Source organism: Eptesicus fuscus, chromosome 9, assembly GCF_027574615.1.
Source record: "Eptesicus fuscus isolate TK198812 chromosome 9, DD_ASM_mEF_20220401, whole genome shotgun sequence".
In the NCBI taxonomy this organism is placed as follows: Eukaryota; Metazoa; Chordata; class Mammalia; order Chiroptera; family Vespertilionidae; genus Eptesicus; species Eptesicus fuscus.
The window spans coordinates 15176621-15247041 of record NC_072481.1 but is presented as its reverse complement, the minus strand read 5'-3'; the positions used below and the strand labels follow the sequence as shown (position 1 = coordinate 15247041).

Genomic DNA, 70421 nt, shown 5'->3' with positions numbered 1-70421 from the left:
TTTCAGAGCTTAAAGGTTGACCAGCCTTCCAGGTTCCCTGTCCACATCTCTCTATTAGTGAGACAATGATCGGGTTTCCAGCACAGATGGTGGGGTAAATGAATAAGGAGATGTTCATTTTAGGCTTGGGGTTGCGGTGCCTATGAGATAATTAAGAAGAGCAGAGTGTATCAGTTATCTATTGCTGCATCACAAACCACTCCCAAACTGAGTGGCTTAAAATAGCAGCCATTTAATTTGCTCACGATCATGATCCTATGGTTTAGCACCTGGGACTGGGCTCAGCAATGAGGTTCTTCTGCTGGTTTCACCTGAGGTCACTCATGTAACTCCAGCCTGGAGGATTAACTGGGGCAGATAGCCTCAGATGGCCTCATCCACCTGGCTGATAGCTAGCTAGGTGTGGGTTGGCAGCTAGCCCGTGTGGTGCCAGCAGACGAGCCTGGAATTCCTCACGTGGCGGCAGAGTTACTGCAGTAGCAGAGGGCAAGCCCCAATGTGCAGGAACTTTTCAAGACTCTGCTTGTATCATGTTTACTAATGTCTCACTTGCCAAAGCAAATCACCAGGGCCAACCCAGGTTGGGAGGGATCTACATTAAAAGGCATGATTCATTGGAGGCATTACTGTAACCATCTGTCACACAGAGCCTGCTCTAAGACTGCCAAATTGGGGGTGTGTGTGGGGGTGCAGCCTGGGCCCTGCACGTGACTGCCACCCAGATCCCTCCCCCTGTACTCCTCAGAAGCAGGAGGAAGAGCTACTGAAAGACAAGAGGGCTTTGCCAGTGACACAGGAACACCCCCAAATCCTGGTACCTTCCACACCTTAGCTTTGGCTGCTCCTCTGGTTGGGAAATCACTTTTTCTCTGCTGCAGGGATGACGGTGGGATAGAGTCTGTGGGGAGGGGAAGGCAGCGTGGGGCTCCATGGATGTCCCAGTCGGGGCTGCAATAATCTTCCCAATCAGCCGTGGAGAACACAGTGTGGAGGTCAAGCCCGCAGTCTGAGGGCAGAAGGAGGTCCTGGCATCAGAGCTGATGGTGCTGCTGTGTCTACAGGCCAGAAGGAGGGGCAAGGGTGGGTGGGAGCACAGAGCCAGGATCACTGGGGCATCCAGGTCCGAGGAGGGGGTTGGGGGGAGGGGGCGGGTACAGTCTTAACCCAAAGTCACACAGCTCACAAGTGGCAGGCATGGGATAATAATTACTAGTACTTACCATGCATCCAGTGCTAAGTGGAGTGATTTCCAATGCTAGCCAGCAAGTTCAATGTTCACAGCAATCCTCTGATCGGGCACCATTGTTTTCATACCCATTTTACGGATTAGGAAGCTGGGACACAGAGGTAGAGCCAAGCTGTGAACTCGAACAACCTCCCTCAGAGGCCCACACGCTTCACCATTACACTATATATGCTGTATGGCGAGGCAGGATGCTGTAGTGGCTGTGCCCAGATAGTCAGGATTCAGATCTCCCACCACTGTTTGCTAGCTGTGTGACCTTGGCATCTCTGTGCCTCCCTTTCCCCATCTGTAAAATGGGGATAATATAACTACTGTATGAGGTTGTTGCAAGTTAAGGCTGTCAGGCGCTTGGAACAGATGCTGGTATGTGGAGGGCACCGTGCATGTGCCTGCTGTTACCATGACAGTAATTATTATTTTTTAAATATAGTTTATTGATTTTTTACAGAGAGGAAGGGAGAGGGATAGAAAGCTAGAAACATCTATGAGAGAGAAACATAGATCAGCTGCCTCCTGCACACCTCCTACTAGGGATGTGCCCGCAACCAATATACTTGCCCTTGACCGGAATCGAACCTGGGACCTTTCAGTCCGCAGACCGATGCTCTATCCACAGAGCCAAACCGGTTTTGGCCCTATGATAGTAATTATTGCCTCATCTCAGCTCCTGGGACTTTTGTAAACATCTGCTGAAGGCCTGCCTCAGATGGTGAAATTCCCCTCTGGCGCCCAGTCCCTGGGGCCCTGGAGCACAGAAATTCCTTATCAGCCAGGAACACCTTAGAGTCATTAGCTTATCAGACCAGCGGCTGATGCAGGTGCGGCTCTGGCTGGGAGAGGTGGAGGCTGACACCAATGAGGACACTGGAGCTGGGACCAGCCCTGAAGGGGGGTCCAGCAAGTGAGATGTGGGAGGAGCAGGTGTGGACCTAGTGCCCTGGGACAGGAAGCGGGAGGGAGCAGGGGGTGAGAAAAAAGGGGGCCTGAAATCATGTTGTGTACTGACGAGTGTGGGGTGAATGGGCTCTGTCAACAGCTCCCAGAAACTGCCACCCCAATTTCATCGCCCTGGCTGAAGCACACCTCCCCCGGGGACAGTGCGGGGCCTTGGGGAGGAAGGCCCGGAGCTCCTGTACCCAACAAGAGCTTTCTCATCTTTAGGGCACCACCTCTGCCCTAATCCTGGTTACCCTCCCCCCGCACCCTCCACCCCCAATGTGCAGGTATAAATTCTGGCTCTACCAGCTGAGGCAAGTTGATTTTTTAAAAAATATATATTTTTATTGATTTCAGAGAGGAAGGGAGAGGGAGAGATAGGAACATCAATGATGAAAGAGAGTCATTGGTCGGCTGCCTCCTGCACGCCCCACACTGGGGACCAAGCCCACAGCCCGGGCATGTGCCCTGACCGGGAATTGAACCATGACCTCCTGGATCATAGGTTGACGCTCAACCACTGAGCCACGCTGGCCAGTTTCTTAACTCCTCTGTGCCTCAGTTTTCATATCTGTAAAATTGTCATAAGAATAGCACCCACCTTGAGGCTCGTTGTGAGAACTAAAGCAGACAGTCGGTGTAAAATGATTAAAACAATGTTGGGCCCCGCTGGCGAGCTTCTCTTCCCTCTTTTCTGCATGATCTGAGCCGAGCCACTGGCTCCTGGGGCCTTTCGGTCTGGTGCTTGTGGTCAGGAGGTTGAACCTGGTCCTCAGTAGCAGCAGTAATCACCTTTCCTGGGTGTCAGCTACTCGTATGTGCCAAGCACTGTCCTGAGGCTCTACATGTGCTCATATCAGTATGCTTAGTAATAGCAATAGTTGCTACATTTCCTGAGCACTCGAGAATGGGCCAAGCAAGCTCTGACTTTATGCTTAACCAGCTTAGCTCATCTAATCCTTCCCTCAACCCTGCATGGCATGCATGTACCATCCCCATTATTCAGATGAGAAAACTGAGGCTCAGAGAGGTGAAGTAACTTGACCAAGCACTCTCAAATGACCTTTAATGTCACTTCCAGCTGCCATTCTGTAAAACTCTGATTTCCTGCAACCCTCTACCTCAGCGATTGTGGACCAGTGTGCCACAATAATTTTTTAAAATAGATTTTTATTGATTTCCGAGAGGAAGAGAGAAGGAGAGAGAGAGAGAAACATCAATGATGAGAGAATCATGGATCGGCTGCCTCCTGCTAGGGATGGAGGTGGCAACCAGGGCAGCCGTGACTGGGAATCGAACCATGACCTCCTGGTTCACAGGTCGATGCTCAACCACTGAGACACATCGGCCGGGCGCCACAAGAATTTTTAAAGCTTGCAATACCTGACTATTGAGTCAGGGGCACTGACCTCTTTCCCCTTAGATTGTCAAATAAAAAAAATGACAACATGCCCGGCTGGTGTGGCTCACTGGTTGAGCATCAGCCTATGAACCAGAAGGTCACGGTTTGAGTACTGGTCAGGGCACATGCCCAGGTGGCAGGCTCAATCCCTAATGGGGGGCATGCAGGAGGCAGTTAATCAATGATTCGCTCTCATCATGGATGTTTCTATCTCTCTCTCTACCTTTCTCTATAAAATCAATTTAAAAATATATGTTTTTTTAATATGACAACAGCCAACACAACAATAGCCCTCTGGTGTGAATGAATCAAAATTATACCGTTTTTGTCAGATCGGCAAAAAATAGAATATATTTTTTGATGTGCTGCAGAATTTTAGTAATTAGTTTATGTGTGCCCTGAGATGAAAAAGGTTGAAAATCACTGCTCTATCTTGTCTGCTTCTCTTCCCCCTCCTCGGTGTCTCCTCCCTTAGCCGTCTTACAGGATGTTATGGTCATGGCGGCCCTGGGCTTGGGCTTCCTCACCTCGTCTTTGTGGAGATACGGCTGGAGCAGCGTGGCCTTCAACCTCTTCATGCTGGCCCTCGGGGTGCAGTGGGCAGTCCTGCTGGATGGCGTTCTGGAGCATCCCCCCTCTGGGAAAGTGGTCATCAAACTGTCCAGGTAAAAACCCAATGGCTGCTGGATTCCTTTTGGGTTCTTGAGGGTAGGGGGCCCATGAGGGTGGATTCTAGAAAAGCCAGGTGTCTACTTCTCTTCCTAGCATCAAAACTGTGCAATATTTAGGACATACTTATAGTAGCAACTTGCTCATTGTTTATCTAAAATTCAAATTCAAATCCCTAAGTCTTTTCTTTGTTATTGGGTATAATTTTGGAAAGTTACCCAGTTAATAAAGATTCAAATAAAAATTCATAGAGTTAAGACAAAAAGAAATAGAAATGTCACACTCAGCGAGACAGCCTTTTGAAAAGAAAGAAGTATTCTCAGTCCTTAAATGCTGATCAACAAGAAATAGCCATACCCTTACTTTCTATAAATCAGTTTTGATCAATTTAGATGCATTTATATGAAATTCTAAGAACTAGAAAAATTAACCCGTGTTACTAGAAGTCAGAATAATGGTTACCCAGGGAAAGCAGTAGTTATTGATTAGGAAGGAGCACAAAGAACCTTATGGGGTACAGTAAGTGTTGTTTGTTATCTTGAGTAGTGGTTACACAAGAGTATATACTAATATATTGAGCTATATACTTTTTAAAAATGATATTAGCACTAGACAGGAGGAACGAGGTAAAAATTTTTCCTTAAATTTTATTATTTTTGTTTGTTTTATGGAACTCTGAATCTCTGTCCTGCCCAGATAATGGTAAATCTCATTTTAGGCATCTTGTAGAACTGGCCACTCCATCCTCCCCTCTGAGACCCTGCTAAACCTCTGAGCACTGCTGTGGAACATCTGTCTGTCTATGAGCCAGGCACTTGACAAACACAATTTTGTGTAAGCCTTCTAGTAGAGGTCTAACCTGTACAGGCAAAGAAACAGGCTCAGAGAGGGTAAGGCACGTGTCTAGGGTCACACAGCTAAGTGGTGACATGGCTTTAGCTTTGTCACACTCCAGGTAGTCAGGACATGAAACACAGAACAGTCAGCTCCCTACTGGCCCTGAAAAAAAAAAATACTCTCCTCATTTTTCTTTCTAGAATGTTTTAGAGCTAATCCCCATGGGGACCCGATGACCCCAGTAATCACATGGGATGCACCACCAGGCACTCTGGGGGCACTCTGACAGTGGTGTCCCTGCTGCCTGGGCACAATGTCACACAAGCCTTCGGCCTCCTGTGTTTCAGTCCACAGGCATCTCTGGGCTGCTCCCTTCTTTGAGGTCCTGCCCGCAGGGACCTGTTTATTCTTGACTCAACCTAGAAAGACAAGAAGAGGTCATTTACAGTCTGAGTGAACCTCCCTGCCCCGCCTCTGACCGGTGGATCCTCCCCAGTTGTGACCCCTGTTGAGACTGGCATCACAGATGTGAACAATGGGTTCCTTCCTGACCTTTCCAGCTGGACTGGGCTGGTGGGTGGCGCCCAGGCCTGCCTCCCAGATGGGTCCTTTCCCGCAGCCTCACCCACTCTGTGAAGCCTGACTTGGCGCTGAATTGGTCCAGCCTTGAGTCATCCATGACCAGTTCCTTCAGGGCAGAGGCCTGACGTATTCAGCTTTGTCCTTTATTTTCCTCACACAGTAAGGAATTCTAAATAATTCCTGGTCCCTGTGAGACTCCTTCCCTTGCCCTTTGCCCCCTGACCTTCCCTCTGAAGTCCTTGACCTTAAGCGGGACCCTACATTGGCAGCAAGCACTGGGGGAGCTATGTCCAGACTTCACAGCACAATCTTTGAATCAGGCCAACTCATGTTTGTCATTAACTGGCTGTGTGGTCGTTGCCAAAAAAAGTCTCCTCTTCTGGTCTCCATGTCCTCGTGTGGAAGATGGAGAGACTGCATGGTACCCTAGCACCATTTTCGGAGGGTCACTTGGATTAAAATTCAAATGAGGAAGTCCTAGCCACAGCAATCAGACAAGAAAAATAAATAAAAGGCATCCAAATTGTAAAGAAGTAAAGTTGTCATTATTTGTAGATGACATGATACTGTATATAGAGAAAACTACTAGAACGAATAAATAAATTCAATAAAGTAGCAGGATACAAAATTAATATCCAGAAATTGGTAGCATTTTTATACACCAATAATGAACTATCAGAAAGAGAAATTAAGAAAACCTCATTTACAATTGCATCAAAAAATAAAATAAAATACCTAGGAATAAATTTAACCAAGGAGGTAAAAGACCTGTGCTCAGAAAATTATAAGATATTGAAGAAAGAAATTGAAGACAAAATAAATAAATGGAAGTATATATTGTGTTCATGGACAGGAAGAATTTACATCATTAAAATGTCCATACTACCCAAAGCAATCAATAGATTCAATGCAATCCCTATCAAAATACCAATGACATTTTTCACAGAACTAGATCAAATAATCCTAAAATTTATATGGAACCACAAAAAACCCCAAATAGCCACAGCAATCATGAGGAAAAAAAGAACAAAGTTGGAGGTATCATGCTACCTGGTATCAAACTATACTACAAAGTTATAGTAATCAAAACAGCTTAGTACTGGGATAAAAACAGATCAATGGAACAGAATGGAGAGCCAGAAATAAATCCACTCCTATATGTTTAATTAATATATGTCAAAGGAGGCAAGAATACTAGTATACAAAGGGGTTAAGACAGTCTATTCAATAAATGGTGTTGGGAAAATTGAACAGATATATGCAAAAAAAAAAGAAAAGGAAAAAAAGAAACTAGACCACATTCTTCCTCCACACATAAGAATAAATTCAAAATGGATTGAAAAATTAAATGCAATACCTGAAACCATAAAAATCCTAGAAAACCTAGGTAGTGAAATCTCTGACACTGCTCTTAGGAATATTGTTTTCTGGTATATCTCCCCTTGCAAGAAAAACAAAAGAAAAAATAAACAAGTAGAACTACATCAAACCAAAAAGTTTTGCACAGCAAAGGAAACTATCAACAAAATGAAAAGTCAATCTACTGAAAGGGAGATTATATTAATTAATGACACAACATCACTAATCATCAGACAAATGAAGATTAAAACCATTGTAAGATATTACCTCACACTTGTCAGAATGGCTATTGTCAGTAAATCACCAAACAAATGTTGGTGAAAATGTGGAGGAAAGGGAATCCTCATACATTGTTAGTGGGACTACAAATTGGTGCAGCCACTATGGAAAACAGTATGGAGTTTCCTCAAAAAATGAAAACTAGAACTACCTTATGACCCAGCAATTCCACTTCTGAGCATATATTTGAAGAAATCCAAAACACTAATCTTAAAAGATATAAGTATGCACCCCTATGTTCATTGCAGCATTATTTACAATAGTCAAGACTGGAAGCAGCCCAAGGGCCCATAAATAAACGACTGGATTAGGAAGACGTGGTCCGTGTATACAATGAAATATTACTTGGCCATAAAAAAAGAAGGAAATCTTACCATTCGTAAAAACATGGATGGACCTACAGAATATTATGCTCAGTGAAATCAGTCAGACAGAGAAAGGTCAATACCATATGAGTTCACTTATATGTGGAATCTAAAGAACTAAATAAATGAACAAATAAAACAGAAACAGACTCATAGACACAGAGAACAAACTAATGGTTGCGGATGGGATGGGGGGTTGGGAGGCTGGGTGGGAAAGGTGAAAGGATTAATAAGTACAAATTGGTAGTTACAATATACTCTTGGGGATGTGAAAATACAGCCTAGGGAATATAGTCAGTAATGTTGTAATAACAATGTACGGTGCCAGGTTGGTGCTGGAATTATGGGGGGATCACCTCATAAATTATATAAATGTCTAATCACTATGCTGTGCACCTGAAACTAACATAACATAATATCGAATGTCAACTGTAGTTGAAAAAAATGTTAAATGAGGTGATGTAGTTGCAAGCCTGTTATACGTGACGCTTAATACATTATTATTACTGTGATGTTGGTTGTAGCATCATCATTATCAACTCCCCAGTGGGAGGGGGGTGTCTCAGAGCAAGGTGCTCAGGAGAGGATGGGTTGGTTTAACCACCAGGTATTGCTCTAGCCAGTGCCACCTCCCCCAGGAAGCCCTCCTTGATGAGTCCACCCTATACTGTTCTTTCCCTCCAATGTCGCCCTCTCTAGCCTCGTTATATCAGGCTTCCTAATGCCAGTCAGCCCCATCTCCCCAGCTGAATCCTAAGTTCCTCAAAAGCAAACATCGTTTTATCCTGAATCCTCACACTGAGCTTGCTCATTTGCCAAGAGGAGGGAGACATCAGGAACAGTGCTCATAAGGCCGGCTGCTACCCCGCAGCCGTTCTCTGCGCCGTCCCGGTGCTCGCCGCACATGCACGAATATTCCTCCGAATCCCCACCGCACCGCCATGGGGCTTTATCATCACTCTTAGCCCACGGGTAGGGAACAGGCTCGGTGAGATTAAATAGCTGCTCAGGTGGAAAAGCTGAGCCTGGAAGCCAGGCTTGTCCGGCTTCCAAAGCCGGTGTTTCTCCACTCCCTCCGAGAGGGAGAGGCTCGGGCGGCGGGCGAAGAGCGCCCTCTACTGAGCATTTGTGGGCAATGACGGCAGAGGAAAAGCCATGGGCAGAGTCAGATCCCAGGAGGGAGCCCCGAGGGAACGTTTGGCCCGTAATCGCAGTGACATTCCTTAGAGAACCTCTGGGCACCCTCAGTGTGGATGAGAGACCTCTCTCCGAGTGTAGATGCCACCCTGCTGGGGGAAAGGGACGAAGGAAACCCCAGGCTGGGCAGCATCAGACCCCATGTAGGCGGAAACCTTGCCTTCCTGTTCTCTGCGTCCCGAGTTTCTTGAACAGTGCCAGGCAGAGCGTAAGGAGATCCTCACCAAGTGTTTGTTAACTGAGTGGATGAACGAGTGAATGCAGGAGAGTCATCCTTCCTTCTTAGTCCTCCCTGTCTCGCCCTCTCTCCCCAGGATCCGGGAGGCGACCATGAGTGCCATGTCTGTGCTGATCTCTATGGGTGCCATCCTGGGGAAGGCCAACCTGGCGCAGCTGGTGCTGCTGGTGCTGATGGAGGTGACAGCCTTTAGTGCCACGAGGATGATCAGCCAGCAGTTCCTCTCTGTGAGTCACGGTGCTGTGAGGGCAGGCGAGGAGGCGGAAAGGGGGGCCTCTATTTGGTGAGGCTTCTAGGATTTTAAGTAATACAGCCAGGCCCAAATGGGGAGGCAAAAGTGGGGTCTATGCTAAATGTTTAAACCTAGCAAATGAATGCCTTTCGCTTCCAAAATGTGACACGGTAGGAATCACAAGATAATGATGAGATGTATAAAAAGGTAATTCATTCCCCCCATCTCCCCCAGCTGTGGTCTAGCAAGCTGCACGGCCAACGTCTTCTTTCAAACCCGTCACTGTGTGTCACGAACTGTACATGGGGTCTCATTGGGGGAAACTGTCAGAAGTCTAAGGCTGAGGCCAAGGGAAGGTGAGGCCAGGCCAGGTGGTTTCCCCAGCTCTTCTGTGGCGGTTCTGACCCTGTGGTGAGAGGATCACAGATGAGAAAGTTGATGCCCAAGACACACAGCAAGGCAGTGGCATTTGTGCCATTACTGAAGATGTTAACTTTGGTCGCTTGTTCAGAAGGTTATTTCAATCATTTGGGTTTGCGGTGATGGTGGCTTAAACCAAAGTGAGGTCCCTGAGGTATGGTGGTGAAAATTCCACCAATTCTGGATTTTTTTTTTAAATATATTTTATTGATTTTTCACAGAGAGGAAGGGAGAGGGATAGAGAGCTAGAAACATCGATGAGAGAGAGACATCGACCAGCTGCCTCCTGCACACCCCCCATCGGGGGATGTGCCCGCAACCATTGTACATGCCCTTGACCGGAATCGAACCTGGGACCTTCCAGTCCGCAGACCGACGCTCTATCCACTGAGCCAAACCAGTTTCGGCTGGATTTTTTTTTTTTGAAGGCACAGTTGACAGGATTCAGGAGTAGCCCACTGAGTTATTAAGGATGACTAAATTTGATATTTATAAAGCAAAATTAGCATATATCTAGGATGTACTAAGGACTTCAGCTCAGTTATGAGAAGTCTGGCTGCTTCATGTTGCAAAGTTTACATCACTTATCACTCCATGAAATTCTGCTGAAAAGTAGGAAGCAGTGGGGGCATGGCCATGTGGCTTTTGGCCCCACCTTAGTGGACCTTGGCCTAGAGCATTTATTTATTTATTTATTTATTTATTTATTTATTTATGTTAATCCTCACCTGAGGATATGTGTGTGTTTTTAAATTGATTTTAGAGAAAGAGGAAGGGAGAGGGAGAGAGAGAGAGAAACATCAATGTGAGAGAGAAACATTCGGTTGCCTCCCTAACACACCCCGGACCCCCCAGCTAGGGATCAAACCCACAATTGGGTATGTACCCTGACTGGGAATCGAACCTGTGACCTTCCGATTGTACACTCCAACCAACTGAGCCACACCAGCCAGGGCTGGCCAAAAGCATTTAAAAGCTACTGGTAGCCCAGCGGTGTGGTTCAGTGGTTGAGTGTTGACCTATGAACCGGGAGGTCACACTTGGATTCCTGGTCAGGGCACATGCTGGGGTTACAGGCTCAGTCCCCAGTTTAGGGCGTGCAGGAGGCAGCCGATCAATAGTTCTCTCTCATCACTGATGTTTCTCTCTCTCTCTCTCTCCCTTCCTCTCTGAAATGAATAAAAATATTTTTTACGCCACTGTGGAAGACAGTATAGAGTTTCCTCAAAAAGTTAAAAATGGAACTCCCATTTGACCCAGTAATCCCACTTCTAGGACTATATCCCAAGAAACTAGAAACACCAGTCAGAAAGGACATATGCACCCCTATGTTCATAGCAGCACAATTTACAATAGCTAAGATTTGGAAACAGCCTAAGTGCCCATCAGCAGATGAGTGGATTAAAAAACTGTGGTACATCTACACAATGGAATACTATGCTGCTATTAAAAAGAAGGAACTTTTACCATTTGCAACAGCATGGATGGAACTGGAGAGCATTATGCTAAGCGAAATAAGCCAGTAGGAGAAAGATAAATATCACATGATCTCACTCATATGTGGGATATAATGATCAACATAATTTGATGAATAAGAATAGATCCAGAGACAAATGGCAGCGGAGGGGGGGGGGTTAGAGAGCAACCAAAAGGCTTGTAAGCATGCAGATTAGCATAACCAATGGACACAGACACCGGGGCGGTGGGGGCTTGCCCGGGGTGGGAATGGCTGGGGGCAGGGGGGGGGGGGTCAATAGGGGAAAAAGGAGACATATGTAAAACTTTAGACAATCAATTTTAAAATATATGTTTTTAAATAAGAAGTAAAAATAAAAGCTACTGATAAGACCACCCAGCACCGTCCCTGGAATAGACACTCCGCTGCCCACGGGGCTCCTCTGAAAGGGGAACTGCTGGGCTGGATAAGCTTCAAGCACCCGCCTCATGACTTCCAGTCACCCCCCCTCCGTGAAGCTCAGAACGTTCTCCGAGGAAGGTGGGGGTTACCCGCGGGCAGAGGGTGCCGACACCCACTGCTCCCGCTGGGCTGGTTGCAGGTGGACGACCACATAAGCATGATGCACATCCACGTGTTTGCGGCCTACTTCGGGCTGACGGTGGCCTGGTGCCTCTCAAGACCTCTGCCCAAGGAAGCGGAGGAGAAAGAGCAGAGGACGACGAGCCCCAGTCTGTTTGCCATGCTGGGTAAGGGCGCGGTGGAGGGGCGATCTCGTGCCTGGGGTGAGCAAGAGGCTCCAAAACGCTGCAGAAAATCTCTTTCACCGGCCCGCCCCGGTGTCTGAAGCGCTCGGCCACGGCTCCTTTCCCCACGCGGCGGGGGATGAATTCAGACCTCTGAGTGGAGCCTTCCCCTCCAGGGTACCCTCTTGGTTCACATCCAAAGGAGAGGAAAACTCCCTCCATTGGAGCGTCAATAAGTTTACCCAGTCTGTTTGGCCTCAACTTAAAGGAGGGAATTGGACAAGTGAAGAAAGCAGGGCCCTGATGTCGAGGAAAGGAGAGGGGAGGGACGGAAAAGTGAAAAGGGTGTGTTTTGAGAAGCTGCGATGAAAACGATGAACTCAGACCGCTGGGAGAGGCTGAGAGCAGTGGTTCTCAACCTTCCTAATGCCGCGACCCTTTCATACAGCTCCTCATGTTGTGGTGACCCCCAACCAGAAAATTATTTTCGTTGCTACTTCATAACTGTAATTTTGCTACTGTTATGAATTGTAATGTAAATATCTGTGTTTTCCGAGGGTCTTGGGCTCTACAGCAGCAGTTCTCAATCTGTGGGTCATGAGAACCGCTAGCAGGGTCTCCTAAGACCATCGGAAAACACAGATATTTACATTACGATTCATAACAGTAGCAAAATTACAGTTATGAAGTAGCAACGAAAATAGTTTTATGGTTGGGGGTCCCCACAACATGAGGAGCTGTATGAAAGGGTCGCGGCAGTAGGAAGGTTGAGAACCACTGGCTCAGAGGAAATCAGCCAGTGAGCTCCACAGCAGGCCCCTGGGTGTCAGGCCATGGGGCTGGATGAAGGCAGCTTGCTAACATTTAAAATAAGCATTTGGCCATCCCAGGCTGGGGTCAGGAGATCTGGGGTTGGTGATTAAATTCGCTGCCTGTGAAGTATGTTAGCTGGGCCCTAGCAACCTGAGACTTCAGGAAGGACACGTGTCTTGCCCGAAGTCACACAGCTGGAGAGTGATCAAGCCGAGATTGGCCTGCTCCGGGCTACTCCCGTCTGAAGTCCGCCCGCCGAGGCTCAGGCTCCGGAGCAGGAGTTCTGGTTCTGGCCCCTGACCCTCTCTGGCCCCCAGGCACCCTCTTCTTGTGGATGTTCTGGCCGAGTTTCAACTCCGCTCTGCTGCCCGTACCACACGAAAGGAAGAATGGCGTGTTCAACACCTACTACGCTCTTGCGGTCAGCGCAGTGACGGCCATCTCCCTGTCGGCCTTGGCTCACCCCCAAGGGAAGATCAGCATGGTGAGGCAGGGGGCTGCCCCTGGGCCGCACTTGGGTCTTCTAGGCCCCACACACGTGTTCACGCCCCTCCCCCCAGCCCCAGCCCCTCAGTTTGGGTGGGGGGGGCCTTGTCTGCTGTGTCATGGGGCCCAAGGGAGAGCAGCAGCTTGTAAAATGGGCACTGGAACTCAGGAGACTGCGCAGTGCTGAAAGGCTTGCTAGGGGAAGTGGTTTAGTCCAGCAGCACTGGCATCAAACAGACCCAGGTTTGAACCCCATTCCTGCTAGTTATGAAAGCCAGCCGCCAGGAGCAAGAGGTAGTGGGGCGTGGGGAGAGGCGGGGGGAGGAGAGAGACTAGAATAGAATGTGTCAGCCTTTCCCTCTTAACCCAAGAAATGTCAAGATTGGAATAAAAATCAGAAGTGAAGAAGTAGGTTTACTTAGCCACGTGGCCTGGGTGAAGCCACGTAAACTTTATATGTAACGTGCTTCATGTGGAGTAAGTTCTGGGCAAACGTTGGCTGCTATTATCAATGGAGCCGGGAGATCGTGTGAGTTTTGGGTGGGGGAGATGGTGAAAGTGTAGAGCTAAAGACAAAACAAGTTCCCATGATGCTCAGGGCATGGAGTCAGCCAGCCAGAGGTGGTGGGGAAAAATCTAGACCAGTGATGGCGAACCTATGACACGCGTGTCAGCACTGACACGCGTAGCCATTTCTGATGACACGCGGCCGCTCAGGCGGCCGCATGCCGAGGATGAAACATTTGCTGCTCCTGAGGATGAAACACTTGCGAAATAATGTTTTTTCCTCAAAGTGACACACTACCCGAGTTATGCTCAGTTTGACACACCAAGCTCAAAAGGTTGCCCATCACTGGGCTAGACAGTCAGTGGGGCTTGGAGTGGAGACACTATGGCCACGGATGACAGGTTAACAGTACTGAGCAGAGGCAGGCGTCCCCACAGGTGAGCTCCATGGTGACAGGCAGTCTAGGGTCAGACAAGGTGGGGTCATCCAGGGAGGCAAGTTTGGCCAACAGGTCAGGGAAGCCCAGAAGCTGGTCCGAGGGCCCAGAGCTCCTAGACCTGGTCAGAGTAGAGGAGGACCCGGGGGCGGGGAGAAGAAGCCTAAGAGGAGGCAGGGCCCAGTGCAGAGGAACGAAGGACAGAGCAGAGATGTGACCCGGGATTCGGCTTATGGGGTCCATACAGGTGCTGATTCCCTAAACGCCGCCCAGTGAGGGTGACTGTTCCCTGAGCCTGCGAAGTGGGGTGAGAGGAGACCATTGGTAAAGTCCAGGTAGTTTCAGCGGGGGAGTGGGTGTTTCAGGACCACTGAAGCAGGGAGCACCTTACAGCAGTGCCCGACTCCCAGCTCGCCGAGGAACTCTGGGGAAGATGCTGTCCTCTCTGTGTCTCACTTCATTCACCCACAAGCTCTTTCTCTGCAGACTCATATCCACAATGCAGTGCTGGCCGGAGGTGTGGCTGTGGGTGCCTCGTGCCACCTGATTCCTTCTCCTTGGCTGGCCATGGTGCTGGGCCTTGTGGCTGGGCTGATCTCCATCGGGGGAGCCAAATGCCTGCCGGTAAGGAGCTGGGCAACTAACACCCTCTGCTTTGTCTGGGACCAGAAGGACCCCGGGACCATGGTGGACCACCATGGGGTACCAGAGGCTGCACCAGGCAGGTGTTGGCACCCTCTCCGTTTAGCTTCAAAGCTCGGGGTGAAGGACCCACCCAGGCTGGATGGTGCATGTGTGAGGATCTGGGGGGCAAGTAGCAGAACCCATTCAAGTTGCTCAGACATATATATTTTTTATAAGGCCCCTGGGGTGTCATGGGATCCAAGGGCAGAAACGCTCCTGGGACCCCAGGAATGGCTGGCATCAGGGATGGGAGTGTTTGGGGGAGCCCAAGAAGTCCCTGATCTCCTTTCTTTGTTTTTCCCAAATATCCGCTTTATTCTCACGCTGTAGACTTCCTTTCTGTTCTCCTACTGCTACTCCACATGGGAGAGTGTAGTATCTCTTTTCAAAAAGCAGCTGGGTAACATCTCTCGGCCCTAATTCCAAGCTCTTTGAAGAAGGAGCTCTTGGTCTAACTTGGATCCTGTGCCCATCTTTGGCTGGGTGGGGGTGGGGGTAGGGGGGGGGCATGCTGTACACACATGGCGGCTGCCCATGAACCGTGAGAATGCTGTCCTCTCTGTGTCTCAGGGTGGGGAGGGCAGCGCCCGGAAGAAAGATGCCGGCTGACCATCTAGGTCATGCCCACTTCTGATTGTTTAGTTCTTCTAAGTGGATGGATTTTTCTTCCTTCAAAATTCAACAGGCACAGATAATACCAGAATACTGCATTGTAGCCCATTTGCTATTGATACACTTCTAAAGGAAATATTTAGGAACCACAAACCTTCATGGCTTTTGAAGGCTTGGTGGAGAATAAAGGAGCATACTTTAGGGTGGCATAGGAAGCTGAATTTGACTGACAGTGGATATTCAGGGAGGCAGTTTCAACTCCAGATAAGGAAGAAATCACCAATAGTTTAATTTGAGCAAAGTCTGATTTTCATCTTCGGAATGGGAACAGATGTCCTTTATCTCCTCTGGCTTTGAGGCCCTATGATGAAGGAGGAAGTACACATACGCATACGTTGTCCAGCAGATGTGGCTGAGCAGTTAAGCATCTAGCCAGAAACCAAGGGGTCACTGGTACAATTCCTGGTCAGAGCCCAGTAGGGGCCTGCAGGAGGCAATGGACTGATGATGTTCATTTCACATCGATGTTTCTCTCTATTCCTCTCCCTTCCTCTCTCTCTAAAAATGACATTTTAAAACCGTATTTTAAAATGCATACGTTATCATCAATCTTAGAGTCCATCACTTTATCTGTGCTTCTGTTTCCTTGACTCTATCACTGGGGGAACAATTCAAGGATGATTCACTCACTCATTCATTCACTCATTCACTTATTCATTCACTCATCACATATGTCTTAACATTCATCCTGCTTCCCAAGCTATAGGGCCGTGAGGAAAAGGGACAAATAAGCACAACTCAGTGTGATGACTGCTCCAGGGCACATCTAAGCCAGCCTGAGACGCGTCAGGAAATGCTTCCCAGAGCAGAGGATGCCTCCGCTGAGCATTGACAAATAACTAATATTAACCAAAGAAGTGGGAAATGGATTCCAGGCAGAGGAGCAGTGTGTTCAGAGGCTCGACAGTGAGAAGAGCAGATGGCCCAGCCAGGAAACAGGAAGATGTTCTCTTGACTGAAGCGTTGGGTTCACCTGGGAGTGTGGTGGGGTCAGCGTCTTGAGAGATGGCAGGTGCTCAGGTATAGCTCCTGAGCTAGTTGAGGAGCCTGGGGTTTTATTCTGAAGACAATGGGGACTCTAAGGAGGGAAGTAGATGAACAAATTCTCATTTGTAGCCATATCCGTGGGCTGATGGCCATCGGGGAGGCTCAGTGGTGAGGTGGAGGAGCAGTGAATGGGAGACTCAGGGGGTGGTCACATTCTCCTGACTTTTATTCTCATCAGCCATTTGTCTTTGGATGGCAGTTACGTTTGGGCTAGACCAGTAGGTCTTAATCTCCTCCCAGGGACATGTGACGGTATCTGGAGACACTTTGGGTTGACACACTGGGTTGGGGGTGCTACTGGCATCTAAAGGGTACAGGCCAAGGATGCAGCTAAGCATCCTACAGTGCACAGGACAGCACACTCACAGCGCGGAATTACAGCCCAAAGTGTGAGTCGTGCCTGGGTTAGATCCTTGCTTCTCCAAGTGCGGTCAGTGGGCCAGCAGCACTGGCATCCCCTGGGACTTCGTTAGAAATGCAGAATCTCAGGCCGCAGACCTTCTAAATCCAACTCTGTGGTTTACCAGGCTCCCCAGGTAAGGTGAGCGCCCGGGCACGTCTGAGAAGTGGTTCTTACGTGAGCCCTAAAGCCCATCCCTTTGGGTGGCCCTGGTGGGAAGGGTGATAGGGAATGTCAGTCTCACGTGCAGGTCTACTGATAATGACGTTTGTCCCCAGGTGTGTTTTAACCGCGTGCTGGGGATCCATGACACTTGTGGCGTGCACCACACCTTTGGCTTGCCAGGTCTGCTCGGAGGGATCACCTACATCGGGCTGATGGTGCATCAGATAAGCTGGTCCAAGGATCCCCTGTGAGTTGCTTGGCTTCTTCCCTTAATACCCCCACCTAACTCAGGGAGCAATGTGCCCAGAGCCCTTAGCTGGGGCGCATGCAGTCAGGGCCAGGCACTCAGCAGGCCTCAGTGAGCATTTGTTGGCCAATTTATTCAGAAATTCTTCCCAGCCCCTAACTTGTGTGGAGTCATCACCTCTTCAGGTCGCTTCTTCTTCCCAAAGGGGGCAGCTTAGGTGCCAGGCAAAGGCAGATAGCCCCGAGGCCCCCCAAAACAGACAGAGCAGGGCAACCAGGCCCAAGCCAGCTGAGTGAGTCCATGTTTCAACCTTTGATGGTGTAGGTCTCGTGAGAAGTGTGCCATGGAGTCACACTGGTCTTGACCTCTTACAAGCGGGGCACGCTCCCTAACTTCTCTGAGCTTTGGTCTCCTGGTTTTAAATGCAGATAATGATAATACCTCCCCTCATAGGATTGTTGGAGGCTGCCTGAGGCCAGGGACCCTGTGGTTTAGAGGGTTAAATAAGTGAATGTAGGAAAATGGTAGGCCCTCTCCTAAGCATTGGCAAAAGATTCAAAATCATTAGAAAAATTGTGTGGGCCAAATTCCAGGCTGCTAATCTGGAACATCTGGATCATTGGTCCTTCTGGATCCCAAATTCTGTGATTCCGTGGCTCTCCTAGAGCAGTGGTTCTCAACAGCATCCACATCACCTGGGCACTGGTTAGAAATGCAAATTCTAATGTCAGGGGGCTCAATTTGCAAAGTATATGATTGTCCAACCACTATGCTATAATCCTGAAACTAATACAAAATAATTTTGAATGTAAGCTGTAATTGAAAAATAAAATTCAAATTAAAAAAAAAAAAAAAGAGCCCTAGCCGGTTTGGCTCAGTGGATAAAGCATCAGCCTGCGGACTGAAGGGTCCTGGGTTTGATTCCGGTCAAGGGCACATGCCCGGGTTGCAGGGTTGATCCCCAGCAGAGGATGTGCAGGAGGCAACCGATCAATGATTCTCTCTCATCATTGATATTTCTATCTCTCTCTCCCTCTCCCTTCCTCTCTGAAATCAATAAAATATATTTTTTTTTAAAAAAAGAAAGAAATGCAAATTCTAGCCCACCCAGATCTGCTCAATTAGGAATCTGGAGGTAGGGCCCAGGAGTCTGTGTTTCAACAAGCCTTCCCGGTGATTCTCACGCAAGCTTGGGTATTACTGGCCTAGAGAAAAAAAAAAAAGTCAACCAATGGTATACCAGTAAAGGATGAACAACCCACTCTCCAAAGAAAACAAAACCCTAACTTAGCGCATTTGCTGATCTCCATGGTGCTAATACTCCCAGCATGGCTGCCATCAAGGGGACGTCACTGAACATGGAGTTGGGGAGATGAGAACAAGGGCCCAGCACCTGGGCGGCCTGCCTCCAGCTCACTCTGCAAGTCAGCTCCCGCCAGGACGAGACAGCTGAGGACAAGAAGTTGCTCTTTCTCCTCCGCAGGAACCCAGCAAAGGGAAGGGCACAGGGACAGCGATGACCTCTTAGGAGGCCTTCGTTCTGCTGTAAATAAAGGCCCCAGCTTCAGGGACAGACTGAGGTCGCATTTGCCAGTCGTGTGACCTTAGGCCTGGTCCCCAAACTCTCCTTAAGATTCAGTTCTCTATCTGTAAGATGGGATAATAAGGTCTACATCTCGGGACTGCTGTGAAGATTCAGCAACATCTAATAATTAAAGGGCTCAGGACGGTGCTTGGTGTGGAGAAAATACCCAACAATGGCCCCTTTCCTTATGATTATGGAGGCCACTGCTTCCATAGGAGGGGCCTCTGAATACAGTTGAAAGACGGAGAAAGCACGGAGCGGGCAGGCAAGAATACCTCCTACGAAATGGGGATCAGCTACTGTATTCGCGAGGTGTCAGTGGGCAAGCCAGCTGACCTTCATTCATCCCACAAACAGCATTTGCCAATTTCCCATTCGGGTGAGTGGATGTGAAGGGGTCAGAGGCAGTGCTCCGAGCCAGGACGAAGGGATTTTCACAAAATGTAGGATTTTAAGAGGTGTGAGGACGCCTGAAGAACACTGAATCACAGAGTGCACTGGCTCTTTCTCAATTCTCAGTCAGACCTTTGATTAGATCAGGGAGAAAGTCTCCACTGGGTTTGAGGAGTCTCTGCGCCCTTCGGACACGCGCTCACACGATGACCTCCGGTTTGAATGGCAGCAGAGGAGGTCTCAGGCTGAGAGACTTGCCCAGGCTGCCACATCTTGGAGAGGTTCTAGCTACGTTTTGTTTTCATTGTATTTTTTTATAGTTGCCTCTCCATTTCTCTTCCCCTTTAGTGACACAAAGTTTTATTTTAAATATGTCTATTTAAATGTAACCAAAAAAGTCTATTTAAAGAAAAATATTTTTAAAAAACTATTTCTGGAATGTCAGAATGGCCAAATTTGTAAAAGTAACCCTCAAATGCTGAAAGCTGGGAAGATCTGGCCAGCCTTGGTGGGTAGACAGACCTGCCTGGTTTGAGTCCCAAGAACCATCCATTCCGAGCCTGTGACATCGGAACCCTTGGTTCACGTTCCTAACCTGGACCTCCCCCCATTTGTGAAACACCTTGCCACAGGGCTGCTGTGAGGATCATGTGAAATCAGCTGGGAAAGCATCGAGCTGAGGGTCTGGCACAGGGGATCTGTGTGGGGACTGTTGTACGGTGATTCCTGCTTCATCCATTTGCTTTCAGATGGCATCAGGAGAGAGGGAATTATGGGTTGGCAGTCAGCAGATTTGGATTTAGCTTCTATTCTGCCACTTAATATTACTTAAAAACAAGCAAACTATTTTTATAGTGCAGTCTACTTCCAGAAAAGTGCAACTATCTTCAGGGTGTCTCTTGATCAATGTTCTGACCCGTCCATATAACAGGCACCCAGAGCTCCTTCGTGTCCCGTCCCAGGGTAACCACTATTCTAACTTCTAACAGCATTGATCAGTTTTGCCTGCTTTCGTTCTTTATACACATGGAGTCATACCGGAAGTCTGTGTCCTTGTGTGCCTGGCTTCCTTTACTCAACATTGTATTGTGAGATTCACCCGTTTTGTGGAGTATCTCTGTAGACTGTACATTTTCACTGGGGTATAGTGTTGAATTGTGCTTGGGTTTAATTTATAAAGGTGACGAGTGACAACATGAAGAGGTCAATTTAATGTTACAGTACCCCTCAAAATGAGAGGCACGACATACCGTGCAAGGCCACATGTCCCACGGGACCAGGCAGCAGAGGACGGGGAACTGAGACTGTGCCTGTGGGAGTATAGCAGTGGGGACATCCCCTGTTGGGCAGGAAGTGAAAACACGTGTTAGAGTTTGTGGTTGGGGGTTTGTAATATGAGTTTTGCATTCCCACAAAAGCTGACTTGCAAGAGAGAGAGAGAGAGGTAAACAGCCTGGCCCATTAGTTTGGTCCTGTGGTAAATGAGTGCCAAGTAGACAAATTACAGAGCCTAAGAAAACACAGTTAAAACAAGTGTTCCATTGTGTGAATACAGCACAATTCATTGATCCATTATTGATGGCCACTTGGGCAGTCTAGTTGGGAGCTATTAGGAACATTCTAGTATTGCTGCTATAAACATTTAATGTTTTGGGGGAACATATGGATGCACTTCAAGTGAAAATATGCCTAGAAGTGGGATTGTTGGATCATACAGCTTGCATACATCCGTTTTATTGGATACTACCAGTTTTCCATTGTGATTTGCACCAATCTATACACATGAGAGTTCCCCTTCCCCCATATATTCTCTAACCCTCCATGGTTTCCTTCTTTTGTATGTTAGCCATGTAGCCATCAAACTTATTGTTTGGATTTAATTTCCTTGATGACTAAGTGGAGCACTTTTCATATGCTTTTAGGACATTTTTTTTTCTTTTGAAATGTCTATTCAAGTTCTTTTGCCCATTTCCTATTGTGTTGTTTTGTCTTTTCCTTAGTGATTTTTAGGAATTCTTCATCTGTTCTGGATATAGATCTTTTGTCAGATGTACTGTGAATCCCTTCTTCCACTTTATGGGTTATCTTTCACCTTCTTAGTGGTGTCTTTGACGAACAGTTCTTGACTTTAACATAGTCCAGTTTTATCACTGTTCCCTGTATTTCTACTGCAAGGTCATGTCAGTGTCCTCTCAGGGCCGTTTAACTGTTTGAAGTGAAGTCCTGGGGTTGCCTTGAAGGACAATGAACAGGGAAGCATGTTCGAGAGGGGTAGGCAGGGGAGATGGATCTGATAGCCAAACTGTACCCCTCCTTGACTCGGTAGACATAAAGCCTTCATCTTTAATGGCCTAATGAGGAAACTGGGGCTCTGAGAGGGTAAGTGACTTTTCCAGGGCCACACGGCTGGTGACAGAACTGGGACTTCAACTTGGTCTTTCTAGCTCCTGGTCTAGTTCATTATCCAGAGGTCTGAGGATTAAAGTAAGCCAAAGAGGTTCTTGGAGTCCCCCTCCTCCATGTCTGCATGGCTTTGCAGGAAAATGACAGGGGAATATACCACCAGGAAGAGGACACTTGTTCCCCTGATGGCCCTTCCTGACAGGGTCACTACTCATGCAAACTGTGTTTCTTGTCCCCATGACCTCTGCAGCCTGACACCTGAACGTGACCACCTTTGCTTTGTCATTTCCAGGAACATGTTCCAGGCGCTCTTCGACACCGGGGCACTCAGCTTGTCCATGGCGATGGGTCTAGCAACTGGTCTCTTGACAGGTCAGTGTGCGCCACCCTCCACCACTGCCCAGGCCCGGGGCCCGGGTTCAGAGTGCGTCTGCCCCATGGCTGGATGTGCACAAGCCCATCCTGTTCCCTGTGAGCCCACCTCCTCAGCTCCAGCCAAATGATTAAAAAACACACAAACAGAATCACAGCATTCCAGAACTGGAAAGGCCCTCAGAGGTCACCTGCAACAGGTGTGGACTCTGAGGGCCAGGGAAAGGAAGAGTGGATTGCAGCCTCTTAGAGCCAGGACTGGTGATTGCACCCAATTTTGTACAGAAGGCCAAGGAAATCCTTATGCCAAAATGCTTACCTGAGCACATCCATAATATTATTTGGCTCAGCAAATATTTATTCAATATCTACTATGAGCCTGACACTATTCTTAAGCAGTGAATAAAACAATGCCCTGATCTCATGGAGCTGACATTCTAGTCGACAATAGGCAAATAAATGCATACTATGCAAGATGGTGGAAAGTGCTATGAAGATAACTATATCAGAGTGGGGGGACTGGTCAGTGTGAGGGCAGTCTGCTCTTTTGGAAGGGCAATAAGGGAAGGCCCAGCTAGTAAATCTTTGAGCAGAGACCTGAATGGAGAGGAGGGAGACATACAACGTGCTTATTTGGGAGAAGAGCATCCTATGAGAAGGAACAGCATGTGCAAAGGCCCTGAGGCAGGAACATGCTTTGTATGTTTGGGGAACAGCAAGGGAGTCAGTGTAGCTGGTGTGGATAGAGTGAGTGGGAGGGTGGCCGGGGTTGAGGACAGAGTGGAAGCAAGGAGTCAGGTCACTCTGAGAGGTGGGGAGCTTTTGGGGACCTTTAAACGGAGGAGTGAAATTTGCTGTTGCTTCTGCAGTATGATAGAACAGCAAAGAATCTGGGAGAGTTGCTAATTTGCCAGTCTTACTTACATGCCAGGTGAAAATATGCATTCTGTTCAGAAACGTTCACTTTTATGTAGAAGTGAACAGCTTTTGTGGGTTAGACACTCATATATTGTGTCCCTACGCAGGGAGTGGGTGCCAAACAAGAGACCAAGTAGCATAAGCAGACCCGAATGAACTGTGTGGCGTTAGGCACATCACTTCTCTGGGCTTGGCTGGCTTCCCTGCATAACGGAAGGATTATGGTAACGAATCATTTGGCTTCCTTTCAGCTCTGAAACACGTATGGAGGGACTTTTTGGAGTTCCCTGGGTGGTTTTAGAGAGTAAAACTGTCTAGAATTACCTTAATGTACCATCTGGCCTCAGCTTTTGAGTCTGAGGTGATTAATTAAATACAGACGAGAAAAATGCTTTCATCCATCAGTTTACATTTTATTCTGGGTAGAGTGGTCCTATTTAGCAAATGAAAGAATAAGGTGCCCAATTATTTTGAATTCAAAATTAGCTGAGCATTCTGTATTTTATCTGGCAACCCTACACCTGGGCTCTTCCACCATTCACCGATGTTACCGAAGTGACACGGACTCACTGACTTGTAAAGGACGATGGAGGCAGGGTGTTCCTTATGCTCTAATGGGGTTAAGAAAGAGAAGAGCAGAAAAGACACCTAGATTATTCCTCGAAGAGTTAAAACCAATGAGCTTTCCTCCTCACATGCTGCTTTGGACACAAGGGAACTGTTTAAGAAGAACTTGGACAACAGAAGAGCAAAGGGGCCCCCGAGCATCCAAAATACACCGATTGCCCTCTGAAAGCCAAGCATTCTACCGGTCAAGAGACCCCATTACTTGGAATCTGTCCGTACTATTTAGGTACAACCCCTTCGGTATGGTTGCTGGGTTTCCGACTCAGGAAGATCAGAAATAGATTAGAAGTGGGGTAGGTTCCCCGGGGAAGGCACACCAGTATGTTAGAAGTGAAAGCAGAGCCTCACAGAGGACAAGAAATCCTTAACGTCAGACACAAGAACACAGAAACCTGGGCTGCTGGACAGCAGGCCGACCACCCTTGACAGCTATCTGCCTGTGTTCTACAGCAATGCATAAGTGGATGTTCCCAGCAACAGTTCTGGGTTTTTTAAGAATCTAAATGTATTCAGTGATGACTCGTAAGACAAGAAAATGCAATATGGATTTATGTATTTAGATGGATTTTCATTAGTGACGAGTAAGCCTCAGCTGCCTGGAAAATTCATGTCGGTGATAGAGCTCATTTCTGAGTAATTCTAGCAAAACGAGACGTGCTAATTGTACCTTACCTGCCAATATCAGTTAAAGGCATGCACAACAACAGGGGAATATGACTATGCATGCGCCCACTCTTGTTAATCTTACTACTGAATACACTGAGACTGATCATCATTAAAAACACACAGATAAATCTGTGAATGGCATGTCCCTGCTTCCTGTGAAAAGGTAAGCGCTCACTTCATGGATTCTGGGAAATTCGGCAGGTTTTACTCAGTGGCAGAATGCACAGGGCCAAGCTCTCTGGGCAGAGCCTGGACAGGTGAAAAGGACAGGGACAAAAGCCGATGGTTATAAATTACTTTCCTAACTACACAAGTGGAACCTTGAGCTGAGGTTGCTGGGAGTTTATAGTATTGGACCTTCAAGGTGCCTACTTTGTTTGAGCTGCTCTCCATGGCAGCTCTTGCGTTTCAAATGGATAAGCTTTCACGTTGCGGGCACAGTCTGGTAGGGCCGTTCTATTCCATCTCGGGAAGCGTGTCAGATCCATGGCTTTCCTACACCTCTCAGAGTAATCGAAATCTTTTAGAAATAATTGCTCTTGCCAGTTCCTGTTAAAAGATGTCTATAGGATTAATTACGCAGGCCCAGGAAGAACAGTGCTTCCATTTGTCTGTCTCCTGGTTGTGGGAGGAAAAAAAAGGATTTCTGTTGAAATACTATAGTTGACATATGATATTTTGAGACAACAAATGCTGTGCTCTAAATGTTCAACATTTTTAAATGAATTTAAACAGGTCTCATCTTAAACCTCAAAATATGGAAAGCTCCTCATGCAGCTAAATATTTTGATGACCAAGCTTTCTGGGAGGTAAGTGTTTTTTTTAAAAAACCTCTTAATGTCATAGATGTTGAGTGAATGAACTTAAGATATTGGGGCATATGTTAATTTGGTGTTTATGAGAGTGAAATAAAAACAAATGAAAATGAAGTAAAGGGTAAGGAAGGAGAAGCAAATCCACGAGGTGGTAAAGGTTCCCTGATGCCTCAAAGTCAGCGAGGGCCAGGGATGAGAGAACCGTCTCTGGCCACACTTCTTTCCACCTGGAGTTGTCAACGTGGGCAACAGTTTGACGTGAAGGTGATAGAATCCTGAATGCAAGAGCCAGGAGGACTGCAGGGGCCAGCAAGTCAATACCCTCATTTGACAGATACTCAGAGTGGAGCCAGGACTGACCAAGCTCCCACAGTGATTGAGTGGCAGAGCTGATCTAAAACAACTCCTGATAAATTACAGCTAGTGGACACAAGGAGACTTTTAGTATAGAATCTGGGGTCATTTAGCCAGGGGGCACAAAGCTCAAACAAGTCATCGGCCACTGAGCGTCTCTGCATTCCATTGAAGCAGTTGTTATCATAACTGGGCTACACACTGTCACCCCCCCGCCCTCCTCCCTTTGACCTACACTCATAGTTCGCAAAGCACTCTGAGGTATGTTGCCTTGGGTAATCTTCCAATCGAAGCTGGGGTCGGGGAAGCAGGGATCAATATTGCCTATTACAAATGGGAAGTGGGGGTCAGGCTAGTGCCCAGTATCATACTTTGGGAGTGGCAGAGACAAGACCAGGAACCAGGCCTTCAGAGTCCCAGGCCAATCCTTTCTCCACCGGTTTGACGATCTACGGATCACTAAAGGATTCTTTTCTATGCTTCTCCAAAAAATGTACCTGGGCCCAGTAAGTAATGCAGTGTAAATTGTTAACTATTTGAACTGTCTGCAAAATGGAATTAGCTCCTTTAAATGGTAGTGAGTCTACTGCTACTGGAGATGTTAAAAAAACACACCAGAGTTCTATTTGGCCATGATCCATGTACGGAGCTATACAAAATGAGATCTGTCTAGGGGCTCTTCCAATTCAGCCTTTATGCAAGAACCTCTGTGATGAGACATTTTGGTCAATATAAATTTTGAAAGATCAAGGCAGAATCAATATGTGTACAAATTTTAAGGGTGGAAGGGTTCATCTATAACAAAAATGTTTGCTTTGCTTTTACAGTTTCCTCATTTGGCTGTTGGATTTTAAGCAAAAGCATCCAAGAAAAACAAGGCCTGTTCCAAAACAAGAGCGCTTCCTTTCACATTTTTTGTGTGTGACCAACACCCGTCACTGCAGTCTCCCTATGTGCAATGAAACAAGGGCAGAAATAGATTTGATATTAAAAATAAAAGACTAAAAACTTGTTTAAATGGCAATTTCATAACAATTTTAAATAAATGTTTGGTTTCATTAAAAATAATGCTATCAATATTTTCTTGGATGCAGGCACCTCATTAAGGTTTGGGTTAAATTTCTTGACAATTCGTAGGTTCTTTTTCATGCTTAATAAAGTATGCTACCCAATTAACTCTTGTCTACACCAGCAGAGCAGATGATAAAAAAAATATAGGGGGAATGAGCTCACTTAAATGTAGTCCCTGCAGACATTATGATTTTATTCCAACAGTTTTCAAGGTACAGCAGTTCTTATTCCCCGAGCACATCCTGAATTAACTGTGGGGAAAGACATCATGGTCGGCTGTGGAGGGGCACTGCCTCAACTTTAAAACACTAGTTCCATGACCTTGAGGAAATGATTTAAATTTGCCTGGTCTGAGTTCTCTCATGTGAAAACAGACGTTGGACTTCAACCTCTAAGATCCCCTCCAATTCTCACAGCCTATGGATCTGAAACGCACCATGGCTGATTTGCTGTGGGATGACAGCAATACAGTTACTTCTTTGACCAGGCCATATTCAAAACATACATACAGAGAGGTAACTATGGCTGACAAGGTTTAAGTCATCTGAGAGATATTTGTGTTTAATGAAGGCTAATTGTAGCAAGTTTTATGAAAGAAAACATTTCAAACTGTAGTTCTGAAGAACATGTACCCAAAGTTAGCTAGCTCCTTTAAAAAAAATCCCACTTGGCTAAAGTGGGGAGCCTGGGGGGGAGGTGAGGGAGAGAAGGAAGGGATAGCAGGGTTCCAAAGAGGAAGAGACTATGAGCACTCCCAGTAGTTAACGTTTGTAATTATAATTGACCTGGCTGGTCTATTTTGAGCATAGTGTTTCATTGCAGAGATACAATGAAACATGGAATCCAATTTATTATGAAACCAAACCACCACCAACAAAATTTGTTACCTGAGTATAGTGTCAAATCCCTATCTTTTCTTTTTTCCTTCAATGGTAGCCGTGGAGTGACTGTGTGTCCCACCAGAACCAGGTGGCACAGCTGATCACGGATCAGTGGCACAGAGGGACACTTTAATATATATTTTGTTATTGATTTCAGAGAGGAAAGGAGAGGGAGAGAGACAGAAACATCAATGATGAGAGAGAATCACTGATTGGCTGCCTCCTGCATGCCCCCTACAGGGGATCGAGCCCACAACCCGGGCATGTGCCCTTGACAGAAATCGAACCCAGGACCCTTCAGTCCGCAGCCATCGCTTTATCCACTGAGCCAAACCAGCTAGGGCCAGAAGGGACACTTTTGAGGAGCCTGGTGGCTGGATCAGGAGCTGCTCCCGACATGCTCACTTACCCCTTGGGAGACTTTTAATAGCTACTTACTTACACTGAAACATTTTCAGAATTTAGCAAAACTGAATAAACCCAACACAAAGTATAGTGAGAAAGAATTCTGACCACTGAATAGTTTTTAAAAACAAGAAAATGTTTATATTTCACTTAATATTTGACACAGAAGAGCCCACATTTAAACAAACACATCATATCTTAAGAGCACTTTAATTGCATTTTGGATCTTGGTTATGACAAATACTCATATAAGATGTATCCACAATTTCTTTTCTAACTTATTTTTATTTTTACAATTATACCATGATAAAACTTAACAAAACTTACTCACGTGGAATATTTTTCCTTAACATTTGATAAGTTAATCAAATGCATACCACAATAGATTTTTGTTGTTATTGTTTAAATAGCGATTTCTCATGATTTTAGTATCACACAAATGTAAGCTGAGACTACACTCAGAAATAAGTTTAGAAAATGTCATTACAAAAGATTGGGAGTGAGTATTAAAAATAAAAAACAAACACAATAGAACAAACCCATGCAGGGCTGTTGTACAGGAGCAATAAATCAGATGTTTTCACTGCCACAAGTCTTCAGTGCGGCCAAACTTAAAAACCAGTCCCCTGTGAATAAAACGAGAAGTATCACATGACTAGTTAAGTTTGGGAAAAGCAAAGATATGTAAGACTTAGAATCATGGGAAACTAGCACCAAAGAATAATTGATGAGCTGTATGAAAAAACCATGCACTGTATCAGAACAGAAACCTATCACTCTTAAGGCAGTAAATTCTTCCACTGTGCTCAGCTGTGCTATTTATCACCAGCGTCCCGCATCCTTAACTATGAGTATTGGGGACATATGTCACTCTTAAAAAGTTAATCAAGGCCGAAACCAGTTTGGCTCAGTGGATAGAGCGTCGGCCTGTGGACTGAAAGGTCCCGGGTTCGATTCCAGTCAAGAGCATGTACCTTGGTTGTGGGCACATCCCCAGTGGGGGCTGTGCAGGAGGCAGCTGATCGATGTATCTCTCTCATCGATGTTTCTAACTCTCTTATCTCTCTCCCTTCCTCTCTGTAAAAAATCAATAAAATTAAAAAAAAAAGTTAATCAAGGCTTAGTATGTAACCATTATATGTCTGACTTTTATCAAATTCATTCAACAAACCTTATTTATTTATTTATTTATTTTATTGATTTCAGAGAGGGAGTGAGAGATAGAAACTTCAATGATGAGAGAAAATCATTGATCAGCTGCCTCCTGCATGCCCCCTACTGGGGATCGAGCCCACAACCTGGGCATGTGCCCTCGACAGGAATTGAACCCAGGACCCTTCCATCACAGGCCGACGCTCTATCCACTGAGCCAAACTGGCTAGGGCTCAACAAACCTTTTTTGAGTATCAAGGTACTAGGTGCTAGATGCTAGGGCTATAAAGATAAATAAAATATAGTCCTTGCTCTCAAGTTGTTCTTTTTTTTAAAATCCTCACCAGAGGATTTTTTTTAGAGGGAGTGGAAAGGAAGGAGGGGGTGGGGAGAGAAACATCAATGTGAGAGAGACACATTGATTGGTTGCCTCCCGCACATGCCCCAACCAGAGCAGGGGACCAAACCTACAACCCCGGGTAGGTATGTGCCCTTGACTGAAATTGAACCAGTGACCCTTCAGTGCACGGGCCTATGCTCTAACCACATAGCAACACCAGCCAGGGCAAGCTGCTCACATTCTTGATGATCCAATGTGGTAAGTATTGGGGAGGAGGGGAGAGGTATATATACCAAATGTTAAGGGAGCACAGAAACAGAGAATTTATTCTGTCTGAATGTGTTAGGAAAGGATTTACAGCCCTGACCAGTGTGGCTCAGTTGGTTGGAAGGTTGACCTGTGCACCAAAAGGTTGCTGGTTCGATTCCCAGTCAGGGCATGTGCCCAAGTTGCAGGCCTCATCTCTGGTAGAGGGTGTGCAGGAGGCAGCTGGTCAATATATTGCTCTCACATCGCTGTTTCTCTCTCTCCCTCTCTAAAAATCATTTTAAAAAAAGAATCGTAAAAAAACATTCTGATTCTTGTTTAACAGGTCTCTCTTCAATTTATTTCTCTACTCTTTAAAAAATTTATTTTTATTTATTGATTTGAGATAGAGAGAGAAATGGGGGAGGGAGAAGAGGGAGAAGGAAAAAGAAAGAGAAACACTGATTGGTTGTTCCACTTATTTATGCATTCATTGGCTAATTCTTGTATGTGCCCTGAGCAGGGATCAAACCCGCAACCTTGGCATATCAGGATGATGCTCCTACCAACTGAACTACCCGGCCAGGGTGGTGGTAGCAATTTTAAAAATCAATGTATATTCCAAAGATTGGCAGCAAACTAACCCATGTATTAAAAATATCTTTCTTGCCCTGGCTGGTGTGGCTCAATTGTTGGGTGCCATCACTTGCACCAAGAGGTTGCTGGTTCAATTCTTGATTAAGGGCACATGCTCAGGTTGCAGGCATGGTCTCCGATGGGGGTGTGCAGAAGGCAGTAGAAAGAGCATCGATGTTTCTCTCTCTCTCTCCCTCTCTTTTCCTCTCTCTCTAAAAGTCAATAAATTATTCTTTTTTAAAAAATCTCACTCTTTATATTTTATGATAACAACATGGAGGAGCACTGAACAGGGGTAAATAAAGCAACTAAATATATAAATGACATAAAAGAAACTATGATAAAGAAAGCATTAAAAAGAAAAGATAGGATGAAAAAGGCAAAACAAACTTACCCAAAAAAGATGAAGGCGTTTTGGAAAAATACAGCAATTCCAGGGTACACTACGGCTTTTTCTGTAAAAATAATAATAATATACTAACAATAATGTAAAATAATAATAATTATAATATTTAGAGGTTTATCATCTCAAAACATTTTAGTTTCTGATAATCTGGTGCATATCAATTTTCCTAATATAATTGATTTTGCTGGTAACTATGGTTGGTTTGAGTATTAAATGACATAATACATGACAGAGTCTAGTATTGGTTTAGTAGTTGACAGATCCCTTCATTCATTTAACAAATACTGAGTACATACTATGTTTGACACTGTTTAATGTGCTGAGGAACACCCAGCCGGCGTACCTCAGTGGTTGAGTGTTGACCCAGGAACTAAGAGGTCACCAGTTCAATTCTTGATCAGGGCATATGCCTGGGTTGTGGGCTCAATCCCCTGTAGGGGGCATGCAGGAGGCAGCCGATAGATGATTCTCTTTCATCATTGATGTTACTATTTCTCTCTCCCTTTCCCTTCCTCTCTGAAGTCAATAAAAAAAATTTTTTTAAAATAGAATGACTCATAAAGATCCTGTAGAAAGGCAACTTTATAAAATTATAGATCTGCTACTAATGATTCTCAAAGCATAACCTGGTTCCAAAAGCCTTTTGGAAAGAAATCTTAAAATTCTATGAGATAGCCCTATCCGGTTTGGCTCAGTGGATAGAGCCTCGGCCTGTGAACTGAAAGGTCCCAGGTTCAATTCTGGTCAAGGGCACATGCCCGGGGTTGTGGGCTCGATCCCCAGTGGGGGGCTTGCAGGAGGCAGCCGATCCATGATTCTCTCCCATCATGGATGTTTCTATCTTTCGCTCCCTCTTTCCTCTCTGAAATCAATAAAAATATATTTTAAAAAAATTCTTTGAGATAAACACATTCCTATAAAAAGGAACTCTGTATTAATAGTTATATCTGGGAAAGAAGAATTATCAGTAATTTTATATTCTTCTCTGAGCTCTTTTATAGTCTCGGTTTTCTACAATGAACAAATATTATGCAATTCAAATAAAAAAAGTAATTTTTTTGTCTTTCTAATATGATGGTGACAAAGATTTTGTAGCAGCAAGAGAACTACTTACCATATTACGTTACATGCAAAAGCAGGCTTCAAGAGTTTACTTATGCTATAATTATAACTACATAAAAAACAGAAGAGACCAAAGAAAATGTACCAAAATATTTAAGAGCAGTAAGATTATTATAGTTCCTTTTTCTGTTTTTTCTTTTTTACATTTTTGGCAACATGATTTTAATAATAAACATATAAACAAAAGAAAGATATAAATATTTTAAAATGCCTATCATTCTTATCTGTAAGACTTAAAAGATTTTAATAAAAATTCAGGAAACTCATGATTTTAGTTCAAGCATCACATTTTGTTCAAAGAAGTAAAGGGTTAGATTATATCTCTGCTAGTCCAGTTTCTACAAATCAGTAGTATTGTATTTTTACTATGATAAACAGTCAATTTTACGTGGAACATTAAGTGGTTTTTCATATATTCTGATATCCCTCAGGCAAAATTTCAGCCAAGGATCTAAGAGCAGGCCTTTATCTGAGCTTGCCTTAAACTGGCCTCATGTAACAGATGCACGTGAAATGTGAATTTACTTTTCTATCTAAAAGGAAATGATGTCATTATCAGAAATTTATTAGCTCAATAAATTCTAATTCTAGGATATTAGAGCTATGCATGGATATTATTCAGCAAATCAAAACCTGCCAAGTAGCTGGAGAACATATATATTCTGCTTTTGAGGTTTTTGGAAACCAAAGAATAGCAAGGCTTGGAGCTATGTCCCATTCCTTCCAGGATACTAAAAACATACCAAACAAAAACAAAATACTGATAGGGAGAGGGGAGTTCCTAGGCATAAATGTATTGCTAGTAGGTGGCCTACCTATATGAAAAAAATAACCAACTTTAATGTTCAATTTCAGTATTCCATTGAAGTAAAATATAAGCTGCTCTCTTACCTTTAGCAACATAGCCACCAAAGAGAATCCACATAGATGCAATCAGAGAGCCAAAGGCCAACATGAAACCAATGAACAGCCAAATGCGTGCACCTTAAAAGAAATAACATTTTACCAGAATTGTTTTTCAGATGGCAGCAGTCACTTCCACTAACTTTTTAAAAAGAAAACAAAAACTCAAACAGAAAAAATGTGTAGTTATCATTAAAATCTAAAATAAAAAGACCAGATGTGTTGAGTATCTTTCAATAGTGAAAACATTGGCCTTTTTCTTATTGGCTGGTCTGTGTATTTTAAGTGCCTATATTTACTTTCCCCAAATATCTACACTAAGAAAAACTGTCCTCAACTGTCCAATAAAAGTCTTACAAAATATGTTTCACCGTATTTAGATACTCATTTTTCATATATTTTTAGAAATAGTGCTGCAAAATTTAAAATCCTCCAAGAGAGCTTTCAAACAAAAACATAGGTATACTTACAAAAGATTCATATTCAGTGATATTTGAATCTAAACACTATCATATTTCACTTTCAGGGAAGTTTGGCAGCAAAATAAATACATATTTATTGTGGCTTGCACTTAGAAAAGCTGCATTAAAATTATGTTAATAGAGGAAGACTTAAATCACATTTAAATAATATTTATGAAGATCTGCTATAAAATCATTAAACTGCCTAAATGAACTCTGAGCTGAGTTTATTTAATTAGCATGGCAAATAGAATGCTATATTTAAAGATTTATTTCATATCCAAACATAAAATAATAGTTATGAAATAAATAAGCTGTTACTCATAGATGTGATATTAAAACAAATACACACACACACACACACACACACACACACACAAACACAAATTAAATACAACTGTCTCTGACCCGTACAAAGCTACGCTAGCTAAAAAATTTTATTTAAAGATGTGATGATGGCCATATTCTTCTAGTCTTAGTTCTAGCTATTATTTTCTTACTAGAGGCCCGGTGCATGGAATTCGTGCACAGGTAGGGTCCTTAGGCCTGGCCGGTGATCAGGGCCAATCAGAGCCTTCTGGCTGCTGGCCAGGGCCTTCCTTCCGGCTGCCAGCTGGGACCTTCCTTCCCAGGCTGCCGGCCACTGGCCAGGGCCTTCCTTCATTCTGCACCACCTCCTGGCGGTCAGTGCATGTCATAGCAAGCGATCGAACTCCTGGTCTCCCAGTTGAACTCCCGAGGTGACACTTTGCATATTAGCCTTTTATATATATAGAAGATTATTATCAACACTAACTACTAACATTCACCTATTCCTTTAGTTTACAAAGTTATGGTAGGTCCATGTTTCTGTATCTCTTCTTACGTTCATCTACAAAGACAGTGAACGAACCAAGAGATCATAGCTGATGTGAGGGTGTGACGGTCAATTAGCATATTCCCTTTTTATTAGATAGGACTAGTGATTTCTCCTAGCCTATCTAATAAGACGGGAATATGCTAATTGACCGTCACAACCTCACAAAGATGACCATGCCTGCAACCAATAAGGAGGGGATATGCTAATTGACTGTCACAGCCACAAGATGGCAGCGCCCAGTCCCCTCAGCCCCGCCAGGGCAGCAGGCGTGTGGCATGGCCGGGCCCACCCCCAGACGGGTCCAGCTGCTCTGTGCACCTGCCTCTGGAGCCCCCCAGTTCCCTCAGCCCCCCAGCTGCCAGGGCCGGCCAGAGGCGCAGGCAAGCCTCGGATGTCGGCTGCCCAGCCTCCAATGGTGGACCCAAGGTGCAGGCAAGCCTCGGATGTCAGTTACCCAGCCGCCCAGGGCAGGCCCGAGGCATAGGCAAGCCTCAGATAACCAGGGCTGGCCGAGGCTTGCACTGCCGGCAGTGGCAGCAGCAGAGATGTGATGGGGGCATCGCCTTCCCCTGATTGCCGGGTCGCCTCCTGCCCCTGAGGGCTCCCGGACTGTGAGAGGGGGCAGGCTGGGCTGAGGGACACCCCCTCCAGTGCATGAATTTTCATGCACCGGGCCTCTAGTTTCATTATAAAAACAAACAAAAAACCTTGCAATTTGCCTATATCCAAGTTTATTTCTGTATGGATGTGTAATACTTTCAGTTTACCATTTACATTGCTTAATAAATATTTGTCCCCTCAATTCTCTGAGCAAACTGGACTCTAGGAAACTGTGCCACACATGTCCTGTATCCTGTCTACCTCGGGTGCATGGCAAAGGAGTCCAGGGGACATGATTTCCTCAGCTGAGGAGGAAGGGCCTGGATGAACCCACACACTAAAATTCTATTATTATATTCAGTATGCAAGATAAAAAGAAGTTCTGGAGGTTGGCTGCACAACAATGTGAATGTACTTAACACTACTGAACTACATTTAGAAATGGTTAAGATGGCTAATTTTATGTTGTGTATTTTAAAACAGACACTAAAACTTATGATTCTAAACTATTTCAAAATGCTAATTCAATCAAATAAGGTTGGCACTAAAGGGAATGAAATTTATATGGAATAGCTGGAAAGTAAGGCAAGTTCTAGTTTGCATATATATTCATTATATACTGTTCTTTACTGTATACATTTATATCTACATTATTGCACAGGGTTGTATATTCAAAACTGTATATTCTGTACTTTAAAGCCAACTCTAACCAAATGCAACTTTTACCTTATACCTTGGAACCTGTAACTTCTGCTCTAGATACAACTCCATTCTATTCCTGATCTGAAGGAGTTAGACAAGTGGCCTTCCCATATATATTCTCATTTTAAGGATGCATAGTAAGACATTATTTGTACCTATTTACCTGTTTGACCCAGGCAACCTTCACTGTAACTATCTCCTCGGACTTGTCCATTCGATACTGCATTAATCCTGTATAAATAAAACCAAGAAATCAGGGTTTCCGATGCCAAGAGGAGACTATCCATGACATCAAATTACCAGATACAAAAAGCTAGAGTTCCTCAAATTTAATCTTAGGCCTCATGAGTCTTGAGTAATAGATTCATATGACCTTAAGCAAGTCCCTTCGACCAGACCCTAATTATTTCAATAAATGTATTTAATATTTGAACCCTAATGCTCTAAAGCAGTAGTTATAGTTGCAAGACTAGGAGAATCAGCCACCACCTGGGAACACATTAGAAAGAAAATTCCCAGCCCTATCCAAACTTACTGAGGCAGAAACTCTTGAGTCTGCAGCTGAGCAATCTGAGTTTTAACAGGTCCTTTAGATCAGGCGTCCTCAAACTACTGGCCCGCGGGCCACATGCGGGTGTTTTTGCCGTTTTGTTTTTTTACTTCAAAATAAGATATGTGCAGTGTGCATAGGAATTTGTTCATAGTTTTTTTTAAACTATAGTCCGGCCCTCCAACGGTCTGAGGGACAGTGAACTGGCCCCCTGTTTAAAAAGTTTGAGGACCCCTGCTTTAGATGATTCTGATGCTTTTTAAAATGTGAGTAAAATTCTCAAAATAGTCAATTATACCTCAATAAAAAAATTCTCAAAATTTTATCTTGCTAAGACTAGAATAATCTTTAGCTTGGTCCTATCTAGTTTTCCATTTGTACATATCAGACATACTCAACACAAAGAGAATCAAGTGGTAAATCTTCTGTTTTTCACTTCCTAACAGATCTTCCAAACATAAAAAGTCTCTCACTGACTTTCATAGAGTACCACTCTAGACTGAGATAGCCTTGCCTTCTTTATAAGTATCCTTAAAAAATGTTTAAATGTCATGGGAAAATGTTCACAATATACCAAGTTAAAAAGTTAAACATTATATACATTTAACACACACACATATACCACTAGAATATAAGCTTCATGAAGGCAGGGGCTCAGTCTATCTTGTTTCCCATTTTTATTTTCAGTGTCTATCACAGGGATTGACACGTGGTAGGTGTTCAATAAATGTATTGAATATCTGAACCCTAATTTTTTTCTTAATAATATAGTCTTAATTTATTCATTCAAATATAAATTTTAATTTTTTTTGTTTTTGTTAATCCTCACTTGAGGATACTTTTCCATTGATTTTTAGAGAGAGTGGGAGCGATAGAGAAAAAATCGATGTGAGAGGGACATATTGTTTGGTTGCCTCCCACACATGCCCTGACCAGGGCCGGGGATCGAACCTACAACCGAGGTATGTGCCCGTCATAGGAATCGAACCAGGAACCCTTCAGTCCTTGGGCCGATGCTCTAACCACTGAGGACTCAAATCTCAGTTTTAGAATGATCGAAATGCTCATAATTATTATTTTTTAAATATTTGTATTGATTTCAGAGGAAGGGAGAGGGAGAGAGAGACAGAAACATCAATGATGAGAGAGAATCATTGATCGGCTGCCTCCTGCACCCTCCTCCACTGGGGATGGAGCCTACAACCCAGGCATGGGTCCCTGACCAGAATCGAACCTGGGACCCTCAGTCCACAGGCCGACACTCTATCCACTGAGCCAAACCAGCTAGGGCTATTTTCTGTAGTTGAAGGAACTGCTGAGCTAAAGCCAGCCCCCAGCTAGGGCTATTTTCAATGACATTACCTGGTACATAAAATAGATATATTTTATTTATTTTTTTAAATATATTTTTATTGATTTCAGAGAGGAAGGGAGAGGGCAAGAGAGAATCATGATCAGCTGCCTCCTGCACGCCCCCTACTGGGGATCAAGCCCACAAGCCAGGCATGTGCCCTGACCGTGAATCGAACCTGCGACCTCCTGGTTCACATGTGGACACTCAACCCCTGAGCCACACAGGCCAGGCAAAATAGATATATTTTAAAACAAGCTTCGTATTTTTAAAAATGCAGATGTTCCTACATTAGTGGTTCTTAGCTCTTGTTTTTCCTTGCTGAGTCATTTGAATAAAATTCACAATTTTCTATTAGATAGCCATGACCCTGCCTTGTCAGTCTTAACTATTAAGCCCATTCTCAAACAATCTCTATTTGTTCTCTGATATTACTAGTTTTATATGTAATATTAATCTTACAGAAAAGTTGCAAGTACAGTTCAAATTTTTGCCCCTGAACATTTGAAAGTTGTCAACATGATGCCCCACAATCCCAGGAACTGTACTTCCTACAAACAAGGCATACAATTATATGTATTTCCCACAAACAAGGCAGCTGGTTCTAAAGAACCACAATACAACCATCAAGAGCAGGAAATGAGCAAGGATTCATTACCATTTAACCTTCAGACTCATTCAAGTTCCCCAACTGTCCCAATAACGCTCTTTCCCCCCCCGCCCCCAAATAATGCTCTTAATAGCGAAAGGATCCTGTCCAGAATCATGAGGTACATTTGGTTCTAATGTCTCTCTAGTCTCCTCAGTCTTCTTTAGCTTTTATTACCTTAACCCTTCACTCCAATCCTACTGATCTCCATGCCAGAGTCCTGGTACTTGCTGCTGTCTGAAATGATCCTCTCTTATATGTATATCCCCATGATAAGTTCCTTCATTTCTACAAGTCTTTGCTCAAAAACCACCTTCTTAGTGAGGCATTCCTTGACTTGGTGTGAAATCTCTACATGTTCTGTTGACATTTCATATCTCCCTTCTCTGCTTTTTCTCGCTAGTGCTAACCGTTATCTAACATGCTATGTATTTAATTTATTTCTCTTTTGTTACTATCTGCCTCATTCATTAGAGTATAAATTCAAAAAGGCAAGGATTTTCCTGGTTTATTCACTACTGTATTTCCTGTTTTTACAGCAGAGTGAGTCTGGGACTATAAAAGCTTAATAAATATTTGTTAGATGAATAAACGAACCCTTAGACAAAGTACACCGTTTCTGACCTAAAAGTAATGTTATAAACACTGATAGAATAGAAACAGGACAGCTGAGAGAAGCTGGGAGATAGAAGAAGCTGGGAGATAGAAGTGGAAGAGGAGAGGTAAAAGGAAGAATAGAAAAGAGTGTTGTGGCTTTTCTTTTTAAGTCCTCTATTATTTGACTTTTAAACGATGCCCAACCTGTTAACTTCACAACATTTCAAAAATGTAAATCTACTCAACTATGTGTAAAACATTTTTATTTTGTGACAACCTATGTAAATAGTGACACTGACAAGGACACTTACATTAGGAAGGCAATGGTTGCTATAACACCACAGGCATGGTATGAATGGTTGAACTCTTCCATAGTGGGGTAAATGACAGCTGCATCTATGATAATCCACCAGCCTGTGAAAAACTAAAACAAACAAAAAAGGTGACATCAAGGAGAAATTTCGGATATTAATTTCATATGTTACTGGCTCAAAAGAAAGCAAGGTATTAAAGTAAAGGAATCCCTTCAATGAATTTCCAATTTTTTTCTTTTTTTAAAATATATTTTATTGATTTTCCACAGAGAGGAAGGGAGTGGGATAGAGAGCTAGAAACATCGATGAGAGAGAAACACTGATCAGCTGCCTCCTGCACACCCCCCACTAGGGATGAGCCCGCAACCAAGGTACATGCCCTAGACCGGAATTGAACCTGGGACCTTTCGGTCTGCAGGCCGATGCTCTATCCACTGAGCCAAACCGGCTTCGGCTCCAATTTTTCTTAAATGTCCCAGCAATTTCAAATTGGCACATGGTTTAATATAGGATTAAATATTAGACACCCTTAAATCTGACAACAATGAATATTTATTAACATGAACTTCTTTTCTATGTTTACTTTAGTCATTATTTATATTTTCATAATAAAGTCTATAATCTAACTTTGGGAACTAGAAATCAGGTACAATATCTCATGGCAGGAGAAAGAAATAAAATGATTCAGATTCCAACTGACAAAAAGAATGGCCAGCTGCTGATATATTGTAAGCCTCCAGAAAGATATATGTATTGAAAAATAAAACAAAATTTCAAAGTAATATGGAGAATAATTATTGTTGATAGAATTTTAGCTATTCTCTTGACATTGTGAATAATGGCTACAGTTCTGCTTTTCCTTTTGATCAATTACAGTGAAGGCCACAGATGTTTCAGGTAGGATGCGAAAATCAATTTAACACCAAATGATAATTTATTTTACTTGAATCTGGTTCTGGATATTATCAAGGGCAAATATATAATGAAAAACATTAATTTGAAACATCATACAGAATTTAAAACATAAAAACAAACACACCAAAATAGTGAAGACCCAAATTATCAGTGACACTTACTAGAACACCAGCAGCAATGGAAGCAATAGTATTGCGTTTTTCCCCCCAATCAATGCATTCTGAGCATCTCAAGCCTTCTAGAAATCCAGACATTTTTTCAGGTCACTTAAAAAAAAAAAGAAAAACAGTTAAATAAAGCACTTCTATTTACTTGCTTCAAACCTGACTTATGTTCTTAGAAAATAATTAATAGCTCAGGAATAACTTAATAAAAGTGAAGTTACAAATACAGTTGATCCTTGAACACAAGAGGGTTCAGGGGAACCCAACACTCACGCAGTGGAAAATCTGAGTATAACTTTTTGACTCCTCAAAAACTTAACTATAGTCCCTCAGTAACCAGTGGGGGTGGGGGGGAAGGGTGGCGAGGAGCGAGATTGGTTCCAGGATCTCCAAAGATATAAAAAACCAAGGATGGCCAGGCGGCGTGGCTCAGTGGATAGAGCATCAGCCTGTGGACTGAAGGGTTCCAGGTTCGATTCTGGTCAAGGCCACATGTCTGAGCTGCGGCCTCAATCCCCAGTGTGGGGTGTGCAAGAGGCAGACAATCAATGATTCTCTCTCATCATTGATGTTTCTTCTCTCTCTCTCTCCCTTCCCCTTCCTCTCTGAAATCAATAAAAATAATGTTTAAAAAATCCAAAGATGCTCAAGTCCCTTATATAAAACTAGAGGCCCAGTGCACGAAATTCGTGTACTCGGGGGCGGGCGGTGGGGGGCGGGGGGTGGGGAGGGATCCCTCAGCCTGGATTGCGAGAGGGCGCAGGCCAGTCTGAGAGAACCCACTGGTGCACAATTGGGGCCAGGGAGGGACGTGGGAGGTAGGCCAGCCAGAGAGGGACCATGGGAGGGCTCCAGGGTGTATCCAGCCCGCCTCACTCAGTCCCGATCAGCCAGACCCCAGCAGTAAGCTAACCTATCGGTCAGAGCATCTGCCCCCTGGTGGTCAGTGCACATCGTAGCGACTGGTCAACTGCCTGCCCCCGCCCCCCCCATCAGTGCATGTCATAGGGAGCAGTTGAGCAGCCTTAACATATCATTAGCATATTATGTTTTGATTGGTTGAATGCAAAGTGACCAGGTGACCAGACACTTAGCATATTAGGCTTTTATTATATAGGATAGTGTAGAACAATGCCTACAGTAGGTTCTCTGCATCTGTGGATTCCTGGGATGGGAAATCCCAGGATGCAGAGGGCTGTATATTTATTGAAAAAAATCCGTCTATAAGTGGACCTGCACATTTCAAACCAGGTTATACAAAGTTCAACTGTATTGTAGTTTGGCTACATACACTTCTTCAGAACATTCAATTTAACTTTTGATAAACCTCCACATTATAACTTTAGAAAATAAAACCTGGATTCATTTATTTTCCCTTTTTTCCTATTTAGTATTTTTCTTAATTTAAAAGATGGCTTTGGCCTGCATTTATAAAATAAGTAAGTCCTGGGGAGGGATATATTATACAGTGAATAATACTGTATTGTATTATTTGAAAGTTGCTAAGAGAGTAGATTTTGAAAGTTCTCATCACAAGAAAAATTTTGTAACTATGCGGTGATGGATGTTAATTAGACTTATTGTGATCATTTTGCAATATAAAGCATATCCAACCATTATGCTGTATACCATAAACTAATGTTATATTTCAATTATACCTCAATAAAAAATAAGAGATCATTTTGGTATATTTAAGTAATCTGAACAAAGGTAGATAGCCAAGTATTTAAAATTGTTATAATAATTATTAATTTTAATTCTAAACTATGTTATGATTTTGATATTTACAGTCCAGGAGCACTAACATAGTGGAGACACAAATGATCAACTTTCGCTCTGAGTTAAAGCATGCAGTCAGACGAAAAAGATTTCTCTTATGAATTTATACATTTTATTGAAAATGTGTTTCTTCAGATTAAGAAATTAAACACTGCACTGCAGGTCTACTCATATCACCTCATTATTTTTTTCTTTCTCCAAGCCTGGCTTTTGGTGTAATTTCTACAAAAAGAACACCCATTTCATTTTGGTATCTCTATCTCTGATTCTAACAGCTATTTTCCAGGCAAAAGAAAATACAACACTGAAATTAATATTCAGATGTAAAAATCCACTGCTAAATTACCATAGTTGACCAAGTTACATAAAACATTCTTCCGAGACGAGCTGTACAGACATGGCTTGAGACACAGCCATAGTATCTGTGTCAAGGTTGAAAAAGCCAGAATTACGTTTAACTTCCTGATAATCCAGAAACACCCACACTCCCACCGCGCATCTGAAGCCTCCATTAAGCTCCGCTGCAGCCAGCAATCATGACGGTCTAAAAACATGGTATCCTAATAAAGAGCAACGAATCCAACTGTACCGTCCCTATGTAAAATGTAATGTTAAAAACTGCGATATAACCAGGGCTCATTTGCCTCTAAAACAAGCTTAATTTTGAAAATGCACTCGTTTCAGTCTCCCCCGGGGGGAACAGCACGCCGGCGTGTGTTTACTTTCGGTTCTTCCCAGTGACCCCGCCCCGAGTCCCTTCTCCGGCGCTTCATCGCCTCCGCCCACAGACGCGGGGTTCTCGGTGTGGGGTGCGGACCGGGAAGGTCTGGATACGGGTTCTGGCTCGCCGGGTGAACCAGCCGCGCCTCAGTTTCTCCAGCGGTAAAGCAGGGGAGGCAAGGCGATTTCCAGGGGTCCTGTGAGTCCCGGGAAGGGCGCGGCCCGGCGGCCTGGCGGGATCCGCACGCGGTGGCCCTCTCCCGCCGCCGCCGGACCAGGTCCGAAGCAGGCAGCCGGAAGGTCCAGCCGGGCACAGCCCCGTCGGTAGCTCCCAGAGCGGGAGACAACGACTCAGCATCCGCCGGCACGGAGTCCGGGTCCGAGCACTCTCCTGCCGCGGCGATGCCTTCCTCCCCCGCTCCCGCCTGGCACTTACGTCCAGCCCCGCCCGTGCAGTCGGTCCGGAGCCCGGTGTCCTGCCACTCGGGGCCGCCTCACGCTCCCGGTTTCAGGCAAAAAACACAAAACCACCACAGGCCGCGGGATACCCGGATGGAGCAGCGCCACCCCCAGGTCTGGGACGCGCATGCGGAGACAGGGACGGAGGGCGGGGCGTCGGGGTGGGAGGAGAAAGGGCGGGACTAGGGTCGGAGTCACGCCCACGACGCCGACGTCTCTGCGCATGCTCGGCGCCGGCAGCGGCCAGGCGGGGCTCTCCGGCCCGCACTGTTCTCTTAGCGGGAAGTAGTAGTTAGGGTACACCTTTCAACTGTGGGTGCGAGAAGTAACTCTGTGCTAAGGCTTCGAAAGGGAGGCAACTGTTGAGCCTTTGTATCCGTCTTGAGTGAGGCGGTAAATTTTCTAGGGCTGGGGTCAGCCCCCCAGTTGTCTCAGGTGTAGGTGGCAAGAAAAGTGCCAGGTTCCCCGTGGTGCAAAAGGTGGGTCCAGCCCTAGCCGGTTTGGTTCAGTGGACAGGAGCACGTGCCCGGGTTGCAGGCTCCATCCCCAGTAGGGGGCGTGCAGGAAGCAGCCCATCAATGATTCTCTCTCATCATTGATGTTTCAATCTCTCCCTCTCCCTTCCTCTCTGAAATCAATAAAAATACATTAAAAACAAACCAAAAAAAGGTGGGTCCAAGTCGGCGGCTCCACAGCACTAGTGTGAGTTTTTAAGTCTTGTTTATTTTCCGAGAGTCTGGCCCCGCCCTCGCCGTAGCTCCGCCTCCAAGAGGAGCTATCTCAGAGTGCGACATTTTGTGAATTTAACTTTGTTACCACTGTGACCGTGTTTTCTAAGTCCCTGCTGCGAGGTGGGGATGTCCAGGTTCAGTGTGCGGGGTACTGCGTGTCCCTAATCCTGGTGCCGTGACCTATTTATGGGATTTGACCTTTCTTCCCTTTGCTTTAAGGCAAGGTTTCTCAGCTTGGGTACTACTGACATTTTGAGCCAAAAACTTCTGTTTATGGGGGCTGCCTAGTGTGCATCCCCGGCCTCTGCTCCCTCGGTGCCAGTGTCATTCCCACAGTTGTGACAACCAAAAATGTCACCACACTTTGCCAAATATCATGCCCCTGGGAAATCCTCAAGGTTCAAACCGCTGTGCAAGAGAAAATGGGGTTTGGGGGGAGTGACCCTCTTCAAAAGCCGGAAGAAGTGATGTCTTAGCTGTGTGAAGGGCTTGTGGCCGCTGGACCCCTCCAGAAGCTCTCAGCCCCGTTTCAGAGTGCTCGTCGGGGAGTCTGGACTGGCCTCGCCCAGAGGCGCCACTCACAGTGGAGATCCTGTATTACAGAAGGGCCTACGGCTTTAACCCTATGGTGTAAGGGAAAGAGCTCAGCAGTTGGAGGGAGAGATCCAGGAAGAGGTCACAAAGCAGAAAAAGGTGGGTCGGTCATTTGTCGTTAAGAGGCATCTACAGGTTCACCTTTCTTACATGTAGGGAGACAGTACATAAGTAAGCTAGGGAACCAGTGTTGTTGGGTCATTTAATTACTTTGATATTCTTAGAGGCATGAAATCTCTGTAGCTCTGAGGTTTGGGGGTGGGCATTAACTGACTAAAAGACAAAGCTATACGGTATAATCTAGAGCATATTTTTAAATGAACATCAGTTTAGTAGTCTTACAAAATAGACGAGTCTTAGACACCCTACTGCCCAAAAAGGAGGTGCATATGTTGTAATTGGTAAAAGATGTTTGTGTTAATAAATCAGGAATTGTTACCCTAAATGAAAAGATCTTACAGATCAGATGTGACTCTTTCATCTAATGGGCGACATTTCATCTATTGATATGTTTAGTTAAATCTTGGCTCCTGGGAATTTCTGCTCTGGAGAATTTTTAAGTCCTTGGCTATTATTCTCCTCATAGTCATCATATTAACCTCCCTAGAGTGTTGTATCTTCTCAAGAGTTTTATTTTTTTAAAAATATATTTTATTGATTTTTACAGGGAGGGAGAGGGATAGAGAGCTAGAAACGTCGATGAGAGAGAAACATCGACCAGCTGCCTCCTGCACACCCCCCACTGGGGATGTGCCCACAACCAAGGTACATGCCCTTGATCGGAATCGAACCTGGGACCTTCCAGTCCACAGGCTGACGCTCTATCCACTGAGCCAAACCGGTTTCGGCCTCTTCTCAAGAGTTTTAAATGCCTTTCTGCAGCTAGTTACACATCAAATGATATCCATCAGAATTAGGGCGAAGAACTCAACAATCAACTGAGTCATCCATATATATAAAAGCCTAAGCGACCAACCAACCTGTCGCCTGGTCGCTATGACATGCACTGACCACCAGGGGGCAGGCACTCAACACAGGAGCTGCCCCCTGGTGGTCAATGCGCTCCCACAACAGGAGCACCACTCAGCTGACCCATGAGTGCCAGAGGCAGGGCTCACGGATGGGAACTGACTGGGCTAGAGCCGGTGGCAGGCGCAGCAGGGCCAGGATGAGCGGGAGTGGCAGGCAGGAGCTGCAGGCAGTGTTGGACTGCTGGTTTCGGCCCAATCCCCGCAGGCCATGCCAAGGGACCCCACACCAGTGCACGAATCCATGCACCGAGCCTTTAGTGCTTATAATAACTGTGTAACTGTCATTAACAGTGACTGTACATCCATTCATCCTAACAACATGAACAGTGGTACCCAATAGCAATGCTATATTTGAAAAGTAACCTCTGAGAGGGCAGGGGCTCAGAAGAGAACACCCAATTTCTTTCTAGCTTTAGATGGCAGGGTACACACATTAAAATAAAAATTCCATGTATGTACAAAGCTTAGACCTCATGGGAGAGATGAAAGACAAGCAGAAGAAATAATCCATGACCAGAGGAATATATAATAAAACGTAGGTATGGATGATTAGAGAATAAGGGCAACTCAAGCTACTAACCATGTGGGGCATGAGCCTTCCCTCCCAGAAAACACAATTGAAGAAACAAAAGGAATGCCCTGTCTCCAGCGAACAAAGGAAGCCATGAGAAGCTTTCGTTCTAGAGCTAGGCACACCTGAGTTTGACGCCTGGCTTGGGCACCAACCAGGTCTATAACCCTGAAAAGGCAATTGAACGCCTTTCAGCTGCAGTTTTCTGAGGTTTATAGCGGCTCCTCTTTTCCGGGACTGTGGGAACAATGACAGGAGTGTGGAAAAGGACTGGCATAGTTCCTGGTACCTAGAAAATGCTCAATGGATATTTACTGAAGGAATGAACATGAGCTATTAATCTTAGGACCTGAAGCAGGAGAGAATCACATGAGGAAGAGCTTTCAGGAGGCGCTAAGACCCTGGGATATACCTAACCTGCGAGAGGAGGAGGGGCTCCAGGGACACTAATGGAGGAACAGTAAAGCAGGTGGTTAGGAGATGGCTTTGGAGGCAGTCAAATCTGGGTCCGAATATCAGCCCTGCCACTTAATAATAGTGTGACTTGGGCAAGTCACCTAATTCTAAACCTTGTGAACAGAAGAAAAAAAATTGAAGTAAAAATGGCAAACCTCTGTGTATTGTAGTATATACAAAACAAAATTCATCATTTAAACTATTTTAAGCGTATAGTACTGTGGTATTAAGTACATTTCCATTGTGCAGTCATTACCACCATCCATCTCCATGGGTACATGGATGAGAGTTATGTTGTTGTTGCTGTTTTTTCTTTTTAATTTAGATTTACAGTAAAAATGAATCAATAGTACAGAAAGTTCCCATATTACCTCCCTCCACAGCTTTCCTACCAAAGTATTAACATTATACATTTTTGTGGTTCTTTTGTTACAAATAGTGAACTAACATTGATACTTTATGTATTTATTTATTTTCTGTCACCATTTGTGCCCCCTATTGATACATTGTTATTAACTAAAGTCAATAGTTTACTCAGATTTCCTTAGTTTTTACTTGATGTCCTTTTTTTTCTGTTCCAAAATCCCATCCAGAAGATCATGTTACATTTTTTAGTTATTATGTCTCCTTACTTTTCTCTTGTATGACAAAAATGTGTGTGTGAGCATGTATTTTTGTTTGTTTGTTTGTTTGTTTGTTTGTTTTTAAGTATTATGGGGCGGGGGGGGAGAACCTGGGTCTTCAGAATTTTTAGTGAAAATAATACTTTGTCCATACCAGGATACTCCACAGTAACAACCTATTTACAGCCATATTGAGTGATTAAATTGTGTTTATGACGACCGGCTGGCCTGGCTCAGTGGTTGAGTGTTGTTGACCTATGAACCAGAAGTCATGGTTCAATTCCTGGTCAGGGCAGCTTGATCCCCAATAGGGGGCGTGCAGGAGGCAGCAGGTCAACGATTCCCTCTCATCATTGATGTTTCTCTCTCTCCCTCTCCCTTCCTCTCTGAAATCAATAAAAACATATTTTTTTAAAAATCATGTTTATGATTTCCTTAAGCAATTGAGCTCACATTTTGATCATATATCTATTAAAAATTGTGCAAGAAAACCTCATGTTCATTTTTCTTATTCTGTTTGGTAAACAAACCTTGGCAAACTGAGCAATAAAAAAGACAAATATAATCTTGGGGTGCATTTGTAATCAGTGCACAGAGCTGTGGCATCAACTTTCAGAAGAGTATTTAAACATTGCCACACACTGGCCATCTGTGTGTCCTGCAGTTGCGTGACTGCGTGGTTCTGCCCTTGCTCTCAATGGAAGAATGAATCACAAGCACTGTTCACAAACTGTTAATTCTTCGAAAGCACCAAGTGGTCTTCAAAAAGGGAAGTATAAAAATCTTAAGACTCTAATGGTATATTCTAATTAGATTCCATGAAGCACATGACTGTAGTTGTAACAAAGCAGTCTCTATGAGCACAGTTTCCTGTTAAAAAAATAGAGACCCCCCCAAAAAAAAATAGAGACCCTACCAGAAATATTTTATATATATATATATATATATATATATATATATATATATATATAGTTAAACTTATGTGTTTGAATTTTTCATTTTACAAATTTCATAAAATTCTCTCTTTACTGGTGCTAATTTTATGTGATACTACATAGACCAAGTTCTTTAAAAGTAGTATTTGCCTCTTCTAAAACCAGTGTAATATCCAGATGCCTATAATCTATTCCAAGGTAGAAATCATGTTGTGATTTTCCTGTAACTGGTAAAAAAAAAAAGAAGAAGAATAAGAGGAAGAAGAGGAAGAAGAAGAAGAAGAAGAAGAAGAAGAAGAAGAAATTGAGGGAAATGCTTGCTGAATGGATAATCAAGCATAGTTCCAAATAGTAGACATTTCTAGAGAATTAATATGAGATCCTTAAATAAGTTACCATTTACTCACGTTTCCCTCTTTTCTGAAAATATGTAAATGGACAAATTTAAAACTAATGGTCAGTTTTATATCCTTCTTTATTCAGCAACAACATCCTCAAGAGAAATAAAGGCAGCTGCTATGACAACAGATCACAGACTGGGTGGCTTATCACAAGAGAAATTTATTTCTCACAGTTCTTTTTTTAAAATGTATTTTTATTGATTTCAGAGAGGAAGGGAGAGGGAGAGAGCGATAGAAACATCAATGATGAGAGAATCATTGATTGGCTGCCTCCTGCACTCCCCACACTGGGGATGGAGCCCACAACCCAGGCACGTGCCCTGACCAATAATCAAACCGTGGCCTCCTGATTCATAGGTTGACACTCAACCACTGAGCCACGCCAGCCAGGCACATTTCTCACAGCTCTGAAGGCTCGAAGTTCAAGAACAGAGTGCCAGCGTGGGCAGGTTCTAGTTAAGGCCCTCTGCCAGGTTGCAGATGGTAGCCTTCTTATTGTGTCCTCCCATGGTGGAAGGGGTGAAGGTGCTATCGGTGGAAGTGGAGTTCTTAGGGTGCCCTGAGGAAAAGAATTTCCTGAGACCCCCCCCCACAGGAGAGTGGGGTTTCATGGAAAGCTTTATTAATGATGTAAAATTAAGGGGGTTCCCCTCCAAGGTCCCATCTCCATCCGTACTGCCATGGAAAAAGTACAACTGTGTCTTCAGCAGGGCCAGAATTAAGACCACTGCCCAGAATTTCTGTTCCTTATTACAGTCCAGTTCAGTCCAGCATCTGGCTAGCTTAGCTTGTGTTCCCAGCTGCAGTCTATTGCGTGTGGGTTTCGGAAGGTCATGGGCCATTGTCTTATACACATGGCTATGGAGAGAGAATGGGAGAGTGGGGTCATGGAGCAAGAGAGGAGCAAGAAGGACACAAGAGAGAAGGAACTCTTGGGGATTTCAACTTTCCAAGATTTCACACACTTCTGGATCCACCCCCCAGCCAATCCACTGTTCCCAAGGCTAGACTGACAGACAAGCACCTTCCTTAGGTCACCCCAACTTCACTACACATGCGCCCATTTCCCCCTTCATCTGATCCCTTCCACCAGTGATTTGCAGGGAATGGACCCGGTTCCCTGAGGAGTGTGAAGCTGTAGCTTCCTGGTGAAGCTGCCCAGATGCTGACCATGCTCATAATGTCTGGTCTCCCCTTCGCTCTCTTTCTATTATTAATAGGGGCTAGCTGATTATGATGATAACAAAGGACGTCCCTACCGTCTCCTTTATAAGGGCATTAACCCCAATCACGAGGGCTCTGCCTACATGACCTAATCACCTCCCCAAAGTCCCACTTCCTAATACCATCACCTTGGGGGTTAGACTTAAACCTATGAATTGGGAAGCGGGGGGTAAACATTCAGACCATAGCGCTACCTGTTATATTGGGTAAACTGTCTATGCTCCCATGTTGTGGATCTGTGAGCGAGGATGGTGTGTCCAAACACCTCAACAGTCTCTAGATGTATGGGAAACCGGAAGCCTGTCTGTTAGGTTGAAGCTCCAGAATTAGTAAATATATATTTTCTTTTCCTGTCTAGCTATCGGAAAAGCTAACAGAAGATGGAACTAAAAATGCCAATGAAAAGTCTTCCCAGTGCTTCCGTCTGCTGTTTATAGTGTCCTGAGGGTGGTAGCCTGCCAAGAGCGGTCTTTTTGATTGTTACTGCCCCAAGGAGCCCAGGAGTGCCAGCTCCCTAGGTCATCCGAGTGATCAAGGGGCATCCCCCGTGTGGATTGCAGACTCCCGCTGGTTGTAGAGAGGCAGCTGGAAAGTAATACTGTTATGGGTTCAGTATTCTTAATGGTAGCATCCAGAATTTTTCTAGTCACCTTATTTTAGGCACCTATTTGACTGTTATCATGAACTCTCTACAGAGAATCCTACCACCCTTTTTTTATTCATAACCAAGAGCTCAAAATTGTATTGTCTTACACATAGTTCCACATTATTTCCCTTAACACACCATTTTTACACTTGTCAAATCTGAAACTCACTTGCGTCTACTCGCACAGCTTCATGAGAACTTTCAGCGAGAATTCCAGGTGGGTAGGCACTGTCTTTTCCGTTTACTTGGGACAGCACTTAGGATGCTTCCTCAGAGATGTGGGGTGACACTGTGGACAGTGCCAAGCAAGGGAGATCACGTGGATGGGTGCGGATTCTATTGCAAGTTTGGGGATGGAGGGTAGGAGGGAGGGGGGTGAATGTGAACAAGAGAAAAGTGAGTTTGTATCTCCCTCCAAAGAAACTGGCTTTTGTGAAAATGCCACCCTTGACTTGCAAAGCTCATATAACAACTAACTCTCCCTACAGTTGTGATTGGTTTTCAATGAAAAGCTATCTCAAGACAACTGTCATGCTTTATTAAGAATAAGTATGTTTGGAATGTATCCTATTTATAAATCCTTAGATATAAAATAGTCATGGGTGTTTACTCCCCAACACCAAGCACAGTATCCTTGGGATGACATCTCAGACCGCATTCTGACCTCCTTGATTAAAGGTCATCTATGGGTGTCTTTGCATCCGGCATCCGTCTCCACCTTTCTTACAAACACGTTAACATTGACTGTTTAGGGATCCTGTGAGTCCCCGGACGCGGCCGCCCTCCCATCGCCGGTCAGGAGGAAGGTCCAGGCACAGCCAGTCTGCAGCTTCCCAGAGGGTGGAGGCAAAGACCCCGCCACCACCTGCGGGGCAGGGCCGCCTCACAAAGTCTCAACCAGAAAAACAAAACAACCGCAGGCCTCCAATCCCCGGATGGAGCAGCCCCGCCCCCGCGGCTCGGTCGCGCGTGCGCATCCCGGAGGGCCCTGCGTCAGGCGGGAGGCAGGGAGGGTGGGGCGGGCGGGGTAAGGAAGGAAGGGCGGCGGTTGGGCGAAAAGGAGGCCACGCCCATCGCGCCAACGTTTCTGCGCATGCGCCACACGTCAGCTTCTAGTATTTTCGACGCGTCAGCTACCGCCCAGCTCAGTTCGCGTCCGGAGGTCGGAGGTGCAGGTCCGGTGTTCGCGGTCGGGAGCGGCTGTGGAACTCCCCTTCGTCCTCGTCCCTGGCTGTGGGAGGGAGGCGTCTGTTGGGCCTTTCTCTTCGTCCTGCGTGAAGGTCGGCGGCCCGTGGTAAGTTTTTTGGTGGCGAGGTCGGACCCGCGGGAACCTCGGCGTGGGTGGCGGGGAAAGGCTTGTGCATGTTTTGCCCGGCGTGGTGCACAAAGGGGGCCGCTGGCCGGGCGGGAGGGCCGGCGTCCGGCGTCGATTGCACCGGAATTGGAGAGTCTGCTTTGCTTTGTCAAGGCCCGCAGTCCCCCTCCCCCAACCACCCGCGGGCCTTACTTCCGGGACGTCACTCCGCCCCTCCCCCCTCCGTTTCTAGGAACCGAATCTTCGGGAACGATCCTCAGAGACAAGGAAGCTTCCTACCGCAGGCCCAGATGTCAAACTACGTGAACGATATGTGGCCGGGCTCGCCCCTGCAGTCCCCGGCGGCCTCGGGCGGGTCCAGCCGGCTGTCCTCGGCGACCCGGAGCCGCTCTTCCAGAAGCTCGCGGTCCCGTTCCAGCGGCTCCAGTCGGTGGTCGTCCAGCAGCGGGAGCCGGCCCCGGCGCAGGAGCAGGTCCAGGTCTCGGTCCCGAAGGCGCCAGCAGAGGAAGTACAGGCGCTACTCGCGGTCTTACTCGCGGAGCCGGTCGCGGTCCCGCAGCCGCCGCCGGTACCGGGAGAGGCACTACGGCTCCTCCAGGAGGTACTATCGGTCTCCCTCGCCAGGCCGATCCCGCAGCCGGTCCCGCTCTCGGGGGCGGTCGTATTACCGAAGGGCCTACGCGGTCACGCGGGGGCGGCGCTACTACGGCTTTGGTCGCACAGTGTACCCGGAGGATCACGGGAGTTGGCGGGGAAGATCCAGGTCGAGGTCGCGGAGCCCCACGCCTTTTCGCTTAAGTGAGAAAGGTGAGTGAGGTGCAGTTACCTCCTTCCTCGATCCTTTTCACACGGGCGCCGACAGTGTGAGAAGAAAACCACGGTGTGGTTTTCCATAATTTCATTTTCTTTGGTGCCTGGAGTCTCAATAGTTTTGTTAGGAAGACATTAGCAGGCTAACAGTTAAAACCACACCACAGTTTTTTAAGTGGACCCCATTTCTTCCCCCTTGGGATTAAGCTGTGGGCGGTAAGTGGCTCTGGCCACGTGGAGGCAGGTAACCTCTCCTGGTGGCTGGCACTTTGTGGAGTCTTGTAAATGTTAGTGACTTCGGTTGCCCGCCCTAAGTTTCTGCTAAGTTCATTGTAGAACGTGAAAAACGGGATCAAACATTCCTTTTTTCAAAAGTTAATACTATATTGCCAAAAAAACCAACAAGGATTTTGTTCCAGTATTTCAAAACAAATGACTTCCAGGATAGGATCATGGAACAGAAAAGAGGATAGGTTTAAAACAAACAACACTTTTAAGTCTGAAAATGGATTTAGTAATTTATCAATGATGGCTCATTAGTTGAGAGAGATGTACTGTATGAAAAGTTGTTGTTTTTTTAAGTACGATGTTCAGAATACATATTTGAAGAGAAAGCAAAAACAATGTGAAGACTAGGACTTTGGTCAGGAAAACTGAAAACTTGAAATTATTTAGGGATGCTTATTTTACTCATCAAAAGAGGTAGAAAATTGTTTATGAATAAGGATATATTTTACATATTTGTTTTGCTATTATAAATAAAATGCAACCTTATTTTGTGATTCTGAGTTCTCTTGGGGAATACTGTAAGATTAAGGAATATCTTGGTGTTTCTTTTGTAGATCGAATGGAGCTGTTAGAAATAGCAAAAGCCAATGCAGCAAAAGCGTTAGGAACAACCAACTTTGAATTGCCCCCTAGTCTCAGAATTGTTCCTGTATCTAAAGAAACAAATCATGGAACAGCTGTATCAAATAATGGTGCAAAGTTGGAGGTAAGTATTCTAGGTTTATCCAGACAAAATCTTCAGAAAGCTGCTGCCAGAAAGACCTGATTAGCATTTTTATTCAATATATCTTAGCCTTCTTGGAAAGGCTAGCTAAATATAATTTGTTAAAGTAAAAATAGCACATCTGACATCACTAGACTTAGTCTCTTCCATAAAAGTGGGAGATGAATGACCATTATTTTCAGTTGACACAATTAATTGCTTTCATGATTGTAGCTGGTACTTAGGTGATTTCTATGTAGTTACCAAATTTTTCTAACTTGTCTTTACAGAGTATCTGTAGTTTTCATTTCCAGCATAATGTTCCCAGAAATTCTGTACTCAACATACAGTATAGTTTACCTGCTTTATTTCTGTCTTATAGAAATCATGAATGTGGTCTCCAGACTTTGCTGAAGAAAATCTGTTGGTAATTGATACATGGGCATAAAAGCATCAGAGGTTTAACTAATTTGAAGTTTATATTCACACACTGAAAGCTTAGTTTTTGTTGGTAGATCCATGTGCATGTTAGAATTTGGGATAGGTACTATTTGGATAAGATACTGAAGACAGTTTTAAACTAAAGGTCACTTTGTAATGTTGGGGCATCTGTGATCGAGATGTCCATTTCATAATATATGCAATATATTCCAGATGTTTTGAGAGATTACAGAAGAAGAGGCCTGCTTCACTTGCAGATAAGTTTATAATTCTACAGAAATGTGCAGGATGTGCATTGGCAAATTGCACTTTGTTCTTTAAGTTATGTTGAAACCCAGAGCATAAAATCCATAGCTTTAAAGGTTTAAGGTAGTTAAGAATTGATAGTCTGTGTAAACAGGAAAGATATTACCTAGATAATCCTATCATTCAGACTCAGTTATGGGTATGCTTAAGTAGTAGTAGACAAAATCTTAGTTGAGTTGCTTTTTCAGACGACTAGGTACCCAACTGGGCTAATGCCTTAGTTCAGCGATTTTCAACCTCTTTCATCTCATGGCACACATAAACTATAATTACTAAAATTTTGTGGCACACCAAAAAATTTTTTTGCTGATATGATTTAAAAGGTATAATTTTGATTGATTCACACCAGATGGCTATTGTGTTGGCTGTTGCCAAATAAAATGGAAAAGAGATTAGTGCCCCTGACTAAATAGTCAGGTATTGCATGTTGTAGAATTACTTGCAGCACACTGGTTTAAAATCGCAGCTTAGTTCTTTGTAACTAGGTATTTTCTGGTATGGCTTGACTTTCAGAGTTAAGTTGTATTTGGGAATACAATATAGCTTTATGGGGAAGCTTGTCTTCATCAGATCCTTTTATTGTATCAATTTTGTTAACGGGAAAAACATTCCAGTGTTTGTTGACACTGTTAGCTGTATGGTTAGATCCAAGTTGATTGGCTGTGTTTCTACAGCTAAATTTATATGCAGTTGGGCTGCTTTGTATACAGTATTCTAAACAAAAAATATGGTTTTAAAAGTACATATTTTCTCTTCCTGTCTAGCTATCGGAAAAGCTAACAGAAGATGGAACTAAAAATGCCAATGAAAAGTCTTCCCAGCAAAAAAGCACTAGCCCTAATGTAAGTATCTAACCACTGGCTACGCAAAAATTGGATTTGGAACATAACATCCGTTATGTGGGCTTTTGTTTTGTCTGCTGTGACAATTGGGGGCCTACTAAGTCACTTTATAGACTTAATATTTCTCTACACACACACACTCGTACGTATAAGTTTTAATTCTCACCTGAGAATATTTTTCCCATTGCTTTTCAGAGAGGGATTGAAGGGAGGGGAGGGAGAAGAGAGGGAAACATTGATGTGAGAGAGACACATTGACTGGTTGCTTCCCGTAGGACCAGGGGCAGGGAGTGTACCAGAAATTGAACCCTTGACCCTTAGGTGTGCAGGCCAACACTCTTAACTATTGTGACACACTGGCCAGGGCTAATCTCGATATATTATTGTGCCAATTTAAAAATTTTTTAATTGAACTTTTAGAGAGAAACATTGATGTGAAAGTGAAATCAGTCGGCTGCCTCCTGCAGGTCTCCTATGGAATGGGTAACCCTTTGGTGCATAGGAAGACACCCAACTGAACCACACTGGCTAGGGCTTGTCCTCCCCCAGCCCTCCGCCCCCTTTTTTTTTTTTTTTTTTTTATTTGAGAGAGGAAGGGAGAGGGAGAGAGATTAGAAACATAATGATGAAGCATTAATTTACTGCCTCCTGCACACCTCCCATTGGGGGTTGAGCCTGCAACCCAGGCATGTGTCCTTGACCAGAATCGAACCCAGGACCCTTCAGTCCACAGGCTGATGCTCTATTCACTAAATATAATTTGTTAAAGTAAAAATAGCACATGTATATATACTTTGTAAATGTTTTGTATAGTATCAATTGGTTACATAGAAATGGAATTTATAAGAAATAGTAATTAAACTATTGTATATATATTTGTAAATAAATTTGTTTTTACTATTTTAATCTGACTTTATTATATATATATCTTCTGTATATACAGTATACATAAAAGGATGAGTGGGAGTGGTCGGCAAACTCATTAGTCAACAGAGCTAAATATCAACAGTACAACGATTGAAATTTTTTTTGAGAGCCAAATTTTTTAAACTTAAACTTGTTCAAAACAGACTTGCCCAGGCCGTGGTATTTTGTGGAAGAGCCACACTCAAGGGGCCAAAGAGCCTCATGTGGCTTGTGAGCCGCAGTTTGCTGACCACGGCACTAAGCCAAACCCGCTAGGCCTTGTCCTCCTTTTTAACACCTCACTATTGTAGTATGTCTTGCATATGCTTGATTATACTTGGCCATTTCTGGGCCTAAATTTGAGTGAGGTTATAGATGAGGTTCACACTTGGCATTTGGTTGTTGTCTCTTAAATTTCAGTCTTAAATGGAATTATTTAATGTATTGTGTAAAGCAAATATTTTAAGTATGTACAATAATGTGTGTCTGGGAAGCTGACTTGAAAATTTGTTCTCTTACAGAATTCCATAGCAAAAACTGCTGAAGAGACCTCTTCAGGATCCCTAAAAATAAAGCAGAAAAAAAGTCCGTATGAATTGTGGAAACCTATTTAAAAAGAACTGATGGCTAAGGTTGCTTGAAATGCACTTTATTGCAAGTTTGTGTTTTCTATGGCATTATTTCATTCCTATGAGCAACTTAGTGGTAATTGTTAACATTTTAGATTTATTTTGCAGATATTAGCACAGATGGACCAGAGTTGTATGTACAGGTGGGAGTCTTGTATATATACTTTGTAAATGTTTTGTATAGTATCAATTGGTTACATAGAAATGGAATTTATAAGAAAAAGTAATTATTGTATATATTTGTAAATAAATTTGTTTTTACTATTTTAGTCTGACTTTATTATATATATCTTCTATATATACAGTATATATAAAAGGCTAAGCGACTGAACAACCAGTCGACCAGTCATTCGGTTGCTCAACACAGGAGCTGCCCCTGGTTGTCAGTGTGCTCCCATAGTGGGAGTGCCATTTAGCTCCTGTCCCGGCAGCACACCAGCCTGGCAGCAGCCACTCACTCCCTCAGTAGTCCTGCAGGTCCAATCTCCTAAGAACAGGCCAGGCACCAATGGACCAGCGCCACAGGCATGATCCTGACAGCGCCATCGGCCTCTGGCACTGTGGCCACTTCCCCTCCCTAGATGCCCCACAAGGAAGAAACTATATAAAAGCGGCTGCCAGGTGGCTCCTGACAACCAGTGTGAACGTCAGCAGGATGGATCTGGATCCTGGGCTGGCAAGGGCATCCCACTGCCTGCCCGGAGGGCCCTTCGTGTCCTGGACCCCCACACCCTTTGGGATGGGCACCAGAAGTTGGGCTCATGGCTGGCGAGCACTGCTGCAGCAGCGCAAGCCTCTCCTCATCAGGACTGACTGGGCATGAGCCCGCAGTAGGCACAGCAGGGCCAGGATGAGTGGGCGCGGCAGGCAGCATTGGACTTCTGGTTTCAGCCCAATCCCCACAGGCCACACTGAGGGACCCCACCTATGCACGAATTTGTGCACTGGGCCACTAGTCTATTATAAAACCCTAATATGCAAATAGACAACCGGTCGCTATTATATGCGCTGACCACCAGGAGGTGCACGCAGAACATGGTGGGCGGTCAGCCTGGTTATACAGCAAAGTCGGAGAAAACAAGGATTGGCTTTAAGATTTGTAACTGAAAATGTTAATCTGAGCAATCTGTTAGTATTAGTTGGTATTTTAGTAAAATTATGTAACTTAAGGATTTCCTTGTAAGGGAGACTTGAAATAATTGACAATACTAGATTTTTTTACTGTCACTTCGCTGGTAACGGAAAGTACCTAATCTGATTATGACCTGTATTCATAAACAGCTATTTAACATGCGAGGTCTGGCTAGTTGCTATGGATATGAGCCATTTCTGAGATTGCACTTCTACAGTGATCCAGCCTCTTAATATGCTTGAGACTTCCCTATTTAATTTTCTCTTAGTCTATTAATTTTTTCTTCCCAGTATCCTGAAAAGAATATAATTATATTCATTTTTTTCTCATAATTGCTCCATCCTTATCTAATTTAACCTTGTTAGTTCAGCCTGGCCAGGACTATGTTTAATATCTCCTTATGCTTTGAAACAAACTGCATACCCCCAGACAAGCTGTCATTACATAATTGGAATACAATTAGTGTGATACCCTGTTACCACATAATCTGTGGACAATACAGTCATGTGCCACTTCAACCACAGGAGTATGTTCTGAGGAATGAGTAGTTAGCCGATTTCATCATTGTGCAAACAGAGGGCACTTACAGGAACCTGGATGGTACAGGCTACACACCTAGGCTATATGGTATAGCCTATTGCTCCTGGGCTGGAAATAAAGCACACAAGAGCAAATGCAACCAAGAGTGTAAACATGATGTAACATGGCATACTGTTTTACAGCAAACTAAAAGTACACTTTCAGATAAAAAGTACAGCTGGTGTGGCTTTGGTTGAATGTTGACCCAGGAACCAAGAGGTCAAGGTTTGATTCCAGGTCAGGGCACATGCTCAGACTGTGGGCTCAGTTCTTGGTGGGGGATGTATTTCTATCTCTCCCTTCCTCTAAAAAGCAACAACATTAAAAAATATAGATAAAAAATAAATACATAAAACAGTAACAATCATTTGTTACTGTACATAATTACGCTATACTTAAGTTTGTTTACACAGCATCACCAGAAACACCTGAGTAATGTGTTTTGCTACAGTGACTACCTCCCTAGGTAATAGGAATTTTTCAGCTCCATTGTAATTTCATAGGACCACCCTTTATATTTGCATTCCATCATGAACTGAAACATTGTTATGCATTGCATGACTGTATGGCAAGATGAGAATTTGTATCTAGAGTCTAGATTCAGTGCTGTCCAATAGAAATACAGTATTAATTCACACTAGTGAATTAAATTATTATCCCAGTATATCTAAAATATTTCAACACAATATAAGAAATGCTGTGAGGCATCCACCTCGCCTTCTCTCTAGCAGGCTTGGTCCCGGCGTCATCCTCATCTGATGTCATCCGGCCTCGGGAACTCGGGGTTATTACTGTGTGTGGTTAGCGTGATCCCAAGGTAGAGAACGGATCTTGAAGGAAAGGGTCGTTGCTGGGCCTCCAAAGGAACCCCGAATAGACATTGAGAACCTTTGGCCTCCTGACCTCTGGGGTTTACCGTGGGCAGAAAGCAGACTTTGAGTGGACTTAGATAAATCCAGGAGTGGGGAAATGATTTAAGTGATGTGCACATTTCTCCTAAGTGTCCATGCTCACATGGCTGAATAGACATAGAATCCGGAGCGTGGAGGAGGTCAGGAACCCTGTGTGCCATTGGTCAGAAAGTATATTGATTATAGTTGGATATTCCCCTTGGCTTGGTTCAGTCTGTCCAGTAGCAGTTTCTGGCCCAGGGAGTTGAAATACAAGGCCTCTTAGGAAAGACTGCCCTGTATTTTCCTGATAAAGTATAATAAATTTTGTAGGCTTCCTATCTGGAGAAGGAAAGTAAAAAGTTATTTAAATAAAAAGAAATACTGTGATATTTTACTGTGTGTGTGTGTGTGTGTGTGTTGTGACCTAGTGTGTATTTTTACACTTAAAGCACAGTTTAATTTGCCCTAGCCACATTTAATGTAATCAATAGTCATATCGTGGGTGGCTACCATTTTGGGGCTAGAGTGAATTTCCAGTACCAGGCACTGTTCTCAATGTTTTATGTATTTTATTCTCAGTTTTCTGAGCTACAGATGAGGAATCAGAGCCAGAATGCTTGACTGTATACTGCCTCAACAAAACACAATATAATATTTGGATCTATAGCCTATGAGGATGATAGGAATTTTATTTACCTTTTTCTTTTTTTCCCCCTGCAATTCTCATTCCAAAAGAGCTTTTTTAGCTTCCCAGTTTACAGGTAATCTCTTCCACAACTTCTTGGTGACTTAATTTTCAAACTTCATTCTACCATGAGGACAAATCACGTTTGTTAGCACAGGGATGGAAATAAATCCAAATAGATGTTACTTGTATGATAGGCCATTCATAGCAGACTTTCGGATTTTATTGTAGGGAGAGATGAGACATTCAATTGTATTATATCTTTAAATGTTATTTTACTGTTTCAGGGGACAATGTGGTAACGATGGAAAAGCAATTGTTTTTGAATAAGAAGGCCAGAGGGATATACTGGTTCTGACTATTCAAGGACTGTGTGATGTAAGCAAGTCCCTTAGGATTGCTTGAAACAGGTGTCCCAAAGTATGAATTTCACTGTTTCCAGGTACTTGAGAGGACTGTAGATGCCACTGAATGACAGTCACTTATGGACAAATGGGCAGGGGGCCTGGCCTGGTGGCAGGTTTTGGCTCCCGGAATTGCTGCCCCGAGGGGTTGCTCCTCCTCCGAGCTGTCCACCGGCACTTGCTGGTAGGAGGCTTCTCCCCGGACTGCCCCGCAAGATCCTCGTCGCTGAGCCCTAGGGGTTGTACCGATATTCAGTCCTACCAGTCTCACCAATATAGGTGTGGTTGAGCTTTTGGATTTTTGCCATTATTGTACAGTTCCCCAAACAGAAAGAATAACCCAGAGGTTCTGATGGGAACATTACATTTATACTGCTTTAGATACTCCTTCTGTGATAGGTTTTTATATTGTTTCGAAGCAGAAAATCCTTCACCTATTCAAACTTAATTTTTTTGTACCTCAAATTATGCTTTTCTTCCTATTACCGTTCAAATTTTATACCTATATCTCTTTTCATTTTGGGGCTTATTCATTTCTACGTCGAATTAGTGGTTATTAGTGCAGAAAATAATAATTTTCATATATTCCTCTTGTATCCAGCACCTTCCTTTTATTAACGCACAGTTTCCCTGTTGGAAACGAAGAGTAAACAAGATGGACGCATCTGAGCTCCTTCAGTTTACAACGTTGATGCGGGAAACGGAAAACGAACAAAGAGAAGTCTCTTACGCTCTTGAGAAAGTTAAAATGGGGCCACATGTGACAGTACTGAAAGCCCACGTGAGACAAGGTAGTCACGGAGAGATGACAATCAGGATAAACACTTTCGGCTCCAGGGAGCACACGCAGAGGAGGTGACTTTCTTACCAGGCCCAGAGCCGGCCCTTCTTCCTTTGCCGTCCCCTTCCGCGCGCTTCCCTGCCCTTCGCTTCCCACCTCACCGCTCTCCCCGCCCCTGTCTTCTGCGGCTGCGCAAGGTCCTGCCCAATCGAAAACCAGCTCACTGCTAGAAAGAGCAGGGATTGGTCCCAAGCTCCGAGACTGCCAGGAAGGGGCGGGGCTTCGCGTAGGTTATTAATAGCTATCAGAAGGCCGACGGAAGTGCTGTGTTGTTGCCGGAAGTAGGAAGGAGAGGCTTGTGATGGCGGCTGCGGTCCTAACCGAGAAGGTAAGTGCCACCGGCTCTATCCAGGGGATTTCGTGGGGGGACTGACAGGGGCCGACAGGGGCGAGAGGTGGAGGAGATGCCTGGGTGCTAGGACAGGGAGGAGTGGACACTGTGGAGTCGGGGTCGGCAGTGCGGGCCCGGCGCGGCCTGTCGGGCCCGGCGGGGAATCGGCCTGGGCGGCCCCGGGAGAAGCCGCGCCAGCCCTGCCAACAGCCGTCCCTCCCTGTCGCAGGTGCTGGCGAACAGCGCAAAGGAGGAGCAGCCCCTCGCGGCGGCGGAGGAGCTGTCCGCCCAGAAGCGCGAGCAGAGACTGCGCAAATTCCGGGAGCTGCATCTGAAGCGGGTGAGTAGATGCTGAGACCTGTCGTTGGTCAGGCCCCTGCGTGTCTGTGGGGGGACGAGGAAGTCGCAGCAGCGGGCCTAACAAACGCGCGTGGCCGGATGCAAGATCTTTCCCGGTGGTTCTCAACTCTGGTAGCACGTTGTAATCACTTTTGAAAATACAGTTGATCCTTGAACATCGCCTGGGTTTAGGGGTGCTGAACCCCGCAGTCGAAAATCCATATATAACTTTGGACTCTACAGTTGCCCCTTCGCATACTTAGATTCAACCAACCGCGCAGAATGAAAACAGTATTAGTTACACGCGAATTTTCGACTGTGCGGGGGCGGCACCCATAATCCCGGCGTTGTTCAAGGGTCAGCTGTATTTTTAAAAATATATATTTTTACTGATTTCAGAGAGGATGGGAGAGGGAGAGAGAGATAGAAACAGCAATGATGAGAGAGAATCATGGATCGGCTGCCTCCTGCATGCCCCCTATTGGGGATTGAGCCTGCAACCCCGAGCATGTGCCCTTGACCGGAATCTAACCTGGTACCCTTCAGTCCGCAGGCTGTCGCTCAATCCACTGAGCCAAACCAGCCAGGGCTGGTCAGCTGTATTTTTGATCTGCGGTTGGGAATGTGAAAATACTGTTTTAGATCTGAGGTTGGTTGAATCCGTGGATGTGAAACCCGGGGATAGAAAGGGCCGTGTGTATTTAGGTACTGAAAAAAAATCTGGTTTAAGTGGACCTCTGTAGTTCAAACCTGTGTTGTCCAAAGGTCAACTGTACACATTCCCGCTCCAACCCTCTTCCCACCTACATCTGATTTAACTTACCTAGACTAGGTTTGGGAGTCTCTATTACTAACAGCCTCCTTGCTGTATTCTAACAAACTGTATTTTACTAGGGAAATATGTAGAAACTTGTCCAATGCTAATAAGAGAGCTGGTTGCTTCTTCATTCAAAAATAAGCAGCAGCCCTGGCCAGTGTGGCTCAGTTGGTAGGGCGTCATCCCCTTGCTGGGAAAGGTTGTTGGTTCCATTCTGGATCAGGGCACATGCCAGGGTATGAGCTCCAACTGAGGTAGGGTGCATGCCGGAGGCAGCAGATGGATGTTTCACTATCAATGTTACTTTCTCCCCTCTCCCTTCCTCCCTCCCTCTCTTTTTTTCTCTCTCTAAAAATCAATATAAAAATCTCTGAAAGTCTGTAGTGTCAATGAATGTGAAAATACCGTTTTAGATCTGAGGTTGGTTGAATCCGTGGGAAAGCTCAATGAAAGTCTGTAGTGTCAATGGTTGAGCTAGTCAGTGGGGCACAAGATGATTAAGATAAGGCCTCTGTTCTTAAAAGAGGAGGCAACTTTATAGCTAGAAATTTTATTGTGGTAAATGCCATGCTAGAGTTAGGAACAAAGGCTGGGGAGTACAGAGGAGAGATTAAAACAATGTGTGTGTGTGTGTGTGTGTGTCTCTCTCTCTCTCTCTCTCTCTCTCTCTCTCTCTCTCCAGGGAGTGTCTTATATAAGACACCTAAACTACTATTTAAAAGATTAGTAAGGTGTTATCAGACAAAGAAGTTGGAGGAAAAAAATATCCAAATGCAAAGGAAGAGAATTCATATTAGAGACAAGAGTCCAGCAAATAACTGGCTGCAGTTGGAGCTGAGAAAGAAAAAAGAACAGCTCTTGACTCAGCTTGAAGTGGCCTGACAGCCCGGCCATGGTTCCACAAAACCTCAGCATCACTCTGACTGTTGTAGTAAGACAAACCACAGAAATGACCACACGTCCCCTCTTCTGCTAACATCATAGACTGTTATTACCAAATAAAACATTGGTCTTGCTCCATTAATCCTGCCTCGTATGTAAAAACTTGAGATACTCGATCAAAAATGCGTTGTCTTTCTGACAGTGCAATCCAGAGCACAACCAGGCTTCCTCGAATTTCCCCCCCAGCCGCTGATACCCTAATCCTATGCCTACCCCCCTAACTCTCACTGAAGTGCCTACAGCTCCCTATGGTTTGCTGTCTCTTTCTGGGCAACAAACACAACTTTGTTTGATTTCACGTGTTTTCTTAGTGTCTTCACCTGGAGGGTATTGTCAGCGTCAAGAATAAATAAGGGATGGTAGTTGAGAGGAATTTCTCTCTTTGCCTCCAAAAGTTAATCTAATAAAGACTTAAACACACTTAAATATTTACTTGGATGGGCTGTGTAAAGAACATCTGGTTGGAAATTAGGAGACATGGCTTCCTGGACTTACTGCCACCAGCCTGTGACCTAAGAAACATCAAACTTAATTTTCCCTTAAAAGATGATATGCTCCTTTTACTTTATGCAGTTAAATTTATTTTAAAACGGACTCTTCACAGAGTAATCCAACTGGAAAATTTCTTTCATTTGCCATAATGTAAACTGTTAAAATATTTAAGAAGGAGGGGGACTTGGAAAGGATTAGAGATATTAAGAGAGGTTGTAGAGCCCCAGCCCCAAATTGAGGCTTTTTCCTTGAGTTAATCAAGATTAAAAGAGACTGGAAAGTAGAACGTCATTCTCATCATGTGTTTAACATTATTTCATGCCATCTGAAGTCTTTAGTGCCACTGTAGTAGTCCTTCCCCTTTGTGAATCCGTGTCCCATCCAACCCTGAGGGAATGCACAGCTCAACAGGTGAAGCTGACATGAACCTCCAGGCCTTTGCAGCAGCAAATCAGTGCAGCCCAACACTTTTTTTTTTTTTTTTTTTACTCGATACAAATGCAGACCTAGTTAGGTGGTTCCCGTGCTTAAAATCCTTTGATGGGTCTTTGTTGCTTTAAGATAAAATGGGGTCCCCTTGGTAATGTGTCTTACCTGACCCTCACAGAAGGCAAGATCTGTTTGGATTGATTTTCATGCTTCAGCTATAAACTTTTTGTTACGTTTTAGAATGAAGCCCGTAAATTAAATCACCAAGAAGTTGTGGAAGAAGATAAAAGACTTAAGTTGCCTGCAAATTGGGAAGCCAGAAAAGCTCGTTTGGAGTGGGAACTACAGGAGGAAGAAAAGAAAAAGGTTCGGAACGCCTCTGCTGTTTCATAAGTGGTTTACTCAGTCTCTCTGTTGTATTGACACAGTAAAACAAGGTGGTTTTGTCCACGGCTCTAGAGCTAGATGCCAGAGTTCAGATCTTGGCTCTGCTTTTTACTAGTTGCAACACTTTGGGTGAGTTATCTAACCTGTCTGTGCCTCTGTTTTCTCATCTGTAAAATGGAGACTATGATAATAATTGAGTAAATTATGAGTTAAATGAGCCAGTGGCTGTAAAATGAAAGGGCAGAGCAGGACAGCACAAAATGTACTGTACCCTCCACCCTGTGTAACTATGTATATGACTCCTTTTTCTTAGAAAACCGCGAGAATGTAACAATTGCATGAACCTGCCAATAGGAATGTAGAGAGGTGGACTCAGTCCACTTTAGGCAAGCTGCCCAGTGTGCCTTTGTGTAACTGGACCCCTCACCCTACCCCTGACCAATCATAAACACTCTCCCTGCCCACTGCTTGAGACCCCCTTTAAAGCCTTTGTTCTGGCGAGAGAGGGTCTCTTTTTCCCCGGTGAGCGCTGGAGATGAGAGCTCGTGCTAGCACGAATAAAGGTTCTCTTGCAGTTACAGCGGGTCTTGGCTCCTTCCTGGGGGGTTTTTGGGGATTCTGAACACTGGGCATTACAAAAACAGGGTCTGATACCTGATAAATGCTGAATAAATATTATTTTTAAATCTGTGTGCTTATTTCTTATATACTATAGCAGATTCCCCAATTTTCTTTGATTAATCATTATTTTAAAAGTATTGCTAGATAATTTTATTCAATCTTTCTTGTTTTAAAATAGATAAAATAATTGTTTGTATCATAATTGCTGGTTTCAGCTTTTTCCTTTCTTTTTAGGAATGTGCAGCCAGAGGGGAGGACTATGAGAAAGTGAAGTTGCTGGAGATCAGTGCCGAAGATGCAGAAAGATGGGAGAGGAAAAAGAAGAGGAAAAACCCCGACCTGGGATTTTCAGGTAAAATTGGCTTTTACTTTATTGAATGGGCCTGTTAGGCTAAGCATCACCTTCAATGTTTCTGACTTATGAAAGGATACTCCCCTTCAGGGATATTCTCTAGGGGCATAAACCCTAGAAAATACATATACATCTCCTGGGGCAGCAGTAATGGCTATACTTCAGTCAGCTGGATTCTTTTATTCTTCGTGGTAAAATTAATCGAGGTTTGTATTGTCAGCATCTTCAGGATAAGAGGCTCTGCTTAGATTGGTGTCTTGTGCATATATTACTAATCATAATTTAGATTTTTTCCCCCTGAATTGTAATGACCAAACAAGGAAGTATATTATGTCTGATTCTCATTTTCTTTTTAGATTATGCTGCTGCCCAGTTACGCCAGTATCATCGGTTGACCAGACAGATCAAACCTGACATGGAAACATATGAGAGACTGAGAGAAAAGCAGTAAGTTGACAGTAATGCAAGGTTTTTTTTTGTTTTGTTTTTTTGCATCCTGAGGTAGACATATTTGTGTGTGAGTATATACAACCATGCACACATAAATAATGCTTAGGTAATGTTTAGGTATGGGTTATCAGGCAGCTGTGTTAAGAATGATTTCTGATCTCCACAACAATGTTTATTGCTCACGCCACAGCAGTTAAGCTCATCATCTGGTTATCTTTCTAGCTGGGCGTCCCAAGACTGAGTGTGAAGTGGTTAAAACCAGATTATCCTATTCACTCAGCTATTCTTTTAAGAGGCAGATGCTTTAGTGCCGGCATGTGCGAACTTTTTTTTTTGTAAAGGACCAGATAGTAAACATTTTAGGCTTTGTGGGCTATATGGTCTCTGTCACAACTGCTAGTACTCGGCTCCACTGCTGTGATGTGAAAGCTGCATAGAGGACCTATAGACAAATGGGTGTGACTCTGTCCCAGTAAAACTGTTTTTAAAAACAGATGGTGGAGCTTGCCAACCCCCGCTTTAGTGGAGAGAGAAATACCTGAACTTGGAGGCGAGCCCTTTGACTCTGCCCTTGGCTCTTTCATCTATAGAACGAAGGGGTCAGAATAAGTGACTTAATAGATCCCTTCCAATTCTGTATTTTTGTTTTTTAGGATTTTTAATTGATTTTTAGAGAGAGTGGGAAAGAGAGAGAGAGAGAGAAACATTGATGTGAAAGCGAAGCATCAGTCAGCTGCCTCCTACATGCCCCTTACTGGGGATCAAGCCTGCAATCCTGGCATATGCCCTGATCAGGAATTGAACCAGCAATCTTTTTTTTAATATTTTTATTGATTTCAGAGAGGAAGGGAGTGGGTGAGAGAGAGAGAAATATCAATGATGAGAGAGAATCATTGATTGGCTGCCTCTTGCGTACCCCCTACTGGGGATCAAGCTGACAAACCTGGGCAGATGGCCTGACCAGGAATTGAACGGTGACCTCCTGGGCCACGCTGGCTGGGTGAGCCAGCAGTCTTTTGGTGCACAGGATGATACCCAAACAACTGAGCCATACGGGCCAGGGCTCTGTATTTTTTTTAAAGTTAAGGTGGGAGCCACCCCACAGTAAATATGTGTCTATTTTATCTCTCATCGTGAATGGTTGTTTACTTTGACATTAGGAAATGTGGGGCACTTGTATTGTTACTCTAAGTTCATTTTGCTGTCTTTTCAGTGGAGAAGAGTTTTTCCCAACATCCAACAGTCTTCTTCATGGAACGCATGTGCCTTCCACTCAGGAAATTGATAGGATGGTCACAGATCTGGAAAAACAGTAAGTACTCAGTAGAGCAGTATGAAATTTTAAGTGCTTAATGGCAAAATGGACATAATAAGCTTAGAATGAATTGAATAGACAGATATTATACTTGCTAATTTCTGACTTAGCATCTACAGTGGTTTTGGGGACAGCAAGTATGAGTTGAGTCCATATGATTTGGAATGGAGAAGCAAACAAAGTATTGATAAAATTGAATTGTTATAATTGAAGCAGGGAAGGATTTAAAGAAAATTATTCTTCTTTAAGAACTTTTATTTAGTAATCACTCTGCTATTTGATTTGAAGATGTTAGAATGTCAGTGGTCGGCAAACTCATTAGTCAGCAGAGCCAAATATCAACAGTACAACGATTGAAATTTCTTTTGAGAGCTGAAAACCTACTTCTGCGCATGGGCCACGAAATTTCAGTCGCACTGTACGTGCGCTCCCTCATGTGGTATTTTGTGGAAGAGCCACACTCAAGGGGCCAAAGAGCCATATGTGGCTCGCAAGCCGCAGTTTGCTGACCACTGTTCTAGTGAATGTACCTCCACTACATTTTTGTTTCTTATACTGATAGGGGTGAATATAGGGCAGAGTGGAATGAATCTGTATTTTAGAAGTTAATACATGTGAAGTATTAAGGACAGTGCCTCACATACTGTGCACTCCATATTAGCTGTGGTTATCCTATCTAATAAAAGAGTAATATGCAAATTGACCATCACACCAAGACACAAGATGGCTGCCCCCATGTGGACACAAGATGGTCGCCACAAGAGGGCAGGGGAGGGCAGTTGTGGGAAGTTAGGGGTGACCAGGCCAGCAGAGGAAGGCAGTTGGGGGTGACCAGGCCAGCAGAGGAGGGCAGTTGGGGTAGACCAGGCCAGCAAGGGAGGGCAGTTGGGGGGGACCCAGGCCTGCCGGAGCGGGGGTAGTTGGGGGGGTGACCCAGGCAAGCAGGGAGGGCAGTTAGAGGTGTCCGGGCCGGCAGAGGAGAGCAGTTGGGGGAGACCAGGTCAGCAGGGGAGGGTAGTTGGGGGGACCAGGCCTTCAGGGGAGGGCAGTTGGGGGGGGGCCAGGCCTGCAGGGGAGGGCAGTTGGGGGGGACGGGCCTGCAGGAGAGGACAGTTGCGGGGGACCCAGGCCAGCAGGGGAGGGCAGTTGTGGGGGACCCAGGCCAGCAGGGGAGGGCAGTTGGGGGGACCAGGCCTGCAGTGGAAGGCAGTTGGGAGCCAGCAGTCCTGGATTGTGAGAGGGATGTTGGACTGCCCGTTTAGGCCTGATCCCACTGGCCCCCTAAACGGGCGGTGGGACATCCCTCAAGGGGTTCCAGATTGGAGAGGGTGCAGGCTGGGCTGAGGGACACCTCCCCGCCCCCGTGCATGAATTTCATGCACCGGGCCTCTAGTTATTAATATAATTATTGTAGTCATCTTCTTTTAATATTTTATGAATCCATTCCAGTTTCTAACAAGATTATCATTGCTTTCTTAGAGGCATTCTGAAGATGAATATGTATATTACTCTATTTTATGGTTCTTACCCAGGGTTGTGCTATTGTGCTATTAATTAGCAGCTTCAACTTGATCTTGATGAAAACTGCTTCCCCCACCCACCAAAGTGTGCTGTTCTAAGTGTAACGATGCTATTCTCAACTACTAGGCTATTTCTATTAAGACAAAAAAAAAAAAGACAAGACCTGGCCAGCCAGCTCAGTTGGTTTGAGTGCTGTTCTGATATGCCAAGGTTGCGGGTTCGATTTCTGGTCAGGGCACATGCAAGAATCAATGAATGAATGCATAAATAAGTGGAACAACAAATCGATGTTTTTCTCTCAAGTTAATAAATTAAAAAAAAATTTAAAAGACATTTAAAATTTTAAAAATTATTTTCTTTTTCCCTCAGAATTGAAAAACGAGACAAATATAGCCGGAGACGACCTTATAATGATGATGCAGATATCGACTATATTAATGAAAGGAATGCCAAATTCAACAAAAAGGCAGAAAGATTCTATGGGAAATATACAGCTGAAATTAAACAGAATTTGGAAAGAGGAACAGCTGTCTGATCTTCAGGAACTGTTTTTAGAAGCTTGAGATGGAGTGAAAATTTCTGCTAGAAATCAGTCTATGCCTTCCCACTCAGCATTTAAAAATAAATGGTTTTTCTTAAACATATTTCCAAATTTTTGTGTTTGGATATAAGATGTATTTCTTATAGTGTACTTGTTTTGTAATAATCTACTTTGTATAAATCCTAATTATATTATTTTTCTATGTATTTTAAATGTGTGATTGCTTAATCTTTGAAGCATTTTGGGCTTAGTATTACTGGTACCAAACATAAATTCAGTCACTCTCGCTTTGAATCATGTTAGGAATTTGACAGAATCTAGAGTTGGACTCAGGAACCATGTGGACTCTGAAGCTAAGGACAGTGATGAAGGTGTGGCAGTGGCTACTGGAGGACTGGTGAAGGCTGGACCCAGGACTGCTTATGACCAAGTTCAGGAAGTAACAGAACTATCCTCCTCTGAATATGGACCATGTACTGTTCCCTTTTTTACAAAGCAAATACCCTGTGGAATAAAATCCCTACTAAACCCTCTGCTTATCACTCAAAAGTATATCTGTATATATACACACATACCAACATACATGCTTCCAATTCCATAAACTTAAAATTTCTTTTTTATGGGAAATTCCAAACACATTCAAAAGAAGACAAGTTAGTACAATGACCCCCACATTCCCAATCCCCATCTCATGGCCAATCCAGTTTCATCTTTATTTCTACTTGCCCCTCCATGACTCCCAGGTTCTTTTGAAGCAAATACTAGATGTATAACTTTACCTGTTACACATTTTTAAGTATCTGAAAGCCCATGAGCATCAGCCCATGGAGGTTGCTGGTGTGATTCCCAGTCAGGGCACATGCCCGAGTTGTGGACTTGATCCTCATTGTGGAGCATGCAGGGGGCAGCCAATCGATGTTTCTATCCCTCTCCCTTCCTCTCTAAATTAAAAAAGAAAACATTAAAAGAAGAAGATATTTAAAAAAAGACCCACATCAAACTGGTAGACATGAAAAGACATTTCTGAGATGGAGAAGTACCCTGGGTGGGTTTAACCTGAT

At 44.4% G+C, this 70421-nt stretch overlaps 4 protein-coding genes across 7 annotated transcripts in view; 3 read left to right on the top strand and 1 right to left on the bottom strand.

Annotated features, from left to right (window-relative positions):
- RHCE (Rh blood group CcEe antigens) overlaps positions 1-26606 on the top strand; it is a 29136-nt gene extending 2530 nt beyond the window's left edge. Inside the window, exons 2-10 of one of the 4 annotated variants that reach the window (XM_008148069.3) lie at positions 4060-4249; positions 9187-9337; positions 11820-11967; positions 13095-13261; positions 14694-14831; positions 17289-17422; positions 22096-22175; positions 25122-25195; positions 26383-26497. In XM_008148069.3, coding sequence (XP_008146291.2) covers positions 4060-4249; positions 9187-9337; positions 11820-11967; positions 13095-13261; positions 14694-14831; positions 17289-17422; positions 22096-22175; positions 25122-25195; positions 26383-26409 — 1109 coding nt within the window. In that variant the 3' untranslated portion in view covers positions 26410-26497. Of the gene's footprint in view, positions 1-4059; positions 4250-9186; positions 9338-11819; positions 11968-13094; positions 13262-14693; positions 14832-17288; positions 17423-22095; positions 22176-25121; positions 25196-26382 lie in introns of all 4 variants that reach the window. The other 3 variants (XM_054720792.1, XM_054720794.1, XM_054720793.1) reach the window with 3 other exon arrangements.
- Positions 26607-28027: 1421 nt separating this feature from the next.
- On the bottom strand, positions 28028-42965 carry TMEM50A (transmembrane protein 50A). Its single transcript, XM_008148070.3, has 7 exons — positions 42815-42965; positions 39877-39981; positions 38798-38910; positions 35503-35570; positions 32706-32798; positions 30681-30741; positions 28028-28538 (listed from the first exon to the last, which is right to left on the bottom strand). Exons 2-7 carry the CDS (start codon positions 39967-39969, stop codon positions 28493-28495), a joined length of 474 nt encoding a protein of 157 aa, XP_008146292.1. The 5' UTR covers positions 39970-39981; positions 42815-42965; the 3' UTR covers positions 28028-28492.
- Positions 42966-51179: 8214 nt separating this feature from the next.
- RSRP1 (arginine and serine rich protein 1) lies at positions 51180-56553 on the top strand. Its single transcript, XM_028155303.2, has 5 exons — positions 51180-51343; positions 51597-52171; positions 53017-53168; positions 54677-54754; positions 56182-56553. Exons 2-5 carry the CDS (start codon positions 51655-51657, stop codon positions 56272-56274), a joined length of 840 nt encoding a protein of 279 aa, XP_028011104.2. The 5' UTR covers positions 51180-51343; positions 51597-51654; the 3' UTR covers positions 56275-56553.
- A 4495-nt stretch (positions 56554-61048) lies between these two features.
- On the top strand, positions 61049-69893 carry SYF2 (SYF2 pre-mRNA splicing factor). The gene is made up of 7 exons (XM_008148072.3): positions 61049-61151; positions 61384-61494; positions 64414-64539; positions 65416-65533; positions 65890-65980; positions 67197-67295; positions 69189-69893. Exons 1-7 carry the CDS (start codon positions 61125-61127, stop codon positions 69352-69354), a joined length of 738 nt encoding a protein of 245 aa, XP_008146294.1. The 5' UTR covers positions 61049-61124; the 3' UTR covers positions 69355-69893.
- The last annotated feature ends 528 nt before the right edge of the window (positions 69894-70421 follow it).

Coding starts and splice junctions, on each gene's coding strand:
- RSRP1 (XM_028155303.2), top strand. CDS start 51,655: ATGTCAAACTACGTGAACGATATGTGGCCGGGCTCGCCCCTGCAGTCC. Junction 53,169..54,676: donor ATAATGGTGCAAAGTTGGAG/GTAAGTATTCTA, acceptor CTTCCTGTCTAG/CTATCGGAAAAGCTAACAGA. Junction 54,755..56,181: donor AAAAAAGCACTAGCCCTAAT/GTAAGTATCTAA, acceptor GTTCTCTTACAG/AATTCCATAGCAAAAACTGC.
- TMEM50A (XM_008148070.3), bottom strand. CDS start 39,969: ATGTCTGGATTTCTAGAAGGCTTGAGATGCTCAGAATGCATTGATTGG. Junction 35,571..38,797: donor GCAACCATTGCCTTCCTAAT/GTAAGTGTCCTT, acceptor TTATTTATACAG/GATTAATGCAGTATCGAATG. Junction 32,799..35,502: donor AGGTTGCCTGGGTCAAACAG/GTAAATAGGTAC, acceptor ATTTCTTTTAAG/GTGCACGCATTTGGCTGTTC.
- SYF2 (XM_008148072.3), top strand. CDS start 61,125: ATGGCGGCTGCGGTCCTAACCGAGAAG. Junction 61,152..61,383: donor CTGCGGTCCTAACCGAGAAG/GTAAGTGCCACC, acceptor TCCCTGTCGCAG/GTGCTGGCGAACAGCGCAAA. Junction 61,495..64,413: donor GGGAGCTGCATCTGAAGCGG/GTGAGTAGATGC, acceptor GTTACGTTTTAG/AATGAAGCCCGTAAATTAAA.